Genomic DNA, 72089 nt, shown 5'->3' with positions numbered 1-72089 from the left:
CATCCATACTCAGCCTGCATAAAACACACCAACACCAACCCTTAATGCCTGCTGCACCCAAACCACATCTTATCTCTCGTGTAGAAAAAAAAAAAAAGGAAAACTGGTTAGTTTTTGCTTTAAGGAATAATCCGAAATCTTCTGTGGAGCTTCTTGCTGCTTTTAAACAACCCCCCCACCCCCTCCACCTCCCCGTCTTTCAGCTTTAATGTGACAGAGGTGGGCTTTAATGTTCAGTAGTAATTGTGTAGGAGAGGGAGAGACTGTTTGGGAGGAGGAAGAGGAGGAGGAAGGGTCATGGTCAGGTTTCTCATGGAGGTTATTCTGCATCTGTCTCTTAGCAACGACAGACAGCTCTTTGTACAGTCCTTGAGTTGATTGGTGCGTTTTTTTCTCTTTTACTCTCCTTGGTAGCTGAAATGTTTTGCGAGGGGGCTCCTCAGCAGACAGGCTTCCTCCCATATTCACTGCTTTTAAGATTTTGTTTCTATGAGCGTCAGATGGGCTCCCTGAGGCGTGGCACTCCGTCGTAGCTTTGCCTCCCTGAGTGTATATTTGCATCATTCAAGTGAGGGAAAAAAAATGACAGAAAAAAAAATGTGTTTGAAAGCCAAATTAAAAACCAAATGAAACTAAAATCCTGTCAGTGAGCATTTGAGATCACTGCTCCTTTTACAGTAAGATGATTGATCTGTGATTAATATTTTATCACACTGACCTTTTCTGTCATGAAATTTTGTTGAATGGCTTTAAGTGAAGTGACTGTGTGAGTTTGGGGCTCGATGCTACAGCTCATCATCCCTGAACAACTCAACACTCTCATATCCCCCTTCTCTTTAGCCAGTGTCAGGGAAAGGGGCAGACCGAGGTCAAAGGTCACTGGAAGGAGCCAGGGGAACCTCTTGATTCACACCGTCAGCTTGAAGACATCAGAGCAGGGAGTCAGAGTGGCTTTATGTCAGTCTGAAACATTGATTAGAAGGGCAATTTGGGGACAATAAAGAGAAATAAAGGAGTAAGGAAAGACCTTGTTCTCCTCTGATAGATAGAGTCGATATAAGATGGATAGACGGATCTCAGAATTATGGTATGAGTGTCACCTAATTCAAACATATCATAGATGAAGTCTGAACAACTCAGTGTATTTCTAATATGTAATTAAATGACAAAAAATGTATGTAGTGGTTGTCAAATACAGTTATTGATGATCTATAAAAGATTAAAGAGGATTTTTTCCCATTTGATCTGATGAGGTTTCCATGTTAATTGTGTCCCAGAGAAATAATGTGATGAAAATGTGGAATTGGTTCTCAGATGTTTTGGCCTGCAGGTCCGTTTAATGCCAGCTTCCAAACAGATGGAGCTTCATCTCATCATTTCAGCAATGAAAGCGCTTTTAATTTTCCCGACAGTATCTCACAATATCAACGCGTTCAAATTCATGAAGTCGCTCAGGGACACCAGAGCAACTGTATAGTGTACTTTTATCAAGTTATGCAATATTTAATGTAGTTGTTAGCCGGTGTTTAGACTCTTACTATCATTTTTTGTAGTAAAAAAAACAAAACAAAAAAAAAAACCCGAATATGACTGATGAGTTTTTTGAGAAAAGAGGATTCTGGTTGTTTGCGCTTCAGTCTAAGGTAAGTCTGATTAAAGGAGGCTGGGATTAAAGGCACTGAGTTAAGCCACTGTACAGTATGTATCATTATATGCAACTATTTCCTGGCACAAAGTTCAGTCCTTCACATTTCTCACAAGAAAAACGCAAAATAATGAATCAATAATAAATGAATGTTAAGAGATTCAATAGGAAAAACCAAGAAATACTGCAGTATATGACACATACGTCTGTATAATGAACGTCAAAGCATTTATTCAAGATAAAATAAGCTACCGCACTTTATTATGAACTTTTTCAGGGCCAGTCACTCAAACACACTCTGCGTCACTGCAGGTTTATTTAATGTAATTATTTATTGACTTTTTCTTTTCCCGCTATGAAACTAAAGCTCAGAATTGCCTTTTTTTTTTGTTTAGTTAGCAGAAATATATTAACTGAATATCTTTTTTTTTTTTTTTAATGCAACTTTAATGTTTTTCGTTGTGGTTAAAAATCTATTTTTTATTCAGATTTGTTTTTCCACAATAGATATTTGACACAAACACGTTATAAAATATAGATCTATTTAACCTATAAAAAATAAAGACATCAACAACAAGTACATGAAAAAAGGAATGTAAGGAAATAAAAAAAATCCGGTTTTCTGGATGATAAACTGATGATTGCAGTGTCGGCAAAGTCTTGTTGAAGCTGTTTATTTCATAGATCAGAGCTGGATTTCCAGCAATATTTTCCACTCAGTGTAAAATGACTTTGAATACATTCGTTTATAGAAGTTTCGTTTCAAGAAGGATAAATTTGAAGTGTAACACATTTTATCCACAACTCTTAACAGTTTGTCTGTGATAATATCACCACCTATTTATCACTTCTATTTCTTTTATCTTTCTCTTTCATTTTTTTTTTAACAGACGTGAATCCCGCAATAAGTCTTTCACCTCAATCAAACCTGTGACACATAATTAAAAACTTACTGAAACACAAATGTTAAAAAATAACCGACCAGGCGGATTTTCATCAACTATCGACTGATTTTTAAAGAAAACTAAAACTACAGCAGCAAACGATATTTAAGACGTTTCCAGACTGTAAAACTCTATTATCGTTATATAAGAGGCAATGTATGATAGCTTTGTGTAAAAAAAAAAAAAAAAAAAAAAAAAAAAGAAAAGAAAAAACTTAAATACGGCTTTATAGTTTTACTGAGGACGAGATTCAAACAGTTTTCAGGAGGAAATCTGAGCCGCTTTTTGTGGAGCTGTTTCACTTTTCTCGGACAATCTTTTCGGCTGATGTAAGCCTGGATGTTTGATTCAGGTCAAATGTTTTCCAAAGATTCAAAAAAATGATACAGACTACTCAGTGGTGTTGAAGTCAGATTGTGTGAAGGGTCGGCACCATTATTCTACAGTCATAATTATTGCTTTAAAGCTTTGAAGTGACTTCAGAAGCTGCAGTCAGTATTTATTTCACATCACGAATAAACTGAAGCAGGACGTCCAGTAACCAAACAGCATTTCATCTATTAACGTTCACTTGTAATTATTATATTGATTGGATGGTTTTATTTCCTTCTGCAGAAGATAAAACTTCAAAAAGATGAAATAAAAAAAAAAGAAATAAAAAAAAAGAAATAAAAAAAACAACAAAAAACACACGAGGCTTCCACTTAGTTATCTGGCTACAGATAGTCTGCAGTTAACACGGACAGCTGGAAAAATAATAAAAGAAAGAAAGAAAAGAAAGAAAAGAAAAGAAAATGGCAAAGCGAATGCATGCGGCCATTACATTACAGTATTTTTCCCTTCACAATATCTACACTTGACGTCACATCATTTGTTGTTCAGTACTGAAAGTTTATTTTTCTAAAAACCACTTTAGTAAAATAACGTCACGTTTTTTTTTTCTTTTTTCAAAAATGATTTTAAAAATATATTTAAAAGATACACCTATTATATTCAATAAATCAGCGTGAAATGTTGCATGCATTGTAAACAAGGTGAATTATATCATCAACAATACACACACACACAAACACACGCGCGCGCGCACATGCACACACACACACACACACACACACACACACACACACACACACAGCTTCTCGTGGGCTTGGACTCTGGTTAACCTCCACTGCACATGATGAATATTAATATTTTAAAGAAGGAAAACATCATAAGAGTGATCTGATTGGCTACACATTTTCAGTCCCGGAAGCTGATTGGCTAAATCCAAACCGTGCTGCGTAATGACTGATCCAGCCGCAGTTCCTCACAAACAGCGGAGACGCCTCGCTGTCTCATTTCTGTCCTGGATCAGTCTTAGAAAGAGACAGATGAAAATTCATTTGAGCAACAGAGCTGCTGGTATTCCTCCTGCTAAGATCTCAGCCTGAACTCAACTAACTCTGCTCCACCAGAGGAGCCGCGCTCCTTGGCATTTTCTTCTCTTGGACCTGTACGTGTGTGGGAAAATGCTCCATTGTTTTATGTTGGCCCTTTGGCCCAGAACACCCAGGGGCCGTCGAGCGCCCAGCTTCACCCTCCTCAGGGTAAACTGTAGTGACAGAGCACTCAGGGGCCCCTCATTAGCTCTCTCTCCACTAAGAAGCAAAGAAGCTGCTTTAATCCTCTCTGTCCTGCTCAGTCTGGCAACACAGACATGATTATAATTCCATTTTCATTCTGCTCTCTTAACTTGTGCACAGTTTAACTACCTTTATGAATTGATAGAACCCTTAATAACAAAAAAAACATGTTTGTTAAGCTGTGTTAAGTGATAAGATGTAAAAAATGATGTAGTTTATGTGAAAATATCTAATTATTGGGGAAGAAATAAGCAGAAATTAATAGTGTTATTTTGTCTAACTAGAGGTGATACTGAGGTTTCCCATACTGCCATTTATTGGTCTCTTTTTGTGTTTTGATTGAGTGATATTCACTCCTTTTATAGAAATAGTGGTTAACTAGCAAAGAATAATTAAAGGACTTGGTCTAATAATTGTTAACAGAGTTAGATCCACACACATCCACACACTCCAACACAGCATTCAAAACCTGCACCTACCGGACGATTACATTCAATATGTCACGCATGCAGGGTCAACATTTTGTGTACTGTTTGTTGTGTTTACTTCTTGTTTTCATTTTGTTTTCCTTGTTTTATGTTTCAGTTGGTTGACTGTGTGATCAAGATCAGTGCTGGAGGAATGTTAAGTTGTTTTACTCTCCAAACAGGACAAACTCAAGTAAATCCTGATATGTAGTATAGCCAAGCAATTAGTTTGATTAAAATATCTGATTAGTGGCAATATTACAGTCGGACACAGTCTCTAGGACACCACAAACTCATGTGCTCACTCACACACACACTCACACACACACACACACACACACGTATTTTCTGTTGGGAGGGGTCATAAACCACATAGAATGGAAATGGCAAAATAAACGAAATACACTTTATTTATAAATCTTGAGTTATAATTTAATACGGTACCAATATGTTAACCAATATGCTTTCACAGTACATCAGAGTGGTTGTCAAAAAGAAGTAAACACAAATACACACTCATACACACACACACACACACACACACACACACATGCACGCACAGATGCATGCACACATGCACGCACATACACACACTTTCAGTTCAGCAATACCCTGCAGTGGTCTATTGTGCCATAAAGCGGCCTGGGCTCATAAATGCATGAATTATCATGGAATATATTTGTTACTTGACCTGGGAAGTTGTGTACAGTTGGTTTATCTCATTAAGAAACTGTAACAATATATTTTTTAAATCTCTCTGAGACAGTCAGTGTAAAAGACCTGGAAACATAAATGAATTAGAAGTGCTTGGTAATGCATTAATCATTAATCCAGTAAAGTAATGTCATTACTTTTATCTGTTACCGGTCAAAAGAATACAAATCTGTTTTCAGTCCCTTCATATATAAAAATATTAGACTAAGGTCATCATCATATCTACTAGTTTAGATGAGAAACGGTAGAAACATGAACAAAAATCACTGTTTTGATGAGAAATTAACATGATTTTCTCCATGTTAAAATTTTATAACATGTAATCATCAAGTATCAGGAGAAAAACAGACGTTGATGCTGTGTTTGGTTTCTGATCATTCAGGAAGAAAAAAAAATGTTTTTACTTTTTTCGAAAGCAAAATTAGTAGAAATTGAAAAAGAAATAATTACTGCTGCCAGTAATTCACCAAAATATTCAAAGAAATATTTATGTAAAAAAAAGTAAAGATATTACTCATGAAATGGTTAATAAATAATGCATTATTTAGCATAACACTGACCATGAGAAGTGCAGTTTCCAAATATCTTTTGCTTTTTTTGTTCTTCGTGCGTCCACAATTCAAATAGAAACCAACGTAACTCAAACAGAGCGTTAATCTCTCCTCTCCGTCTGTACACTGTTGAGCGAGTAGCTTAAAGTCAAATGAACCTGCTGGAAATCAGTAGATGTTTGGGTTTCAAACACTTGTGTTAAATCTTTCTGAAATGTTCCTTTAGTCCAAAGTGCCATGTCTGGAAGGTATAAAACAAACAAAAAAAATAAAAGATCGACACAAGACAATCCCTGCAGTTTTCTCACTAGCCCGGGCAAAAATACGTAAAACATTAAAAAAGGAGCCGAAACATAATTTACAAGCACGATAAATATACACACAGGGTCCAATAAATATTGTTTGTAATCCCCCCAAAAAAACATAGACTGTGAGTGGTCACCACACTGCAAAAAATGTCCACCGAAACCAGTCATTTCATCTCAAATTCTCTCATAAAATAAACTTAAAACAAGTGAAAAAATTCTGCCAGTGGGCTCAGATCATATTACATCTTCAGTACGCTTCATTTGTTTCAGGGATGTTTTTCAGAAACGTAGCGACACAATGCAGAATAAGGCAGATCACTCCTCAGGTGTCAAGAAAATGGCGGTTAATACAAGAAAAATTATGATTTTTTTTTTTTTTTTTTACCTTGAAAATGGCTGTAATTATCTTATTCCACTGGCAGTTTTTTTCCTTGTTCAACATTTTAAGCTGCAGTAGATGAAATGACTTCATTTGAGGTGTGGGACCTTTTCCTGACCTTAGTAGCACCATTGTAGAGTTTCTCCTCTATTGAATAGGCATGTAAGGCCAGTTGAAGCTGCTCCCAGACAGCAGCATGTCCCTTATCAGAGTTTCTATGGGGGTTTTCCCCACCAGACGGATGAAGAAAAGCTGCTCTATGACAGAAGAAGAGACGGTGCGTAGGGAAGGCAAGCGGAGCAACAGCTTCCCAAACCTGTTCGGCTGGTTGGGATACTGGCTCCTCACGTACTCTTCTAAAGCACACTGGGATTTCTCCTGCAGACCTTCCACATGGGCCACGTCTGACAGACCACAAGCATCTAGAGACAAGATAAACAACAGGCAAGACAAGAAGCAGTCAAGGTCAATGATTCAACCTGCAGGCATACAGGAGAACAACAGCAAAATTAAACATAGTTTGATTTTTCAGTTCACTAACTAGGTTATCTAGAGGGTTTACAACACAGCAAATTTAGTGGTTGATGATGCATTACAGAAAAAATGTGTGAAGTGTGATCATCACAAGGCAAAAAACCCCCAAAAAACACTAGAAGCAAAAATCTATTATGATTTCAGACAAAAAATTAAGGTTTTTCTCTTAAAGGTTATTGTTTTTCCCTTCCTACGTCATTGATCGGTGTATTAGAGGAGGGCTGGACTGCAGACTACTGTGGACCTGTGGCTGGATTCAAATAGTTGATTATCTTATAACAGATGTGAATGAGTCTGGGTGAGATAGTAACAGAACAGTAAACCAGGTACAGATAAAACCCCCTGTGTACAATACTTAACTATAAATAAATCAGTTGTGATCAGGTAATATACATTACAAGAGTAAAGTTGTGGAAATGTAATGAATGAGTACATTTGGATCAGTGCTGTGCTAAAAGGAAGTGGACTGAGCGTAGTTGCCTTGTCACTTAGACAAATGGATAAATTGCAGTGCTGTACGTAAACTGGCCTTTTGAAATCTCAGCCCATCAAAGATGGCGTCGCATCTCCCATCAAATCCACAAAATGATGTTCACAGCATAGAAATAAGGAAGCAGTATAGATGTGTATCACAGCACGGTTAGGGTATCGACTGTTCTATTGTATAAGACCCTTATACACCGTATTACTACACACAGCAGTCCCCTCTGTGTACCGTGGTGCTGCAGGCCGGATGGCAGCAGGGATTAAAGAACGGTTACTGTGTCCCACTTTAAAGACACGTGTTCAGATGTACTCATGGGGACTAAAATAGACCTACATAGGAGACCATTTATGTTTTTTACTGCTTTTCAACTCATTTTGATCCTGCTCTCTGTCCAGCCATCAAACATCACTCTGATAATATAAGGCTCTGAAGTAAGCAGTGTACATTTTATAAATCAGTGCCGACCCACATTTTCACTCATTTCAATAACGACAGTCATAAAGGTCTTTTATAAAAGAATAATATGTAAGTCAAATCCAAAGGTGTAGTAATTTAAAACATAACTAAAAATTAAATACTTCCAGTGTTTTTCAGTCATATTTTTGCAAATTGTGAATTAATGCAAAACCTCCTTTTTTATTCTTTAAATTTATAAATAAATTTTACAAATCACTGACAATTTAGAGCTTTAATTACAATATAATAAATTATCAATTATGGGATTTGATGGGGCACTTTTCTGTCTCTGATGTGAAGCAGCAATAGAATAAAACATTATGTTGCATCTTTTACACACCGTATGAATGCAAACTGTTTTATATTTTAGGGGCTGCAGTGATTTGAAGCAGTTTACAAACCCATTCAAACTCATTCACAGCCTCTTAAATGTATAATAATAATAAACTTTATAATACTGATTAACTTTATTTTGTTCCTTTAATGGCTGACAAACTGTATGAGGTCATATAAGTTCACTGAAGGACTCAGTCAATTGTAAAGGAGTTACATAAGTTATAAAGACAAGGCTTTTTAAAAGCAAACAAAGCATTTTTTTTGTTTTATTTTCTTTATGCTTTTTCGCTTTATAGTGATCATTGACTGGAGGCTAAAGTTCAATTTAATCACATTACAAATTCTAAAAGGTTTTTTTTTTTTTTTTTTTTACTTTTTCCCACCATAAGTGAACCTTTAAATTTAACAGAAAATAACCTTCACCTGAGAGGTTAATTTAAAAAAAAAAATAAATAAGTGGTGGCATTTTCGCATATCACAAAAATACACATTTTCAGAAATGCTCTGAGACTCTGGACCATAGAAAACACATTTCTGTGACAGTATTTATGGATTTAACCAGCTTTTTATTCCCACGACACCAATATTCAGACCGCCATCATTATCATCAAATTATTTTCTGAAAACACTTTTTTTTACTTAATTGGTGGCTGTTTCCATACCAACTAGAAGTAATGCTTTTTTAGCTAGGTCATAGTTCACCCACAGTTCATCTCCAATAACATGCAAGGTGCAGTCTACTAAAGAGTGATGTGTTTTTGTTGTTTTTTTTTTTTTTTATTTTAATATTAATTTATTTTATTCATATTGCTAGTTAATTGACTTCATAATATTAATTAATACTATTTCACACCGCTGCGCACGCTGCCGCCTGTAATAAGGTGAATACTTTAACAAAAAATACATTTCGGACATCCATCGCGGTCCAGGCCTCCATGTTCGGATGTGGAAAACCCAGATGTACCTGTGGTGAACAGCACGATGGCCTTGATGCAGCTGTACTCCGCTGAATCCACATGCAGCACCTTCAGCTTCTCCACCTGCTCCTGGAAGACCCGGATGTGGTCCATGAAGGCCACCACTCGGTCCGCGGACATCGGGGAGGCGTGGAGACCGGCGGCGGCCAGCAGTGGGGCGACGTGGACGGGCATGGAGCACTGAGCGGCGTTCAGGACGAACAGTTCGCTCCAGGTGAGGCGGAGCAGGGCCACCTGGTCCGGTACCTGCAGGTCCGGGAAGAAAGGGATGTTGCGGGCCCACTCCACGGCGCTGAACAGCATCCGGGCTGCCAGCTCACAGATGTTCTCTATGCCCATAATGTTGTTGTTCTGGAGGCACTGAGAGCCGAACCTGGAGGTCGGGTAGGGCTCGGCCCGTAGCAGCAGAGAGATGTATCCCGACAGATAGGAATGGCATTGGAGAGGGTCCCCGTTCGTCAGAGCAAACTGACCGTGATAGGACTGTGTGGGAATCCTGCCTCTCTGTACAGCTGCAACGAAAAAAAAACAGCAGACATGTCAAAACCAGCTAGAAGGCAAATTAAAACAACTCAAATGACATTTGAAGAGGAAATAGTTACAATAACAGAGACGGCATTTAAAGCACACTCAAACACTCAGAGGAACACCACAACTACCCGAGTTCATTTCGAGGCTATGCTGATAGCTTTATGGTCGTCTGGCTCTCTGAAATGGACGAGAATAACTGTTTCAGACAGCTCCTGGTTAGAAATGTCACATTCAGCTCGGTGCTCGGAAATCAATTTCTAGGCCACAACCTGCAGATAATGGCGTGTGAGGGTTTACAGCATGTCTTCGGGTCTTGCTGTTTCATTTCAAATTGTCTTAAACTGTCCGGTTTGCGTCTTGAACTGTTTTCCTCTAACAGACCAGCGACTTTCTGGCAAGTAACTTCTGTAACCATTTTGATAAAAGCCTCCTGGGCCTGGTGGGTTCTTTCCCTAAATTTTTGGTGTTGAAATCTGTCTTAAACTTTATTAAAATTTGCAATAGCTGTTCTTGAAACTCTAAAATGTCACTCAGTTATTTCTTGTGTAGCTAATAGGTTGCAGTCGGCTACGCTGGGCCTGTATGACTAAAATGTATAATGAATACGGATACACACACACACACACATACACGCGCACGCGCGCACACATAATCTATCAAAAACGTCACACACTAAAAGGCTAAAATTTAAACGAATAAACATCGAAATTAATCTAAAATGTTGCAGAGTTTCCATCTAATTTGAACATGTGACATTTAAAGCAGCTTCGGGCTCTTTCGGCCACACAGCGGCCGAGTATGACGGACATAAAGCGGCCGAATAGCAACAACAATACCAACTACACATGCTACAAGATGCTAGCCGCAACACAGTAATCTCTGAAATATCACAGACTGGACACTACAGATAATATAGAGGTTAGTAGGCGAATAACAGATTACAGACATATAAATAGTCGGAGAAAATAGGAGCAGACAAATGCAACACAGACGGCTGTTAAATTATATACAGACACTAGCTAGCCTTCAAATGTAGCATGCGAAATGAGTTTATAGGACAGACATCAAAGAAAACAATGTCGGTGAATAGGGAGCATTGGGCCCGTCTCAAAATGAAGTCCAGTGTCCTGGACCGTGTAGTGCTGGATAATATGATGTGATAATACCGAAAGCGACAACAGGAGGATGCCAGCCCGTACCTTCCCTCCTCATGCCGACTTTGAGGCATTTCTTGAGGCGACAGTACTGGCACTGGTTGCGGTGGTGCTGGTCTACGGGACAGTTCCTGTTGGCCCTGCAGGAGTAGCTCAGGTTCCTCCTGACGCTGCGTTTAAAGAAGCTCTTACATCCTTCACATGTGAACTGTCCATAGTGCTTTCCGCTGGATTTATCCCCGCAAACGATGCACTCGATCTGCTGGCTCTGCTGTTTGTCCATGGACGAGGAGGAGGAGGAGGAGGAAGAGGAGGTGTTGTTGCTGTTGTTGTTGGTAGTGGTGGTGGTGGACGCGGTGGTTGAGCTGGACGGGTTGGGCGGCGGTGCGCCCTGGGGTGCTGCTGCCGCCGGGGGTATTTCCAGAGAGGTCGCCTGGTTCATGTGTCCAGTCAGCTCCCCGGACAGAGACAGAGGTGCGACCTGGGACACCGGGGAGGAGAGGGTCCCCTGGGTGTCCCCGACGCCCTCGGTGTTTCTCCACGCCACCATAGCCATTTCTACCGTCTCCAAAACTTTGCGCGCCCAACTTTCCTCTTTTTACGCGATAATTAACGCACACGATTTGTCTGCATGAATTACTAATTGCACGTTCAAGGAAAATGCGACATTGCCTGACAAAACAGAATACAAGTTACGGCTTCAAATGTGGATAGAGCTCATAAGATAACGGCAATATAATTATAACGCGCGACTTCACAAGTCAAAAATGGCCAGTCACCCAGAAACTGCTTCGGCGCGGTGGAAATCCAAAAAGAAAGCTTCATTCAGACCGAGATAATGCACTATAACATCCACAGAGGGAAACGTAAAGACAGACAACACTGAGCCAAAATCCACATAGAGGGAAGCAACGTTATCCAAAAAGTATAAATATAATCTGATCCTCTCTGTCCTGTGTGCCCAGCTTTAACGGGCTACCGTGCGAGCAGATCCTTCCTCAGATATGAACCAGGCTTTCCAGACGCTCCCTGCTCTCCCGATCAGTCAGAAGTTACATTAAAAAGAAAACGGAGAGGAGCGAGAGAGAGAGAGAGGGGATGATGGATGATGATTTTGATGATGCTTTGCTCCGGGACGGAGGAGGAGAGTGGTGCGTCCACACGTCACGGGATGTGACACAGTGACGTCTGTGTTTGGGGCGGGGTTAACGCCAAGAGAAGCTCGTCTGGGAGCAGCAGCGTGTATGGCGAGTGGAAAGTGCCAATTTAAGGATTACCAGGAGGTGGAGGAGAGGGAGCAGTCTGTATTGAAACTGACAGAAGTATATGGTATCCATCATTCTTTTTTCACATTGAATATAACTGAAACCTTGCTTTTGATTTACATTGAATACAATAATTTAATACAATTATAATACAATAATTGTTTATTATTCAATATAATAATACAAATGAAATTGGCATGGCCAAAAATATTGGTACCCTTAACATAACTTAATATTTTGTAGCACAGCCTTTGATGGCAATAACTGCAGTCAGTCACTTTCTGTAACTCTGAATAGGGTTTCTACACTTCTCCACTAGCAGCTTGGCCCACTCTTCTTGAGTAAACTGCTCCAGTTCTCTCAGGTTTGATGGCTGCCGTCTGCCAACTCCAAGTTTCAGCTCTTTCCACAGATGTTCAATGGGATTCAGATCAGGACTCATAACAGACCACTTCAAAACGGTCCAATTTTTCTTCTCATCCACTCTTGGGTGCTTTTTGATGTATGTATGGAGTCATAAACCTGCTGGAAACTAAGATACAGCTCTCTGACACTGGGCTGTATGTTTCGCTCCAAAATGTCTTGATAGTCTTCTGATTTCATTTTGCCCTGCACAGATTCAAGGCACCCAGTACCTGAGGCAGAAAAGCAACCCCAAAACATTTCTGAGCCTCCTCCATGTTTCACAGTAGGCATGTTGTTCTTTTCTTTGAAGGCTTCATTTTTTCTTCTGTAAACATCTGGGTTGGTGTGATTTACCAAAAAGCTCTAATTTTGTTTCATCTGTCCAAAGCACATTTTCCCAGAAGGACTGTGGCTTGTTAACATGCATCTTGACAAAGTCCAGTCTGGCTTTTATGTGTCTCCCTCTTAGAAGTGGGGTCTTCCTTGGTCTTCTACCATGGAGCCCATTTTCATTCAGACAGTGACAGATGGTGCGACTTGAAACTATTGTACCTTGAACTTGAAGATCAGCTTGGATCTGTATTGAAGTTTTCCTTGGTTCTTTCTCAACCAATCGAGTAATCCTTCTGTTCAAATCTCAAGCCAATTTTCCTCTTGCGACCACATCCAGAGATGTTGGCTACAGTTCTATGGGCCTTAAACTTCTTAATAATATTGGCAACAGTGGTCAAAGGAACATCAAGCTCGTTGGAGATGGTCTTGTAACCTTTATGTTGACAATGCTTAGCTATTACCTTTAATCTAATGTCTTCAGACCACTCTCTAGTTTTCCTTCTGTTTTCCATGTTCAATATGATGCACGCAGTGGCACAGTAAGTAATTTTCTCCTTTTAAACTGGCTGCATGAGTGATTATAAGATTGAAAACACCTGTGATACTAATTAAAACAAAATAGTCTGCTTACAGTATCACTTCAAATCAATTATTTCTTACAACTTATAAAGGGTAGAAATAATTTTGTAAAGTTTGTAAATGTATTTCTTGTATTACTTTTATATTATTTACCATGAACACAGAAGTGGTCTATTTTGAAAACACACTAGACAAATGTAACATGCGACAGTGCACAGATCCTCTTTTCTCATGTAAATGTCACAGGACAGTCTCCTTCGGTACGTAATCGTGGCGCTGCCGTGGCGCTATCATGGCACTATCCGCTCGCCATACAGCGTGGGAGTCCAGTTGGATTTCTGTTGATACACACTGCTGAGGATGGTATGATTTCTTACCTCCCTTGTGTTAATGTGATGTATAATGTAATGTCTCTCTCTTCCTCTCTGCGTGTGTGTGTCTGTGTGTGTGTTACACTGGCTGCTTGATTCAACGCTTTCTGTCATTCTGTCAGACAATGGTCTCTGATTGATTGTCATATACTTGAAATGATTATGCAAGGAAATCTTTAAGCTCACACTGTATTTGTCTCACATGAGGAGACCAGATTCAGCACATGCAGATCCTAACTGCAGTAATTTGATGCCACCTAGTGTCATCAGTAAATTACACAAAAGCCTAATAGTATGGGCTGCACTTCACTTACATAAATCTACTACATTTAGGATGCAACTGTCCTCAACATTTTGACACCCTGAGCAACCTTATATAAGGTGTTCATCACAAATGAATGGACAGTCTGTTTCATTCACTTCTCCCCTCACCTCTCTGTTGCATGATATCAACTGTGACTGCACTTGAGTATGTTGTTCAAACATTACAAATAATTTTTTTTTTTTTATCAGGTTTCCATAATACTTTTATCAGAAACTGGTAGATTTTAATTTTCGTCAGTAGCCTACATTAAAAAAAAAAAAGATTTTTTTTTTCATCTTTAGTCCACCCTTTTCAATTTAAAAAAGGCATGTAAAGAATTCCCATTTACAATGTGTACCTGCAAAAATAACTTTTTATATAACATTTAATGAATTAGCCAATAATTACTTTGACCTAAATTGTTAATACAATACTAATATTACCTCTACTTACTGTAATTATGCAATGTTACCAACGAGAGAAAACGCTGAGGATATATATGAAGTCAATTAGTTAACTCGAGTTCAGGAGCAGGGCAATGTCTCAGTCACACCTCTAATCTCCTGTCAAACCTGGTTAACCAATCCTGCCCCGTCTCAGATTGCTGTCACTTCCCCTCATCCATTCATCTTCCTACCTCATCCCTACCCCATCCCTCCCTCTACCCATCCTTACCCACATCCCTTCATCCTCTCTTTCCTCCTCTCATCCCTACTGATTCAATCCTGTGCATACCTCTCCCATGCCTTATTACTGCCTGGGGCCCGTAATCGGCTCAGGTGAAACCACGTCTGAGACAGATCCCCCACACTGAGTCTCCCTCTGCCCAGCCTTCATTATATCTGTTCCAGACCAGTCTAACTGACAATGCCCCCCCCCCCCCCCCTCCTCCTCCTCCTCCACAACACACCCCCCTTAATCACATATTGTTGTGGTGTGCTCCTGGCTGGCAAATGTTAGTATTTTTCATCTTTGCCCCAATGTAGTTCAAAACGTCGTTTCTGTAACCGAGGGTGTTAATAATGACCAAAGCATTTTATTCACATGTCAAACATGAATGTTTTTGTGTGTTTATTAAGTGTTTAAGGCCACATGATACTGGTTTTAAAATCTGTGTGAAATCTATATATTAGACTGATTATCCAGCACCACTACCAAGAATATACAAATATTAAAAAAACACATATACATCATAAGCCGATGGCAGACATAATATTCATCCATGGACTGGTTCAACACGTGCATATGCTGTGCTCTCTCTCTGAACTGATCGGTGCAACTGTTTCATCCAAAATGTTGTTTTCTAATTCACACACAGCATTACACTACTCGACACAAACATACAGCTGCAACCTTCTGCATGCGTCAGACCATGTTTACACAGAGAAACTGAGCACTGTTTTGCACTTATATACAGGAAGGTGATATGTTCAGTGCTGTCCCGTTGCCATCTTTGTCTCTATATACTGCAGTACTGCACAGTCACACAACAGTACACGTCTATGTGATGTCTATGTTGCCCCTTCATAGAAAGTCATCTCCATGTGAAAATGTCCACATGTCCATCTCACTGTTGAGTCATGCACCATGAGTCCCGAGGCTGAGTGTGACGTCATGTACTTCCAGACGGCCAACTCTGCAGTCATCCAGCGGCTGCTCACACACAAAGCAAGCTTTGCTCTGCTCACTAACAAAACACACGGCTGACGTCCAAGACCAATCAAGAGTGGAAGGTCAAGGCTAAAGTGTTTACCACACTGGATGGGGATGATGCATTTCTCCACCACAGTTTAATTCACTGAACTCTGCTCTATCTTGTGACAAGCCCAGTTAACATTAATCACAGATTTGGGAGTTTAAAGATGATAAATCCCCTGTTTTTCAATGATCTGGTGCCCTTTAAGACTCGACACCAGTGGGGAGCTGAAAGCGAGCTAATTGGAGACAAAGTGAGAGAGAGTTTGGCCAGAGGAGACCTGCTGTGTGTGCAAAACCACCAGGATGTGACTGTTTACAGCACAGTGGGAGGCAGCAGTGGCTTGCTGCTCATAGATCTGTAGCATTTTTTGGGTTTCAAGGTGGCTCCACAAACATATATTGTTTCATTACATCTATGCAGTGACACCATATGGTTATCTGTTAATCCACCAAGTGTTTAATATCATTAGATACACTACAAGTATGAGAGGACTGGTCAGGGTTCATGATGAGATGATGAGGGCCTGGAGAAGACACACACACAAACACACACACATACATTATTACAATATTAATATTGAGTGTTTGTAGAATTGTGTACATTGTAGTCTTCTAGGAATATACAGTAGTATTCTTGGCATTTAGAGTAAATGGATGCTGTGTAAGCTCATTATGTTAATGAGATTAATGGTTGTGATCTAAAAGTACACGGCAGTCTGCCTCACATCCCCCAATGGACGTCTCCTGCCTGTGTTTTGGCAGGGTTTCAGTGTGCGTGTAGATCCAGAAATGCCACGATCTGGCTCGTAGGAAAAGAAGCCGGACCGTGAGAAAGATTTTTTTGTAATGTTGATCCCAAAATAAGTAAAAGATTCCCAATACATTTGGCAGTAAATTAGGAGGAAAGGGGAAATGATCTAACAAAAATGAGATATATCTTTAAATCTTCTAAATCTTCCACATTCTAGGCTTGCTGTTGGAAGGTATGCCGTCCTCTTTATGGTCTAAGAGGATACAAATGTGACTACTTAAAAGCCCTGCACAGCCACACAGGTGTTTTCAATCACACAGGCTAATTAGACCTCCAGTCAGGTTGAAGTTGGGTGGAGTTATGTTGGAAATGACATGATGTCACCAAACCCTATGTATTAATAAGAATGATAACAGTGTAAAGTGTCACACTCTAACAGGTGCGACAAAACTAACAGGAGAGTGAGGAAGATGTCAGTCATCTGCTGTTTCACACGTCCACACAGTCCTGAGTGGCCTAATCAGGCAACATAAGTGAAGATGCCTGTGAAGATGGAGGAGGGGTGCGTAGACCGGCTGTAAACCTGCAGTAACTGATTTTCTTGGCCACTTGGGAGAACAATGCTGACATATTATCACCTTTTAAGTTGATCAAACTTGCTAGCAAACAGTTGGTAATTAACACATTCAGAGGATATGGAGCAACATAAGCATTCATTTGGAGTCATCTTTGTGTCCATCTGGCAAATGAAAGTCCAATATTCGCTCTTCTACTTTTAGCTCAGTTTTTGGTCTCCACCAACTCCTGGGGGAAATATCTGGTTTCTTAGCTGCTAAATGCTCCACTATGTTCATCAGCTAGTCGCTAACTTATTTTGTCTGCCATCTGGTGCTGCTGGGTAAGTAGCGTACAGTGGGTTTTTAGAGCAATTTTGCTGAAAAAAGCTGCCTTCTGCTACTGAAAATGACCCTGAGCGCCAAGAGTGAATCACAACAGTAATGCTGCAGGTCCGGAAAAGAACAAAACAGCAAGTGAAAAGACGTTAAAATGCTTCGTAGAGCTGAAAGGAACTGCAGAGTTGGGTGACGATTCTTTTCGGGTTTTTCACTACAAGTGACCCCACAAACAAGTAGTCATGTGATCCATTCTTGATATAAAAATATGAATTATTTCAGCTTAAAGATTACAACTAGTTTTGAAAATTAAAATTTAATGACAGATTTATATTTCACATATTTATAGATTGTATATTTCACAGAGTATTACACATATTTAGAGTTATAATTAAGTCGGAATCAAATAACAGCTATGAAGACCTTGTATACAGTAATACTTGAGAATGTTAACAAGCATAAAGACTTTTGAAATATTAAAAAGTTGGACCCCAAATGTAATTTAAAGGAACAATCACAGTAATTGCTGTGACAGTCATTAGTGACTATCATCTTCTCATGTTCCACAATCTGACAAGAGATTCTGGACAGTAAACAGAGCAGGTAGATTGTCTCCTTGCTGTTAACCTTGGCAGCTATTGAAACAAAGCTGGGATCTCTTAGGCTGCTAAGCAGGGTCAAATCCTGGGCAGAGAGTAACAATAGCTTGTCAGTTAGATTAGCGCACCTCAGCCACTGCTTCAGCTGTGACCACTGGACCGTCTCTCACCTTTTATTAACCCCAGACCGCTGATCTCTGACTCCTTCAGGGGCACTGCAACATTCTTCATGTGGTGAATTTCATGCTTGAGAGATACATTGTGCTACAGGTCAGTGTACAATGATAACGCACCGCCAACTGTCTTCCCAGTTGTGAACGGAGCCAACCTGGCAAAATGTTGAAATCCTCATTAGGACTTGTACAAAGTCCTACTTAACCTTTGACCTCACACAGACTAGAACTCATTATCTGGTAAGAGATTAACCCACATAGCTTAGTAAATGATCAAACTACATACAACTCAACTTTAAATTGAGACACAAGCTTTGCAGTGAAATAAACTAGAATTTATTGCCGCTTTTAAATGTTTTGCTCATGCTGTGACAGTTCTTACACTTTCAAATACAGAAATATCTGCACACTATCAATGAGTGTTATGCATAAATACAATAATTGCTATTATAAAGTGGTAAAAGTGTGGTGATTGCTCTGTTACTGACTCATATACACATATCAGCATTAAATGAGTGAAATTCACTTTTTTTAACCCATAGCTGCACCGGTGGAAATGGTATTGCTTTTGTGACATGAATATTTCAGTATTTCTTATTCCAGGTATTCCTCAAAGTCATGTTTTTGATTTCTCCCCATTCAATTTTTCATTTTTCCTCTTTTACATTTTTATTAAAATAAGTTTTTATATTATTACCCAAATATTCCATGAGTAGGCCTAAAATGAGCATGCATTTCCTGTGGAAATGTAAAACATCCTTTCATCCTTTTTGAGTATATTCAGTATTTACTGTGGACCACATTCACATCACCATTCACCTACATTATTTCACACAGCATGACAATTTACATTTGATATGTAAAGTATTATTTATCTGTGCACTTCAAAAATTGATATAACTAAATAACTATTTCACATAACATTTACACTTTGAGTACATTTATGTATCTACTATTATAATCAAATTGCTCTGCTTTATTGCTTGCTAACATTAGCTAACCAGCTAATATTACTGTAGATATGAACTGTTGCCATAACTAAGTAACTTTATAGCTTAGTTAGCTTATCAGTTAAGTAGGGTAGCTTTGAGATAGACTCTTAATATTTAAGAGTTTGGTGATTTGATGGTGAAAATAACAAATAACCATTGCAAACTTTAAATAATGCTCATGTGGAATTCAAATAATAATTTTAACACTTATATAAAGATACACACCATAGGACTATACTTAAGTAATGCCTAACTAATGCATGAGTCATGATGATTGATGCATGAATATATGCAGTCAAATGTCATCCAAATTTTTCAAAATGACACATAGTTTATTGCAAAGAAATAGCTGAAGGCGTGTTCCATTTATCATCACAGTTATTAGAGTTGGCAACATGATCAGGCTGTATCATTCTTTAATTTTATACCTACAGACAGTGTTTACACTCTTTCTAATTGGGTGGTCAGTCAATAAATGTATGAAGTAACTGAATTCACAATGATTAATTGATAAAGTTGTAGTGACTTGATCATATATTAAAGGTGAACAACAGGAATTCAAGATACATCCTACATTTATTCATGCATTAATTAAACATATTGAAGTATATGTTTGTGCTTTTATTTTACAGTGTTACTCACTTTAATTATGGATCATAGGTTCCAGTGACCTATCTTCAAGTGTTACATTTAGGCTACTCGAGTGTTTTTTGCTGCCCTGCTTGGTAGTGAAACTCTCTAAATGTGAGTGTGAAGCGGGTGTAGCAGCCAGGATTTGGTGTCTCAAGAAAGTTTTCCTTGTCCTTGGTCTGTTGATCTATGGCCACTGCAGGGAGGTGATGCTGGGATGTTGTGATGTACTGGGTGTTACATCGGTTCAGACGGCTGTGCGAAGGCCAGGAGGGACACAGACAGTCTGAGGCTTGTGTGAATGACACAGGAATTCAAAAAACATACTCTCTTGGTGCTTTTCAAGGTCAGGTGGACTAAATGACTGTGATTCAGAGGGACTGTCTCTTTGCATCTGTCTACAGTTAGGAAGCAGTTAAAGTTTTCCAACAGGAGGAGGGGCAGGTTTTGGGTGTAGTCCCTTAAACAAGCAAATATTGAAGACGGCAATAATGGTTTTAATTTGACATTGTGAGATTTCGCAACTGCTTTTCTCTGCTCCACCCTCTTAGCTCTGACTTGCCTCCACATTTTTGCAGCGAAAGCACAACAAAGACACAAACCCTCCCTCTCACTTTTCAACCAGAGGACCAAATGTCATTCAAAGCAAAGACACTTCTTTTGTCCTTCACAGCAGCACATTTCCTCAGACTGAGAACACTGTCCGGTATTTTTGATTGATCATGTATTTGTATCTATTCATAGAGGCCAGATTCATCATTCCAATTTGTCAAGTTGCTGGAGTGCTGAGTTAATTATGTGCGGGAAAGCCAGAAAAAGAGGACAGCCTCCTGTTTAGACTCATCTGAGGTTTCCCCACCTCACCTCTGCTCCAAACGAGCTGCCAAAGCTTCACCGGGCTACAGGAACTGCTTGGCACCATGGGTAATTAGTGTGATGAATGCTTTAGCGGAACAAATAGTGGCAGTCGGCTGTCTCGCTCATCGTGTGGCTGTGCTGTCATAGCTCAGGGGCTGCGGGCTCATCAGGGTAATGGATGATTCTGCAACAGGACCATCCCTCAACCAACAGCGCCGCTGCTGAGCAGGAAACAGAGTTTTACAGGTTTTTTATTCTGTGTGAAAACAGTGCTGCTGTAGTTTTCTTGAAGGTTTCAGCTGGTTATGGATGTCAAGTGCATGTTTGGAAGGTTAGTGCTGATCAATAATAGTTTATGTGCAAACACCTCACAGCACATGTATGAAAAAAAACACTGCAAAGATATAAACAAGTAAGTCTTTTTAAAGGCTTGACCACAGGAAATGCAAAGGAATGAAGCAACACGTTTTTATAGATATGTTTTTGTGATTTTTTTTATTTTTAAAAAGCCTCTCAGGACTGCATACATGGATATGCAAACATCTTGATACTAATCCTCTGTGGGATTCTTTTCTGTGCCTGGGGTGTAGAGCCGTCGCTGCTGAAATGATGGATCACATTATTAGATTAGAGGAGAGCAAGGACAGACTGCAACTGGATTTGCAATTCACAGCCTCTTTTGTATATGGACCTTTTCTGCATGAAAGGGATAATTGGGCCGTTGTCACTGAGTCAGAGATTGTTTTTTAACAATGTGGGGAACCTTGCAATAAATCAGGTCAGCTGTCTGAGCCACATCACTAGACAAGGCATTAGTCAAATATGCAGAATGATCCTTTTGCATACAATGTAAAGCAGAATACGTCATCATTTATTCGCACTGTGGCCAAGTCCAGATATCCTAATTTTCCCAACAAATAAAGGGCATATGGTGATTTTGTCTTTTGGATGAACCTGAGTGCAGAGGCAGCCATGAAGGTCTGGCTCTTTGTGCTGTCATTTCAGTACCAGCTAATGGCCTGTGCTTACTCTGTGCCTTGACTTTTCAACCCGCTCTGACAGGGAATAATATTCTGCACATAAGGATGGATTCTCAGCCATGTCATCCATGTAGCGGAAGCTGAACGGGTTGACTGCCACAGACAGGTAATCCATAGCTATCAGTAAAAAAAAAACACAAGTTCAGTGAATTGTTTCGATAGCAGCCAGACCCACAGCCAACAGAGCGGGAGAGACAGGCGAGGTCGCGGAAAGGTTATTTCAGGGTTCAGGAGGTGAGACTTTGAGGATGTGGACACGTCAGTCCAGCAGAGTCCTCGGGTCAATGTGAAGACAAGTGGAAGACACATTTCTCTGTCAGCACGTAGAGAACCCGCACGGGTTCAGGCTTTTGTCGTGAGGTCCCAAGTCATTGAGTCAATAGCCAAGGAACATGACACAACCTCTCACAGTCACTCGGCATCAAGCGGAACAGGGAATGGCATGCTTTCCATTTCACTGCACCGTGGCCCCGGCAAGACCCCGTCTGCACTCGAGAAACAGGAGAGCTCTCAGCCCGGGCTCTCGCATAAAGCAATGCCACAACCTGGCCCCGAACACGTACATTGCTCCCTCAAAGCAGAGGTACAAGGTGATTTACCGGTCAATCCATAACCCCGGCTATTATCTGCACTGGCTGTTGTAGCGCTGCGGGAACAAGAGGCCCATGGACAACCAGAGGGCTTGGATGACAGGAAATTAGATCATGGCAAAGCACAAGCGCATTTCGATTAAAGTAATGTCAGGATTTATCTTCTTCTATCAGTGTGTTTAGACAGGAAAAGAAAATGTGACCCTTCACCCTGTCTGACCGAGCACTGACCAAGTGAATAGAGCCTTTTATCACAAGCATGGTTCTACATGTTTATATAGCAAACTACATCATACTCCCTGTGCATTAAAAAATGTCTAAACAGATAAAAAATGGATATCTTGTATTCTTCATATCATTTAGTTCATTTTTTTCCAACCTTTTTGGCTTGTGACCCTTTATAGTCAACCAGTTACTACTAGTGACCCCCAGCGACGCATTGCATATGTATTTTAAGATGTAAGCACTTCAAGTTTCATTCTAATGCTTTTTACAGTCCTGAGGAAATAAATTGTCTGATATTTTACAAGATAAAAAGATTTGAGAGAAGTCTGAAAAAATGTACATAATGTGGTGTAGTAGAAATGGGAACACTTTATTTTATGGGTCCCATCGTTTCCTACTAATTTTCAGATAATCTTCTCAATAATGGGTTGGGTACTTACCAACTAAACCAGCTTAACACTTTTTACATTTTTCTTATAATTTGTACCAAATTGCACCATCCCCCTTTCTGGAAAATGTCCTAAAAAATAACTGTCACATACCTGCAAATTACTCAGAATATTTCCAGGAAATTAGTATAATATTAAGGGACCTGCAAAAAAAAAAAAAAAAAAGCGTTAGCCAGACATGTATTTTTTTCTTCTTTCCTATCTTGTTAATCACAAGCCATCGTATTTATCATGTGATCCCTTGTGGGGTCTCAACTCCCAGGTAGATCTAACTGTGTCTAGCATGTTTTTAGCTGTGCTAGTTGCATGAATCTATGTATGGCAACGTCAGTCTATTGGTCCACCGCTTTTCTTCAGATTGATATATCTCAACAACTATTGAATGAATTGCCAACAAATATTGTACAACACTCATGGTCCCCAGAGGTTTATTCTTAATGACTTTGGTGATCCCAACATTTCCTCTAGTGCCACCAGCAGGTAGCGATTCTAAATCATCTTGTGAAATAGGTCTTGTACAACACTCATGGTCCCCAGAGGATGTGTCCTAATGACTTTGATGATCCCCTGAATTTTTCTCTAGCACCACTATGTGGTTCACATTTGTACGAGTGAAATGTCTCGACAACTTGGCCATTGGATGGATTACAATAACAGTTCATCCCCTCAGGGAGAACTGCAATGACTTAGGTGATGTCAGTCTTTCATCTAATGCTATCATCAGGTCACATTTTTAATTTGTCCAGTACTTTGGTTTATGACCAAATACCTGCAAAACTAATCACATTCCCATCAGCCTTGACTTTACTTTGTGGTCAGTGCTAATTACCAAATATTAACTTGCATGGTGAACATGTTCAACATTGTATCTGCTAAACATCAGCATGTTAGCTGTGTAATTGTGGGCACGATGTTAGCATTTAGCTCAAGTATTGCCTTAGTGAAGCCTCAGACAGCTGCTAGCATGTCTGTATACCTTTGTCCTTGTTCCGCTCACACCATTTAGATATGTAAACATAATCTGGTGAAAAATATTTCTGGTTGGTTTAAGCGTGCAGATGTTTGGTGGATGAACAGTTGATGTGATTCAGTTGATGTCTCAATGGTGTGCAAACCACCTCATATTGACCATCAGGGGAAATCATCTTAGGTTTGTGGGCTCTTTGGTTGATAATAATCAGGCAAAAGGGGTCATATTAAAAACAAAAATAGTATATTTAATGTATTTACAATAAACATACAATCATGTAATCTTTTCCAAGAAATATACAGAACATAAAGCTTTTAAATATAAATTCATGTACTTTAAAGAAAAAAGAAAGAAAACAAATCCAAAGAAGCAATAGAGCATATCTAAAAATCTTTAGTGATGCTTTGAAAATATAGGTGATATTTTCTTATTTCAATGCCCTTTTCCTTCTGAAAGGTCCCCTGCAAAGAGCCATGAAACCAACACACTGAATACCATCAACAACATAAGCTAACACATCACTCTAAAACCTTCACTAACATGGTTAGCACATGGTTTCACTTTAGTCCAAGGCAACATGCTGCCTAAAGGTTCAAACCAAAGAATTATCTATCTGCATATGAAGAGTTTCCTTCCAAAATAACGTCTTTCATTTACAAAAAGTGACTTTCCAAAAGAAACGATTAATAGCAACAAAAAGGTAAAACAAATTATGGACTTATTTACAGGATAACTGTACTTATTTGTAAAATGTCTCTTGAATGATAAACATCAGGACTGTTTTTTTTTGCCCAGAATTGTAATATTTTGGCAGTAAACTCTTCATATGTCAATACTTCTGTCATTATTATAGATCCTCTATAAAAGTCAACCTGCTGTTACAACAAGGCAAGGTCATCAAAAGAGAATAATGAGAAAAATAGGATGTAAAAAAAAAACATTTATGCTCAAAAGTTATTTTCTCATCACAAGGCAAAACATCTCAAGCACATTTAGGTGCCAAAAGAAACAGTCCTGTCGCCGCAGGTGAATACAAGGTCAAGTACGCGCTGTCACACTTGGCAGCGCATTAGACAGACCTAGAATATGTTGGCTTCTTCTTCGCGAGTGTTGAATGTTACAGTGCACAGGTTGATATGGCACAACGTAGGCTCCCAACAGAAAGTCTCAGAGTAGAGCTTATCCAGGCACAGGTGCAGGACTGCTATCGGTGAAGTTTGGCTGATTTTTTTTTTTTTTTTTACAGTCAACCTTATCTACTGTACAATGTCAGGCTATAGCTTAACATTGGTGCCACTTATTTCAAGCAAAGTATTGTTTTTATTTGGACCAAAGCAACAAACAGTTATCAGCTTTGCCACCGATGGAAAGAGAGATTAATCTAAATTAGACAATACCTTCACTAGTAGAAAAGTCCTACATATTAACAGTTATTACATCCTAAATAATACTGTTTTCTAGACCAATATACAATATTTTATAGGCAATATGTTTTTGGGACACTTTGTATGATATGGTGACAGTAAGTGGAGGGATATCACAGAGAGGCTACATACAGCTGGAGGATCTGCTCTGAGCTCCAGCGTGTTGAGACAAAGTTCTCCGCAGGACGTTACACAACACTTCTATGGTGTCACTTTGGCACTTGTATGGCACTATTATGTACAGAGGAGACCGAGCCAGCACTATGACACACTGGACGTTACAAATATCAAAGACAACGCCACCTGTTGTGGGTTGTTCAGGAGGAGATGGTGGACAGCTGGTAAAGGTAGTTATCACCCTCCTCCTTTTAGAAACCGGGAAGTTTCCTTTTCACTCGTTTGTACATCTCAGATTTAGGTGTGGCTGTTCTGAATGTATCTTCTCATCAGGGGCAGTCACATTTTGAGCTTGAATCTCTCATCAGTGCCCAAAAAAAGGTTAAATCGCTAAAAATCAGTATTTATACTCTTAGTTCACTGCAAACCAAGCAAACACCAGTCTAGACTGGTCTTGTTTGGCATGGCTCTGTAGTGAATATAGGTCCAAACTTTCTCTAACTTTCTCTCCCCATTTGATATAATATTCTCTTTATTATTTATAATACTGAAGAAGCATCAGTGTAGAATTTAAATTATACTATTGGTTCATTGAGTTGCTTAACTAAATACATCATATAAGTAGTGTGGACCCAAAATAGCATCTACTATTTAAAATGACTCATAAAACATGAATTTGAAACATGAACAAAATCATGGAACTGGAAGGATAGTAGGTGGCTTTAGCTAACTAAAAGAAAATAGTTTGATATTTTGGAAAACATGTTTATTCACTTTCTTGCTGAGTTAGATGAGAAAATCAATACCACTCTCGCATCAGTCCTGTAAATATGTGCCTGGAGCCAGGAGATGGTTCGCTCAGCTTAGCATTAAGACTGGAAAAAGGGGGAGACAGTTAACCTGGCTCTGCCTGAAGGTAATGAAACCTGACTACCAACACTTGTAAAGCTCACAAATCAACACGTTATATTTAACTTGTTTAATCTGTACAAAAACCAAAGTGTAAAGCGACAAATTGTGTTTTTTCGATGGCATTATAAATCAGGCTATTTCTTGGCTGATCGCAGTAACTTTCTGGAGTCTCAGTTGGTTGACTGTTAACCTCACCATGACGACAAGACTCACTCCATCGCTGAGTGCCTCCTAGCTCCAGCTAAATATTTACGGACAGACATGTGAGTGGTATCAATCTTTTCGATTAAGTCTCAGCAAGGCAGTGAATACATGTATTTCCCAAAATGTCAAACTACTCCTTTAATCCCCACTCCCAAACCTCAAAGGGATAAAAAATTTGGAGATGAAATCTATTGAGATGGTGAGTAGCTGGACAAATGTCCATATTTTTGATGCAAAACATATTAAATACTTACAAAGTAAGCCAGGAAAAACAATATACTCTATATAAACTGGATATGTCAGAAATCAGAATCCTATCGAATTCCTTTGACAAAAAAAATAAAATAAATTAAATCCGTATTTAGACAATCACTGCAGTGTGAGTGATTATGAGTCGGCTGAGTATTTTAAAAAATTGTCAACATCACAATGCAGTATGCATTATAAAGCTTTTCCATGGTCAAAAATAGAATTTGGAGGCCATTTGAGTTAAATGTGTATTTAACCACTATCATGGCCACCAAACCACAGAGTCTGTGCAACCTAGTGACATACTGAATATTTCTTTTATAATTGCATGCATTACCAGCATGCTTTTAAATGAACTAATTCTGGCTGGACACTGTGCGTCATGCTATGCTGTGTCTGCTGACAGCTAGCCCACCACAATCATCACGTCTCACTGCATTGACTTGGCGTTCTACTTAAATACCTTCGCCGACTAAATGCCTTCACACCCTCAGGCTGTATGTGTGATGTGAGCTTTGCTGCCGTTACTGATGCTATTGGTGAAGGCCTCCTCCCCCACAGCCTCCAACCTGCTTTGGCATTACTACTGTTCATACAAGTACACTGTAGAGTCTTATTTGCAGTGCTCCCTGCTTGTTATTTATCATGTTGCTGTGTATTCCATGCATTACTGCTGCAGGGGGCATCCCCAAGAGTAGAATTACACCACCAAGTCAAAGTCTATTTCCATCTCCATTTGCCATTGACATGAGTGTTCCTGGCAGAATTATAATGGTGGTACAGTCAAATCAGGAGTTAGAGAGACACTCATGTAAGACACTGAACTTCCTCAGTTATAGTTGCTTTGGGTCAGATCATCAGCTAAAGAGAGGACTTTTTAAAATATTTTGCTGTTGATAGTTGCTAATAATTTATCTAATTTCTATAAATCTTAGAGAAAAATATTGAATATCAACAAAAAGGTCTGAAAAAAACTGTTCTGTGGCTCTGAAACAGAAAACTGGTCTCAGACTCTCATCCGGCATTCATAACAAAACTCCACACAATGACACATTAAAGGGAAAATTATTACATGTTGGCTCATCACTCCTCTACCTTGAACAGACATCTCTAGGACAAGAAGGGGCCAATTACACTGAAAGACTCTGTTTCTTATTAGTCTGAAATCTGAATGTGCAACATCTTTCACATCAACTCAAACTGAAGAGTTTAGTTCCAAAATGGGATATCCACCCTTCCAGAAAAAATTTAATCTTCTCTTACTAAATAACTAGTGGCACAAAATCAAAAATCAAAAAGTCACTGTTGAATTTTATACTGATGTAACATTTAGTCAGTTAACCAGTTAGTGTAATTGGCATCTAATTTGACAACTGATAAATGCTGGTTCCAGATTCTAAAATGTGAAGATTTTATGCGTTTCATTGTCTCATATAATAATAAACTGAGTATTTTTTGGGTTTTGGACATACAAAACAAGTTATATGAATATGTCACGTTTAGCTCTGGGAAATTGTGAAGGACAATTTTCACTATTCTCTGACATTTTACTGATAAAACAATTAACTGATGAATCAAGAAAATAATCTGCAGTTAATCAATAATAAAAATAATCATTAGTTTCAGACCTAAACTATTGTTTTTAATCTAATTTCTGGGTAAGCCTTACAAGATATTAAATGAACAAACCTATTTAGGATTTATTTAGGAAACTAGCCACTTATCAATTTTTCCACCACTAGTCTGAGTCACTACAATTAGAGTTAAAGAAAACTGTAGTTTTTGTGCACAGAGTTAAAAATCAAGTCTTGAACAAAAACTGAAATACAAACAAGGTGGAATGAGGGAACACATAAGTCTGTTGATAAGTCTACAATAGGCTCAACTATTAGTGATAATAATGACTCTCCTCTAATGAGGAAAGGCCCCAGTTGCACTACAGCTGTACGTTCTATACGTCTGTAAAAGTGCTCCAACCATAATCTATAATAATGCATAATCTAATAATTTACAACCATGTAAACTGTCATCATCTCTATCTGTCAACTGGACCTGAGAAAAGCTTCCTTCAAAAGGAAAATAAACTGATAAAGCTAATGCATAAACTAAATTTCAGATTTCTGCTTTTCACATTAGCTTTGGTCTTACAGTAAATATAAACCTAATACGACCCAAATTTTACCAAAGCTTTTGATGACCTAGAGCTGTTTCAGAGGCATACTGATGGATTACTGGACTGCAACATAACACATAACTGTGACGTGTCTTGTTAAAAGTTTAGCGGGGGACCTTTGTCCTTCCTCATGTTTGCTGTCAATCCGTAATCTGCTGTCAAATAAAGGAAGAAACACCCAAAACTACAGAAAAAAGTTGGGTTATAATTTTGTCTGACAAAATGGACCAGATCATCTATATTTTAGTAAAAAATAAAAATAAAACATTTAGTGCAATGTGGATATAGAGCATTTTGGAAAAGATCTCTTCAATTTTTTTTAATATCTATCATGTTTTGGGTGAGAGGAAGATAAGACCCTTACTGAGGACAATCTTCTGAATCGATAGGACACCAAAGAAACATCGCACATCAGGTCAGTTGCACATTAAGAGCCTCAGCTCCAGTCTGCAGTCCCAGTGCAGACCGCCACTATAAAACTGACTCCATGTTGTCACACATCTCGTGGTCCTCCAGGTTGTATATGAACTTTGTCCTGTTGACTGGGTTCTGGGTGATCTCCTTGCCCAAATTGTCCAGAGTCACATTAGAGGCAAAGAGTTCAGTGGGTGTGAGGTAACCCTCGCTGTTCTTAATGTATTTCCTGTAGTTCTTTCTCAAACACTGCCATGTGGTGGTGTAAAGGACGAAAGCTGATGACTTGAGGACGATGGCGATGCTGACATACAGATGCCTGTAGGCCACGTTGTCATACAGCATGCAGGCTCCCTTCTCGCCGCAGACGGAGCTCCAGAACAGGCAGGTGGAGTCGATGCCCATACCGAAGATCAGAGGGGGAGGGATGAAGCCTGGGGCAGGATGGCATTGTGGACAGACAGCAGGTCGAAAGGTCAAAAAGAGTAACAGTTTGAGTTCAGGTTGCCTTTATATCCACACAGACAGACTGATGAAATTCACTTCAACCAAGGGGAAAAATTGCTCTGACATTTACATCAAAGAGCAAAAGAACAGGGCAACAGCCGGCGGATAGCACAAACACAGCAGTGTGAGACATTTTACAGAGGGTATACCACCACAAATGAAGAACAAAGGATTGTTCTTCTCTAAATGTAAGATAGTAAGATAGACAGATAGTAAAGTATGCAGGAGGAAAATTTCTTACCGATCAGTCTCAGGAGCAGGAAAAGAACTCCAAGGGCGTAAGATTTAAGCTCTGGACTTACAGTTCTGAAAACAAAGAAACAACAATGTGTAATCTGATTACTGCATCTGAGCCACTGACCATCTGGTTGAATATGCAGAGCAAAACATTACATTAATATCCAAATCTAACACTTTTTAATTGTATTTAAATGTCTTTTTACCTGTGTTGCTTTTACATTCTGTCTTATTGCCTTTTCTGTTCTATGTAAAGCACTTTGAATTGCCTCGTTGTTGAAATGTGCTATACAAATAAACTTGTCTAAGCATGAGTTAGGGATTCAAGCAAGCTGGAGACCACAGAGCTGTATACCCTAAGACGACCCCAAGATGACCCCAAGATTAAAGGATAACTACAGTTTGTAACGACTTGGCTCATATTTTTGTAGTTTTGGCCATTATTTTGCCATACGGCAGCTCACACTTGAACCAGGAAGTCTTTGATCAGCTGGGACCCGTTTGTCTGTTTGTTCTTTTCTTGCATTTCTTTTAAGCAATGTTGCTGCTTTTCAGAATTGAATTTTGAGTCTCTAAAACGCTCGGTTATGCGATTCAGGCATCATGCAATTGGTTTATGACGGACATTCAGATCTCTTTCACACATCACATTACATATCATCTAATCTAATCTATATTTATCTTTATTACTTGGAATCTGGGGTGGAGTGAAAAAGTCAGCAGTGAGCTGTGAGCCACTCACAAATTCAGTGGCTGTAACGACCGTCTATTGAGCAGCTATTTATTCAAAAGTAGAGGGTGAATGAAATTTTGTTACATTTATTATTATTATTATTATTGTTATTATTATTATTATTATTCTTTTGAGATATTAGGGAGAGGGTATTGTGTTTTTTTTTCCTAAGTCAAGGGGAGGGTCAAAAGAAAATATTAATAATGCTGGGGAGGGTCTTGCTCTTATAAAACAAAATATAAAGATTCAGCCCCCCTCCTCACCCCAGTTACTTTCATACAGTCCCTTAGTGGTATGTTATTTTACCATCAGGAATGAACTACCAAAATATAACCCAAAGTGTAATAAACCATTATTACCTTTAATACACAGACAAATATGAGCAGCTTACTGTCTTAATGTTGGGTGATATCCATATGTTCTGTGCCTTAGTTGATACTTGTCATGATATATGACATAATGCTGTCCTGTGTGTCAGTTTTTCTCTGTAGCAGTGTCCCCAGGACACATCACTGCCCTACCAAACCACTGAAGCAACTGTGTCATTTTGCCCTTCATCAGCTATAAATGTCAACAGCTCCCTCTTGTGGGCAGTTCATGTATAACAGACAGGGTTCTTACCTGATCAGGATGATGACGGAGGGCGTCTGGGCCATCGCTCCGATCATGCTGCACACACAGATAACACATAGGAAGGTGAGGAAGGCCTGCTGACAACCTGGACTAGGACACTTCCCTGGTAAAGCCACCGCATCTTCACTGGTGCTGGATATACAGGTACAGCTGGTCAGGTTCTGACACAAAGACAGATGAGATATTGGTTATATTAGTGGTGGATAGAGTCACTGAAACACAAAGTAATTGTGTGAGGACTAAAATATGGGATATGAGAACAGAATGCAACAAACTTCTTCACTGCTTTACTTTAAAAATCTTGTAGACTTTTATATTACTGCTTCTGGTAAACACAGAGATAAGTGTGTAATCTCTATATCATCTTAGCGGCATCTTTTGTGAGTTTCAATGCACATCTGGAATATATGAATGTACAGTGCAGTCTTTTAGTATCAAGACAGTCACACATTTTCACTAAAATTGTGGGACTATTTGTAAAAATGGTTAAAATTTCTACAGGGTTCATCTGACATGGATGTAAAGAGTCTCAAAATAAAGCTGAGAGTCACCATTCACCTTATAATTATTGCTTCCTTTCAAAGCTAAAAGAGTTGTAGTACATGACCAAAACAACAAAAAAGTGTCACTGTCCTACCACAGAGAGAGTGCACTGCATGTACAGTACCAGTCAAAAGTTTGGACACACCTTACCATTCTCTTGAATGAGAATGTGTGTCATAAACTTTTGACTGGTACTGTCTGTATATGTATGTTTCTTATTCAACTCAGTTGGTCTCCACTCACTGGTTTGGTGCAGCCCGCAAAGCAGGCTGAGAGGTAGGTGACTCCATTGGAACCACAGACAGGGCTCACTGATGCTGTGTAGCAGTTACAGTTATTGATGCACGGAGACTCAGGTCGCTGCCAGGAATGCAATGTCCTGCAGAAGAGGTCAAAGGTCATTTTAGGAAGGGTACAGTTTATGTGCATTATGTTGCATTCACATCATATTGAAATAACCAGGTCAAAAAATTGGTTTATTGTTTTCTGTAGACAATTTGACTATGTAGACTATGTGCTAAAATTTCCAACTGTGATGCACTAATGACACTGTCATCAGTTGTAATGTCAAAGCAAGTGTTTTCTGACAGGGGTCAATTGCATAACAACAGAGGTGAAATACTTGTGGTTAGATCTGTTATGTGTCATATGAGACACTATATTACAGATATAAAGCATTGCTGATGACACATGAACCAGATTTTACTGTGGACCAGATATTACAGTACAGAGAAATGGTGGAAGACACAAGTGATTAAAAGCTATATCTAAACAAGAAACAAGTTGCAATATTGTTCAAGAAATCTCTCACAGATTCTGTTTTGACAACATGGGAGCAGCTCCTATTTTAAGAGCATTAGCATATTTTTTAGCATTTGGCATATTTGAAGTGCAAGTCATTCACAACTAGAATATGTTTCTTGTGAAACTGCATACAAGCCATTCAATGACTTATGAAAAATAACAGAAACACTAAAGTCGATGTAGCTCTTTGGTAGAAATTCTTGAAAAGTCTCATTCACATTAGTGGGTGTTCAATCTTACTCATTGCTGTAGGCGACTGTAACCCCAGCGACAGGCCCGGTGTCACAGCCCAAGAAGAGAAAAGAGACGTAGCACGCAGTGGACACCAAGTTGACCAGCATGGCCATGCGGACAGCGCCTAGAGCTGACAGATTTAACTTCTTAACCAGCAGCCCCCCAAGGAAGATTCCCAGACAGGCACAGGGGATGGCTGTCATACCTGGAGAGGGAAAGACAAGGACGTCCAGTTTCCTCAGGAATTTTTACTGGCAGAGGAGGCTTCTGTACTGCTTAAATATAGTCATTATAGTTCTTCACTGGTTAGTTTGGATAACCTGACTACTTTAAATTAGGAAGATAAAGAGGGCAAAATAAAAATAAGACATGAAAATTTACCAAAAATTTTAAATATATACAATAGACAGGTGACAAATTAAAGGAAAAACCTGAATAAATAAGTGGAGAAACAGGACGAATGCAGATGCTTTCACAAAAGTGCACTGCATGGTACAATTAAGCAATTAACATCCAATCATGCTCTGTCGCATGTAGAAATGCTGAGCAGGCCCAGTTGATTCTGATTTTGTATCAAGATGGCAAAAGGAAAGGATGTAAGTGACTTTGAAAGAGGGTTGATTGTTGGGGCACGAATGGCAGGAGCTTCAGTGACAAAGACTGCTCAACTGGTTCGTGTTTAATAGGAACAGTGACTAAAGTGACATCTGCATTTAGATCTATGAGAAAGACATCAGTAAACAGGCTCGGAAACTGTGGTTGACAGCGCACATTTGATGACCGTGATGCTTGTTCATTAGTGCGATATGTAAGGAAAAATAGAAAAGCAACACTTCCTCAGGTGAATAAGAATGTCAATGCAGGACGTGATCAGACTGTGTCAGCAAAGACAAATATATATACATATATATATATATATATATATATATATATATATATATATATATAGCAAGGTGGCAGTGCATAAACCCCTCATTACAAAGATGAATGCACATTTGAGAGTCCAGTGGTAAAAAAAAACACAGGCACTGGTTTACAGAGATGTGGAAAAAAGTGATATGGTCAGATGAGTCATCTTTCACCATATTCATGACAAGTGTGTGAGTGTGTGTGTGGCACTAAGAAAACGGTACAGGCCTGAATGCTGGACCCCTACAGTGATGGGATCCGTTGGCTCTGTTATGCTGTGGGGGGCATTTTGCTGGCATGGTTTGGGTCCACTTGTCCCCTTAGAGGGAAGGGTCACTGCAAATCAGTATAAAGTTGTTCTGAGTCATCACCTTTAACCTATGATGAAATATTTCTATCCTGATGAGAGTGGTCTCTTCCAGGATGACAATGACCCAATTCACTGGGCACAAGGGGTCACTGAATGGTTTGATGAGTATGAAAATGATGTGATGTGCTATGACCTTCACAGTCACCAGATCTCAACCCAACTGAGCACTTATGGGAGATTTTGGACCAACGTGTTAGACAGCGCTCTCCACCACCATCATCAAAACACCAAATGAGGGAATATCTTTTGGAAGAATGGTGTTCATCCCTCCAGAAGAGTTTCAGAGACTTGTAGAGTCAATGCCAAAGTGCATTGAAGCTGTTCAGGCGGCACATGATGGCCCAACACCTCATTAAGACACTTACTGTTGGTTTCACTTTTTATTTGTCACTCGTCTGTATGTAAAACAAAAACCTGATTCTCCACCTGGACAAGTTAATGACCTGCCTACCTAGCAGCTGATTGGCTGAGGAAGTGGTAAGGTTGAACTGCTGCTCCAAGTATTTGCCCAGGAAGGCGGCAAAGCCAGCAACCACAGCAATCTCCATACAGGCTGCCAGCGTGATGCAGCTGAACACCGGATTAGAGAGTAGGTGCCTGGTTACCCGGGGGATTACTGCATCAATGGAGAAAATATGGAGATAAATAGAGGTGTAGAAAATAAGGATACGTGGTAGGAAGGAAGAGAGGACAGCAAAAGTGATAATTTGTAAAATTTTTAGATATTTCATTAACCAAATCTTATTTATTCATCACTCAGTCGCTCATCACTTACCTCTCAGATGTTCACACACTGAGAGTCCACTGTTCATATCAAAGCCATGAATGGCCCCGTTGGGTTTGGAGCCCTGGTACTCCAAGGTCAGGGAAGAAGGCAGCATGGCCTGCTCACTCTCCCCTCCACCGTCCATATCCTGCTCGTCCAGCGCCTGGGGGAAGCCGAACATGAAGAGGGCCGACAGGAAGAGTAAGGCACCGCAGAGAAGGAAGCCGCCCCACCAGGCCCCGATCCAGCGAGGGTCATCTGGGGTGATGTCCAGCTTACCTGGAAAGGAGGTGGGGAAAATTTCACAGTTGTTAATGGAGATGAAGACTATCATAATTTTAAAATAAAAACATACGCAGCATCACAAGCTGTCATGTGCACACGGACAATAAAGGCAACATTTAATATATTTCTGGATGTTATCTCTTTTTTATAGTTTTTATTGTGGTATAATATTGTATCATTCTTATTTATCCCAATAGGGTCAATACACATATAACTATTGAAATAACAATATTCAAACATGGCTTTCAAGAAATACAAAGAAAAAGCAAATTCATACTCACTGGTGTCGATGAAGACAGCATCAACATAAACTTTGGTACAGACAGAACCTAAGATGAAGCCACAGGCTGGCCCGAACACTAATGTTGAAAATAAAATACCTGCAAGACAGAGAGACAAAAGAACAAAAATTCAACAATCAAACAAAAAGTTATGTTACATAAAGTTATGTATTTATTTACTTTATTTTATTTTCATTTTATTTTGAACAAAAAAAGAAGCAACAAAATAAAAATATATAAGCAAGAAAACAAAACAAACAAAATCATAAGTAAACATATATATCAAAATCCCAGTAAACAATTTAAATGAGGTGCTCCATGCATGAAAACTCAACTATCCACCATCAATGTCCACGATACTCATCTCTATCAAATCAAACAAAAACTAAACATTCAAACAACAAAAGAACAAATCAATCAGGTTTGAAACAAACAAAACGTCATAAATCCATCTCATATCTGTTCAATATATTATTATTATTATAGTCATATTATAGTCTGTAATTTAATTAGTGTTCCACATGTTTTCATTTCTTCACTGCAGTTGTTCGACACATTAACTCCTTTGATTGTGACACAAGTTCCTCTCAGGTCATGTTTACTTTCTCTCATTTGAAACAGCCCTTGGATACTGTTTGGTAATTGTTGATTTTTTACTCTGTACATGATTTTGGGCAGTTTTGAAGTAAACCAGATCTTTAAATTTTAGTGCTTTTAATTAAATAAAAGTGGGTTTGTTTGTTCTCTGTAAGTAGTTTTGTTTACGATTCTGGCTCTTTTTTGAAGGATGAAGATTGGATTAGTGTTTGTTTTATATGTATTTCCCCACACTTCAACACAGTAAGTTATATATGGGAGTATAAAGGAACAGTGTAAGGTGTATAGAGAAGCATGATTTAGATGATCTTTGGCTTTATATAGCATTGCAATTGACTGTGATATTTTAACTTTAATATAATTTATATGTGGCTTCCAACATATTTTATTATCTATTATCACTCCAAGAAATCTAATTTCAGTCACTCTTTCGATTTCTGCAGTTTCCTGAGTTTCTTATTTGAGTTATTTGAACGATTACCAAAGATGATAAATTTCGTGAGAAAAAAAACTGGAAACCTAGAAATTAGCAAACGAAGTGCATTTCACCTCAACTCTCAGCAGAGGGCAGCATTGTATCAACAATGTAAAGAGTTTATTCTCAGGTCCTTTTATCAAATATGTGGTAAGATGGAGCTTCTCACCAAAGAGTGCACTTCTCTGTTGTTAAATCCACTGTATGATTGGGGACCAAATGTATTCTATTCAAGGAAAGATTAAGTATTCAACCCATGCCAAGGGACTTTAAATCTCATCAGATGTCTCCCACTGACAGATTTATTCACTGTCACTGTAATATGCAGCTCATAGGTTGCACAGCATAATTGATCTAAGACTAGATTATCCAGCAGGATCATAAATAATCAAGCAGGAAATGGGCTCTTAGTGTAAGAGCAGTGGGGAACCACTGATACAGCGGCTCTGGTTGACTTTCTCTTGTATGGAAAGCTGCTGTGCTTTGGCCCAGAGGCTGAGAGGTTTCCAATAAGCAGCAGTAGACTGTACAGGACTGTGTGTGTGTGTGTGTGTGTGTGTGTGTGTGGATGTGAAACTCAGTTATCCATGCTGGTGGTAGGTGGAACAATAGGAGCAAGCTCCAGTGGCCTCACTGTTAATAACAGAGCCCAGAGCAGAGAGGGCTGCTCCCTCCTCACTCTCTGAGAGATGCAGTGATCGGTGCTGTGATGATCACCAGAGTTACATTCAACAGCAGAGTGGAGATATCATGTTTCACAGTGCTATCGATGCATTTCTATTGTTAAAGACTCCATAATACATTCATAAGTCAGAGAGAAACACTGTTTCAGTTCAGTCACCATTGGAAAACCAGTTCTGTTTCAGATTTTTTTTTTATATCAAACATATTTTTTGACACATTTTGGATCTGACAGGAGTATCGGCCTTTTGTCCAATCACCTAAACAAGTATAATTAATAACTCTAATCACTCAGAAGCTCTAACCCAACTAAATCACATTTTATTTTCTTGTTCTTGTGAAAAGGTATACACTTATCATCAGCAGTTAATGTAAGTCTGGGCTGTCCACATGCTTTTGTAGAACCTCAACAGAAAAACACCAAGTTTGGTTTCATTTGCATAACAGTAGACTATACTGCTGTTAAAATCATCAAGATCATAATATCATCGATACAGAAAGTAATTATTGCTAGTGTAAATCCAGATACAACTTGCTGTGAATGCAAAAATACAGATTTTATAATTTTCACTTTTTTACACTAAATTTTGAGTTTCCTTGAAAACAAACAAAAGTTCTGTTTACATTCTGTTTTAATCACCTAAATGCATTGTGTGTCTCCTTGAGGTCTAACAAACATGTGGAATGCATTTCCTTCTCATAAAACATTTGCAAAGCTGATTTATCAAACATTTTAAATCATGCATTGTATATTCATGATTTCTAACTTGCTGTTTCTTTCTTCACTGCCATTGTTGGCACACTACTACGTGTCTTTGCACATTTTTCAGGAATGTGTATTGCATCACACTCATGCATGCGCATAACGAAAAAAAAACGGTAAAAACTAGATACTAGAGGTCAACAACTCCACAGGGTACCTTTAACGTTTGTGTCCTTACATTAGAGTAGCCCAGTATGATTTGCTAAATCAGGATCCATATATAACGTGTGTGTGTGTGTGTGTGTGTGTGTGTGTGTGTGTGTGTGTGTGTGTGTGTGTGTGTGTGTGTGTATAAATATATCTGAATCCTTGGGAAGTGGAAGGTCGACAAATACAGTCAGACAATGTCAATGAGCAGACAATATAAAAAAAAAACTAAAGACATACTGTAGCACAGACAGACAGAGTAGGACAATAGTCCTCTAACAGTAGTACAGTACATACTCACACACATTATTCTTGCACTTAGACACATTAGACTGTGACAGCTCAGTCAGACTCATGTGCTCTCTGACCAATAGTCAACCTCGCTCTCTCTGACTTTATCTGTCAGTTAGATGCATTATGTTCATTTCAGCAGAGTCACTGATGCCGGCGGGGCTGAAGTCAGGTGACAGAGGAAGTCTGAGGTTACAGCCGGGACAACTCAAATGCCGGGACAACTCAAACACCAACCAATCTGAAACCTCCTACGTCCAACTCTGCCTTCTGCTGGGGTCAAATCACAGACAAACGTGGGACAACACAACTAATCCATAATGTATGTGATGCAGAGAGGCTGGCACACACACAAACACACACACACACACACACACAAAACATGGCTGTGAACCAGCAGAAAATGTTGGGTCCAAGCCAATCTAATCTACACTATACACCAAAACTCGATACTCTCTAAACTTGACTGTGTCCCCCCACATGGGACGACAGTGAGAGCCTGGAGTGGCTTTCAAAGTGAAACAGCTGATGACAATAGCAGCAGTACGCATGATGATGGAGAGTTAGCAGTGAGATTTGTGGTGCCGTGAGAAAAGACAGAAAGCTCATAATCCTATAGCAACAGCTGCTAGACACCCATCAGGAGAAGCATTCAGGACTGATGCCAGTCTGTTGTTTGGACTCAACAGTTGGTACATTTTGAAGCCATTTCCTTGGAGACACGACTGCATAAGACTGCAGGTTCTTGGCAGTGCTGGATGAATGCATGCAGTGAGGTAACCATATAGTAAAACTAGTTTATAGGTAAAATGATGTACACTGTTTGATTATTGTGTTTTCTTCACTCTTGTATTTGAAAGTAAATGTGCATAGTGTATTTCTGCTGAATAATGTTTCTAAATATTATTGCGTAATTATAATAATAACAGTTTTAAAGAGTTATTTGGCAGATGACTTGGAGTTGAAATTTTAGTGAGAGTGAGTGTGATTAAATTTATGGATTGTGCTCTCTACAAGATTTTTGCTTTCAAATTTACTAATTATATTAGATTAAATATAGTGGGCAGTTTATGTGTTAGGGGTGCTAAAACACAGTTAAATTGCTTAAAATTGTCTAAACAGGAATTCATTTTCTATAGTGATAAAAAAATTGTACTGTCATTTAAAAAAACATATTTTAAAACAGCTCATGTGATTTGTATAATTCCTCTTCAGAAACCTTATGTAATATATTTTGTGCAAATATAAAAGCTGTAATATTCATTTAACTAAGCTTGACTTGGCTGCTGTGGAGTTTTAAAATTACCATAGAAAAGTTTTGAGTCATCGTAATCCGACAAATCCATCCTGAGAAATGTCATGCGATTTTAATTTTAGTAAAAATGAAAAAAAACAAACATGAGGACACAAAAATTGCTGTTTCATAATTTGACAACTTTAGCTGACAACAGTGACATCATTTTTTATTGTTTCATTAGAATCCTGATGTGCATTTGATGTATGTTTTGAAGCACATGAATTACAGAAAGATTGTTTTAATTGATTTGTTCAGCACTGGACTTTTTATTACTCATTAGAGGCAGAATATAAATCTCTGCGGACCTATTGACTTTGCAATGATTGCAGTTCTGCCTCAGTGTGGATGAAAGCTATGGATGTTTTCAGTGTCTTCAGCTGAGCACAACACTCCTGCAAGCACACTTGATTAGCAAGGCAGGGAAATAATGTCTGAATATTTGAAGACATCCCTTTTTAAAACAATATAACTTACAGTATATGCAAAAATAAAACAACAATATTACATAAAATTCATCATTAAATAACAGCAGTCTATACAAAATAGACTTTCCTATATATCAAATTATCTTTTACATCTATTTGTTAAATATTGTGCTGTCAGTCATTTTTAAAAAGTTTATTTTGAAAACAAATTCTTAATTTGTGATTGCTGACAGGATGAACTGAATGTCACAGATGTTTGTGCTGCTGTACTCAGAGAAACGATCAGCAAGTACAAATTAAAGTTTCTTTTTTTAGGTTAAAAACATAAAATCCAGTGTAACACTAGAAGAAGAACCTCACCAGAAAAATGCAAAAGGCTTAAAAAGGCAGAGAAACTTTCAGCGGAATGCAATCTGACATCCAAGATAAAGATCTCAATCCCACAATATTTTAGAAATACATGTTGAAGTACAGTACATGCTGTGCACTATAAAATGTTTCCAAAATATTTCCAAAGAACCTTCCAAGAAACAGGCTTTTGTTGTTCTCTTTTGACGGTATTTAATCTCCGAGTGTCGGGCTGTGTCTAAGTGCTGGCAATGAACTTAGACATAAGACCAGCATGAGATAAAGCTCAAGGTTATACAGTCCCGCTGGACAACAAACTAATGGAAGATCCATTTATTTCTTCCAGTGCTCTTATTCCATTAATTAATTAATCCATTAATCTGACACAAGGCTGTCTGTGCCAAAGTGACTTTGTGTGACATGAAGCTGGGTGACTGAAACTAATTATAAGAGAAATGTATAATTCACAGGATCATCTTCAAAGTACAAAAGCTCTGGGAAGACTTAAGAGCTTGAGAGATAACTTAGATATCCATGTAAAACTCTGGCAGCTCGGTCTTTGTCTGTCTGACCCAGCCATTTGGAAATGGCAGGTAGAGACACTCCACTTAAGCCGAGAGCTAGGAGAGGATTTGACAGCTCCTCCTTAAAGTACTGTCAGACTGTAGACAGAGGTAGCTTTAATGCTGTATATACACAGGTCTGCAACTTGGCTGGATCCCAACAGTGTCTGAGGGTTTTGACATAATGAGACCCAATTCAGGACAATTTCTGAGTCTACACTGAGGACGGGTTTGTTCCTAAATTAAAAGCATTTGTATTAAAGATTACTACAAATGTTTGTCATATTGCAGAAATTCTGCTCTTTGGAGATTTGGCTGTTGTGAGTTGTATTGTCCCACTGTGACAGATCACATGACACTATAGACAAAATTATATAATATAAATATATTGTGTGTTCCACCTCATGTACAAAACAAACAAAAAAAAAGATAAAAATCTTAGAGTATACTGCACTCATATACAACACTACCACAAACTACAGCCTCAGATATATCATGGTTAAATAACACATCTTGGACACACTGCCAACAAAAATCTCAAGTTTCACAAATGTACTATTTATTGCAGGACAGTTGTATTGTTTTGCAGTACAATCAAGGCTTTAGCTGGGATATTTTCCCCCAATGCACACCCCTCATCGAGAAGATGGTCTCCACATTTTTTTTCATATTTTAGTTGATATTTATTTAATTTAGTCAACTGATCCATTATATTTCCTGTAAATTTTATTTCCCAGCGTGAAGGTCTAAATGCTGTAATGCTGTTTCAAAGCCTTCTTCTCACCGGCTGAAATATATTCTAGTCAATTCTTTATTTATGTATCTATCTATGATCCATCTATCTATTTCATTTCCCATCTTATCTTACCTAATTCATTTATTGGCCTTAAAGTAGTTCCATTAAAATATACTAGTCTACTAGTCAAGTCTAAAAATGCTGTAATCAGCCTATAAATGACCAACCATGTGTATGTTTTTAACTGAAGAATGAACTGTAATGTACTAATGTAAACTCATGACCTCAATGGTTGCTACAGACCTGATCACAATGCACAGGGAGTTCTATTTTTATGATTACTTAGTGTATATTTAAAACCAGGAATGTAGTGGAGGGTAGCCTAAACCCCCAAATAACAACATAAATCAATATAAAATGTAGTCAGTGTTTATGATAGTCATCATTTTTATGTTTAATACTGTTATATTTTGTCTAATGAAAAACCAAAATAAATGATTACATACTGAGAGGTGATGCTGGCCTAACATGATGCTAATACTGTCTGTTCTGTATCCAGCAGGAATGAATGCAGCAGAGACAAGGTCACACTGTATGAGACAGGCCTCTCCTACCTGCTCACACAGACAGCGCCTGAATAATTTCTCAGTCAGACTCACATTATGGCACAGTTCGATCACTGGCACTTTGTTTCCTGACAAAGGTGCTCATAAAAGGTGCACATATAAAACAACCTGGGCCGGTCTGAACGGACAGTGTGTGCTGAGTCAGCGTCCATTCCTTCCTCTGCTGTCCTACGGAGGAAGAGTAATAACTCCACTGGAGTAAAAACATTTTGCTGCAGTGGACTCAACTTTCAGCCTCACAGCGCTTCATTACACGCATTACAGCGATGAATAGAGGCTAAGATATGAGGAAAGAAGAGAGATGCTGACCCAACGGCTGCAGAGCTGGTCTCCTCAGGGTCCTTGGACTGCTCTTTTCCTTTACTCTCCTTTACTGCAGGTTACTGTGCTGTTATTTCTGCTGTATTGTTGATGTCATTTAGCACGGTGCTGCAGGTCTTAAACATTCCTATTGTTGTCCAGCTCTGTTTGAGGTACTTTAAATCTAATGTAAACCTTCACACTAACAACAAGACTAACAGCCTACAGCCATGTTAGCCACTCTGTGAGGCTGTATAGGCATAGCAGTGCTGTTGAGCTAAATGAGCATTTAACATACAACTAACACGCTCACGACAACATACTGATGTTTAGCAGGTATATGGCTGGAACATGATTAGTTTTGTAGGTATTTGGTCATAAAACAAAGTATTGGACAAATGAGGGGATCATCAGTTCATTATATTCATCATAATTCTTTGTGACATGAATGTCTGTATCAAATTTCATGGCAATTCATTCAAAAGTTGTTGACGCATTTCACTAAAAACCCCAAATTTCAAACTCACAGTGGCACTAGAAACCAAACTTAACCAAAGTCATTAGGAAACATTGTTTAGGATCCATGGACCAGTCTGTACCACATGTTGTGCCAGTCCATTGTAGATGTTGAGATATTGCACTGGATATGTGAAAACTTTGAATTGCTGGTGGCGCTAGAAGAAAAGTCAAGAGATCACCAAAGACTTAAGGCGTCATCCTCCAGGGACCTGGGAAATCTGCCTTTGTAATGTAGTAAACAAATGTGAATGTATGGAAGCTGAGTAAAGCTGGAGGTGTTTCCTGAGTCAATACACTGTAGTGTTGCTGTGGTGCTTACAAAGGACCAGCCTGTAGACTGTGTAGCAAAACAAGATTTACTTCTTCCATTAGCAAGATACAAACATTTACACAGCACCACATACTGAACCCCATTAAGGGGCAAAGAAGAAACTATTTGGGGCAACATTACTGTAAAAAAAAGACACAGTACATGAATGCTCTAACTGAAAAGCTGCTTTACTGTTATAGGCTCTGTGAGCAATACAATAGAAGGTTAGTTGCCTTCGCCTGGAGTATCAATCAAGCAGTAGACAGCAATCAATAATCCAATTACAATCCGGCTCAGACATTATAGTCAACAGGGCTCAAGAGCAGGTTTGTCTTTTTGTATGATGCAATTTTTCCCTTCAGTCAGGAAAGTATTACAGTATATAAAATAATCTAAGCCATGGGTCAAGACTTTCAATATCAAATAGACAGTGACACATTTTGTGATGGATACAGTATGCACACATACACACACACACACACACACACACACACACACACACACACACTGTACATGTACTGGTGCTGCAGTTTTTAGCACCATGGCTCTATGGATGTAAATGTGGGTCGGTCAGCCAGTCAGTCAACCACTGCTGGATGGATTCACATGAAATATTGTACACACATTAATGGTCAAGTCTACAGATGTTGGTGATCCCCTGACTATTTTGTCTGGCACTTAACATAATGTTGACATTTTTGATTTTTGGTGAGATATCTTAACAAGTAGGATGAATAAATTGCCATTAAATTTGATACAGACTTTCATATTCCCGAAGGAATTAATTTGACTTTTCCCCTGACTTTTCATCAAGTCAAAAAAACCCTGCAAAACTAATGACATTCCCATCAGCCTCAGCTGTGCATTGTATTTAGTGCTAATTAAAAAATGTATAAGATCGTGGACCAGGTAAACAGTATACCTGCTTAACATCAGCATGCTAGCATTGTCACTGTAAATATATGAGCATGCTGACATTAGCATTTAGCCCAAAGCACTGCTGGCTGTACACTCTCAGTCTCAAGACTCTCAGTCTTGTTTCAAAGACTATTTCCCAGTTTGTCAGTCTCAAGCTCTTGACTCTTATTGCTTGACTCATTATTGCTTGTGCTGCAGTGTATCACTGCTGCATTACTACAAATTTTAAATCTATTTTTGTTTTCCTCTCAGCTGCCAGAAGGCACAAGCACAAATGATCTGATGGCCAGCTGACTGGAAGAAAAAAGTCTCTGTTTCTTTTTACCAGCTTGCTGCCTGCTCTGCTGCAAACATTGATTAGGACACACACACACACACACACACACACACACACACACACACACACACACACTAAGTGAAAGCCTGCACAACATTTGAGAACAGGTTGCAGTACTGAAGCAAAACAGATACATGACAGATGCATGCTGGGGGAACTCTGCCATGACAACTGTTAAGTGTTTCCTGGTTCGCTCTTGAGTATTCCCAGTGTCCTCAATCTCTCATTCAGGCAGTATTGATCTGTTCGGGGTGAAGATGTGGCCACAACAGAGCAGCCTCTCCGTCTGTCATCTGGTTTGTTAGCGAGCCCGTAGAGAGCTGCTTCTTTAATATTTAATAATTTTGGTTAGATGTTTGCTAAACAACTCCTAACTGCTTCTCTGTCACGTTGCATAATTCAGGGGGTTTTTCTTACAATGCAACTGTCTTCACACGCCAAGCTCGTCAAACAACGCCACCGCCTAGAGACTGTGAGAAGGAAGCAGCAGAAACACTAAGAAGCACTACAAACACATAACACATACAGTACGCACGATACATACTGTATAAAGAGCAGGCTCCATGCAATTACCAAGCCACAACAGACGGCCCAGCAATTACATTGTAGGAGGTAACCATGACAATCAACAAGCCTGGAATTGTCAAAAAAACAGAGAACAGAGAGGGGGTGGTGGAGCGAAGAATAATAGACTATCTGTAAGTGTCAAAGGAAGAAGCTTAGGGGATGTTATGAAAGAAACAGCTCCTTATGGACTGGCAAAGGCTGTGCTGCACAGGACACACAACAATGGCCATGATACCAACTCACACAGGAGGTATCTGTCCAAAATGCTATGTATGCAAATTTCCAAACTAAATAGCCCTCAAGATTGAGAAAAATGGAACAAATTGTGCTACTTTTTAAAGGACTATAGTTAGAAAATGTCCTTGGTTGACTGTCAGATCCAGTCCATTACAGCGCTAACAGGGACAGACAAACACAATCACATTTATACGTAGAGGCGATTTTGGTTCCTAAAGTAATGTTTTGACTTTCTGGATCATGCATCTTAACGCTGTGAATACCTTTGGATTATTCTACAATAGATACAACATCAGACATCCAGTACAAGTTGGTTTCTAGCCAAGCAGAGGGTAAGGTGGGTTGTTGGGTGTTGTGCTAGCCTCATTTGCCCTCCTTCCTCTCCTCCATCCCTTCCTCCCTCCCTCCTTTCCTCTCATCCACACTGAGTGCTGCTGGCAGAGACTGTACAGATCCAAACATGTACAGAACAGCCACAGGCCTTCTCACACTGCAAGAGGTCTGCACTGAGACACTAACAGGGACAATGCAACTCGCCAAGGACTAAGAGAGAAGCCTGTGAGGGGGTACAACTGGCCACATGGTAGCCAGCAACTAGCACAGTATTATAATTTGTAAGTGTCTTTTTTCTTTCCATAGAGGCAAATCAATGACTCCACCAGCAGAAGAGATAGAACAACAGAATAATATTTGATAAAGACTGACAAAAACTGAAGTTGTGCTTTAAATTACTGATGTATCAGCACATGTACATGTACGTTATTATACAATAAGTACTTGTCATATCCAGTTGGAAAATTTGCAGCTGAGTGTGAACAACAATAAACAGAGATGCACCAATATAACATAACAACAACCAATAATTACTGATAACATTACAATAGCATTAGTCTTGTATTTGCAAAAATGTGAGGAGGACAGTAAAGGCTAACCCTTTAGACTGAACATTTATTTTTCCACTGTCAGCTGAAATCATCAAATTTTATCTTTTTAACAGGCTGCAATGCATTTACATTAATCCCAGAGGACACCGTGAGGCTGGAGAGTTCCAGATTAAACGTAGAATATACAGTATCCAGCATGTATTGCAATCTTGCGTACATACTTGTTGTCTCCATTTACAGTCACAGAAGAACCGCAGTCATTGTGGGAAAAGGCTCCACATTATTGGATCTAATTATCAGAACAACAATAACTAAAATTTCTCATTAGTCAGAGAATAATATATTGCCACCAATATATTCTGCACCTTTAAAAATAGGAAGGTTAATCAATTACTGTTTATAGATGAAAATATGAATTAGTATGAAAAAGTGAGATTTTCTGTGCTTCACACTAACATCATGAGCACAAAAGACTATACTTTCTTTCTTTAGTAATAACGAGTGTCTCTCTCTCTCTCTGCCTCTCCATCTCCCCAGATGGAGCTCTGCTGCTCGCAGGTTGCTGAGCGGTGAGAGGAACAGGAATGGCACACAGCCTCAGTGTCGGTCTCTGCACTGTTGCCTTGGCAACTTTGGCAGACGGGATGTAATGTGTGTTGTGTTGACCTCTTGGTTTCTGTTGTGAGCATAACCACACACTTCTGCTGCTGGTCACTGAGCATTTGGGAATAAGTTGGGAATAAAATGCTTTGCTCAAGGGCACCTAGCGCAACCAAAGCTTTTGAATCAACCAGGGAAATACTGAATCATGAATATGATTTGGAGACACAAGACTGCTTCTATATCCTCACTTCCTTATTTTGTCATAGCACCCAATATCTTTAAACTCAGCACTGAGCCGAGAGGAAATTTGCGGAAATGGGGCTACAACCAAATTTGGGTCAATCTATCTATATCCATATGGCATGGATTAGTCACTGAAATACTTAGAAACAGAGTAGTGCATGACACTATTCAGCAAAGAAGAACAAACAATAGCCCAAGTATTGAAGGATTCATGCCTTCCCGCTCACACACAACGTTTATTAAACATGTTAGTTGTGTATTTGCATCCACAAGCTAAATATCTGGGCAGGACAAAACCAAATTTAATACAGAGCTGTTACTAATGATGAAAAAAATCAAGACATAAAATTTGGTGTGCTTGTAGTCGGACAGTTGAATGTATTTGTAATACAAAAATTAAAACAGCAAAAGTGTTACTGCATCATTTGTAATGTGAGGTGTTCATAAGCACCACAATGACACCAAGATCTGGACAGAAAACAAAGAAAACCAGATATAGTATGAACAGACATAATGTATACACACCAAAACACCGTCAGTAGATTCCAGTATAGTAATACTAACTCTATTGACCAAAATGGTCGCTGCAGTTCACAGAAGCTTCCACTTGTTCTGACACTAGTATCTGGTTTCTCTCTTTGAGACACCAGTAGTAGTGTTTTACATCTCTGGTTTGTTTGAAATAAAAAGAATAGCTAGTTAGGTAGTTGGTGGGTGAGCAGCAGGACACAACGTGATTGAAAATGTTAAAGAAAATAGTGCCATCAACAGAAACTCTTGCTCCATTAACCTGTTAAGTGACATTGTCCCACCTCTTTAGCCTTGGTGGCATTAGTTTCAGCATCACTTAACTCATTCTGACTTTTTGGTTGTAAAATTTAAAGATTACCCTTTTAAATGAGACCAGGGTTATGACTGTAATCAAAGGGGTTGAAGAACAGTAACCTTCTTATTGTTCTTGTGCACAAAAATTGGCTGCCTGGTAAGAGGTTAACTGAAAACCCATGGACAAAGACATCATATTACTGGAGACACTGACTGACAATTGATCTCTGGGACATTCAATGTATTACCACCACAAAACATCAGCACTTAGCTTAGAGAATATAGATATATTAATTATGGACTAACAGATTACTGTAACATCAATGAGCTTTAGTTTAATATAAGTTTGTGATCTTATAATTCTAAAATGAGCCTCTGTGATCATTAAGGGGAGTTGATCATTTAGTGCACATGTGAATGATTAACATCACAATCATTCAATTATGGCAACATAATCATCCCATTTATTTTGATTGATACTGTGTGGAGATGTGATACTTATTCCATTAGATTTAGTATTACTTCCTGCTAACTGGAACCTTAAATGCAGAGCCTGAAGAAATCAAACAGTGCTGTTGTTGTTTAGTTCAGGGAGCAAACAGGGATCAGGGATCTTCTTTAGTGTTTGCTGTTTTGTCTCTGGGACTAGTTCTAAATCACACTCTTCCTCGAATATTAGCTGTAAATTTCAGTTTAACCAGAGCCAGTGTTTTTTTTGGGATGTTGTAGTCAATATTATCTACTGCATAAATTCTTTCACCCCCACCCGTACACTCCATCTGCTGGTGTGGAACGACGGACATCTGGTGTCATTGAGTCTGTTGGCTTTGCACCCAGCACCATATTCAACAGCCTTTCAGAAGATGCAAAATTTGATTTAAATGACAGTATATTAGAGGGCTAAAGAGATCATTCCTGACAAGATATGTACATCGGCAGTCATGTGTCCTGTCAAAGACCCCAAAAAGACCACAATATGATAGACCAACATAGAGGAAACCACTACCACTGTCGAGGTTAGCGGTCTCGTCACTTTAACTGTTACTACTGATACTACTTAACAATAATAGAGGCGGAAATTACAAATCCCTTCACTGATCAGAATAATTTAATTCCGTTCAAATCAAAGATTTATAGTCACTGATGCAGTTCATTTTTAAGATAAGCATTTGCATCACTGTTCAACACACATGAAGAAAGAAATAGTTTGACATTTCAGGAAATATGCTTTTTCACATTCTTGGTGATAGTTAGATGAGAAGATAGATACCACTCTCATGTCTGTACGCCAGATATGAAGTTAGAACTGACAGGCAATTAGCTTAGCTTAGCACAAAGACTGGAAGCAGTGGGTAATAGCTAGCTAATTGCTAATTTCCTGCTGGATCTGGCTTCATATTTAATTTACAGACATGAGAGTGGTATTGATCTTCTCATCTAACTGTCAGCAAGAAAGCAAATAGGAGTTTTTCTTATAATGTTAAACTATTAAACTATGTGCTTAACCATTAAGCACATCAGTAAGCGATTGTGCCACTCTTTATGATGTTGTAAGGTGCTGTTTCTGATGTTCAGTCTCTGTTTCCAAATAAGTTTAGTGTGTTGCTTGCTCAAAAATTTCCTTCAGCTAAGTATAAAACTAGATCTATATATTGCTGAAAAGGTGAATAACTCAGCAACCACCCATCTACAACACATGTATTGCCATACTGTAGACTATATCACGACTGAGCTGACATCAGCAGTGATGGGAGCTAAAATGCAAAAAGCTGTTGATTAAATCAGTTATGGTGGTGTTTCAGCTTAAGGATTCAGTGTTAAAATTTAGTTTCCTGTCAAACATACAGACAATCTGCTTTGCTGTATCAGCTGTGCAGTAGCTCAGTGCTACTCACCTATATACAGTGAGGAGTCCTTCCTATGGACATGGTCGTCAATGTAGGACACTCCCAGAGGCTGGACAGGTGTGGCTCCGATGCCCAGCAGAACCTGGGCTCCGATCAGCAGAAGGTACATCATGTTGGTGTTGGCTCGGTTGCCACATTTAAACCCAGAGTCTCGGTTTTCTGACCTGGTGATGTTGGAGCAGACATCCCTGCCATCCTCAGCATGCCACGAGTCCCCGGCCTCATACTCGTACTGATGAGTCAGGAACTCAGGCAGGGCTGACAGCAAAGCCCCCAACGCCATGACGATCCCACCGCAGCCAATCAGGCGGGGCCGGTGGGCCTTGGCGCCAAAGTAGCTGACGAACAGGATGAGGGCCAGGTTGCCGATTTCAAAGCTGCTGGCAATGACGCCCACATCGGCACTTTGGAGGTTGAAGCGTCTCTCCAGAGTGGTCAGAACACTTACCTGGTGGAGAGAGAGAGAGAGAGAGAGAAAGAGAGCAAGTGTTATAAAGTGCTTTTACAACTAGCAGCCATTTACAACTGCCAGTGACAGCATGCCAACCTACTAACCTTTTAAAACAGGTTTACACACTTGATTCTATGTAGCTTCAATACTATTAATTGCTGTAATTATTCTCACCTGTTTCAACCTGACAGAAATATACATTTTATTATTTTCCATTTCATTTAAATGTATAAAATAATAAGGTCAGGCATTGGGCTTCAGTTGTTATCCAGTAATGAAACACCGTGAACTGCCACTACCTCAGAGCTCAAACCAGCAACAACAACCTGTTGGTGACACACAGTAGCTGAGCTGATCTGCAGGGTGGGCTGCTTCCAACATCTTCATCCCCAAACTCCTCCTCCTCTCAAAACATCCCTGAGGCTAGCCTGATGCCAACCTGAGAGACTGAGATATGTGCACGTGTGTAGCTTGAGGCAAGAAACCTCATGCAGCTGTTCTAATTACGCAGTGGACACAAACACATCGTACCAGCTGTGTTTTTCAGCTCTCTGTAAGTGATGAACGGGCTTCTTGTACCAAATGTGTGGTGGATCTTCTACATGACTGATTAAGTGTTGGTCAGGACTTATTTTTAAGTTTCATTAACCACTCACCCTAAGCAAATGGTACACAGTACTGCTCCTCCAAAAGGTGTTGTGGTAGAAGAGGACTGCTTCTGGATAAACCAGTACTGCAAGTTCCATGTTTATCAAAAAGACATGGATTATGTTTATCCTCAAGGAGACAGCTGTGAACATAGCTGGACTGAAATGATGGACTGTGGTCTAGTATAGTGTTCTCTGCCATATAGAGTATACACTGTGCAGTATGTGAAAAGTGTCAGAAAGATATGTATCAAGTATCATCAATGTATCATCATATTCACCATTGCTGCAGCCTAATCATGCTGTGCTCTGCCTGTCCTTGCTGAAACACCACCAGAGGTGTCTGGACAGCAGTCCCAACAGATAGACAACTGGCAGCCAAATACTTTCTATAAAAGGATCAACAATCTGTAATCCACTTCTAAAATTGGAAGATGGCTTTCACAGGTTTATTGTTTCAAGTGTGGAACACTAACCTAGATCTGTCACTACACACATGGTGGAACTGACTGATAATACAGCCTGACAATTTGTGACATTTAGTTTATATTTACTGAACATTAAATTATATATGGGTTGACACTGGGCGGTTATGAGGAACAGATGCTTTTCCTTTTATATATCAGATTTAGACATTTTGGTCCACTCCAATGTTTACAGACAACAGAAATGTCAGGTCCTGCTGTTCTTATAGTGATGACCTTCAGCTATTATAGCTTTGTCCTGTTCCAATTGTTTAGTTTATAGTTAAATTTAACTTGTGCCATTGAAAATAAATGCATACCATGTTGATGAGAAACAAAGAAAGAGAAAATCAGAGAAACCGAGAAAGCAGCTGACCTCGAAAGAGACAGAGAAAAAAAGGATGATGACAGAAAATATTCAACACAAGAGAGGGTAGACAGTGCTTCCACAATGCTTTTGTCTGTGGAGGGTTTTGCTAAAGGTGCACTTTTGGTTTTGGGTGCTGTTTTCAAGGAGGAAGTTCCACTGCAGTCTTAAAGCAAAATATTATGGCACTTCTGTGGTTCATGCAAAAAATTTAAACCGACTCTGTGGTGTTTCTGCCAAGCAGTGATCTTTATCAAACAATAGCACAGCAAACAAAATGGAAGAACATGTTCAGTTTTTGCATGACAAGTGTCTTTTTCCTAAACAAAGAGCTGTGATGGTGTACAGTATGACTGTATCCTGAAGATCAGCATAGTTGTATTTCTATACAATTCAGGCTTTTGGCTGTTGTTCTCATCCTAATGAACAAGCAACAGCTGAACCTATACAAGGCAGGGATCAAAAGAGAGTCAAGCCTCTGACCTTTGACCTTGCCTCTCACAACATGCCTTCCTTATCTGTGTTGTTCTGATTAAACTAGAAAGAAAACATTTCTAATTAGCTTCACTTTACAAATAGTAGTATATCCAGTGGTGTTCTGTCTTTCATCATTAATAACACACAGCCCCATCCTGCTATGAATCTACATTTATTTATAGTATCAAGACTGTGCTGACACCTATCAGGAGAATTGGCTTTGATGGGGCATTTAATACTCCTGATTACAACAGCATCCTTCATATTAATACAGACTTGGTTATGCTAACTCTGACTAATGTAGGTATCACCACAGAAATACATTAGCAGCTGCTGTGGTTGAGGCACTGGCCGCACCATAAACAGCAGTCATTACTCCCATTACTCTTCAGAGAGGTTTACTGTTAAAGAGAGATGCATCAATCTTGCCTCTGCATGCATGAAATGAAAGTTGAATTTTCCATACATAAAATCAGTTTCATCTTTTGATCAACAGGATAGAGCTCATTCTCTTTTAGGGTGAAATAAATCTGACACAAGATATAAACTGCACTGGCAATGCAGGCTGTATACAAGTCTGTATAGGGAAAAAGGCATAAAGGGATCTTTTGTGAAAATCCAATTTATTTCTGTTGTGCTGGAGATCGCGTCATCTTTCTATTTCATGTTGTAGGCCTATATCCTCCAGTGTCAGAGGCCTCCTTCATTATTGAGGCATATAGGTGCAGAATGTAGCGAAGCCGGCAGGTTATATCGACCTCCTGGCCAGTGTTTCGTAACCTGCTCCTGCTCTCCAACAGACCATCCATATACGCATATAACATTCTCCAAACAACGTGGAGCCTACGGCTGCTGTGACGCGTTTTGTGTCATGCAGATGGTGCATAGGCCTGATGGATAATACGCAGCTACTCATCAATCAGTGAAAGCACCGCGTCCCATGGTCACTGGAGGATGTGATCTTTCTAATGTGATCAGAATGATACGATTATTAACCGCATCAGCTGCAGCGGCGCATCGTTACTCACTGCCTGCCTGTGCCGGTGTTGGTGTTGGTTTGAAGGACGCTGCGTTAACCCCATGTTACCTGAGATACACTGAGATACGATCATTCAGAGCAACATTGTGTTTTGTTGAAACTCACCAGATAAGCGCCCACGGTGCCCTGTGCCAACATGAGCGCACATTCCGACACCAGAAAAATCTTGATGTTGGAAAAACACGAAGTCTTCTTCTGGTTGTCATCCTGCTCCGGGTCGTCGGTGCTGCTCCGCTCGGTGCAGATCTGGCTTTTAACCTGCATCCTTCGGCTCAGGCTCCGGTCGGGTTGGACGGCATGAAACTGAACGGGTCCGGTCCGGCGGAGAACATCTGGTTATGATGACGAGCTGCACTGCAGGAGAAGTGCCAATCTGTGTCGATAGCCCGTCTAGGCAGGAATATACAGCTAGAAATACTGCTGTCCACTCAGCATTACGCACAGTCCGTCAGCGACCTCTCTCCACCGCCTGTCCAGCCAGCGCGTATCCGCTACATCACATTTAAATACGTAGGCTACGCATGTATATGTATGACGGCTTCTGATACCCGACGTAGAACTACAAGACGCCGCTTCCCCACATCCGGGATGTTACATCTCCACCCTGGACCGGTACCGACTGGTTTACGTTTCTCAGCCCGGTTCCGAGCCGCAGCTCTGCGTCCTACAGGCGGTGTAATGTTATGATGCTCCTCCCATCAATAGACCGAAGCACGACGAGAGAGGTGATATCTCTCTGCGTCCCTCCCCCCCACAACATCACCATTAGTTTACCTTTAGAGACTTTCAGCTCAATCATTGCCACAAAAAATGCAACATTTCATCAGTGGAGTCACTGAAGGATCCCCATAACCATTCACTGACACATACAATGACAAAGCACATAATTCCTGGCCATTAACAATGTGGTGTTCTAATATTTACATGTGTGTATTTTTAATTAGGCTACACAGCAGATTTCACATTTATAATCCATCACACATGGACCAAAGCAAGGATCTTAATGAATTTAGATCTAGCTTTCATATTGAGATCCTTGTGTCTCAGGCCACTAAATTCATACTATTTTGTGTTATGACACTTCTTGTTTCCTCAAAAATATCCAACCTCTTATTGTTCTGCGGTGTACTGTTGTTTTCATATAATTCACCAGGAGATCTCCCAATTAGAGAAGGCCACCACTGTCATCTCTGAGTCTTCATCACCTTCTGGTGAGGTGCAGTTAGACATCGGACCCCACAGCTTCTATAAGTGGACCTGTCAGTGCTGAGGTGCAGTACTAGAAAATTGTGGTTATATTAAGCCAGTGTGAATATATGGAACAAAATTCATGTGGAGCTGGGAGGTGTGGATGAAGATGCTCAGTCTCCCGGTCAGATAGTTAAATGTATTAAGTCAGAGGTGACTGGAATTGCTGTTTGGTCATATTGGGGTGCTTTGCCAACATTTCGGTTGCATAGAAGGTTTAAGAACTGTGAGGAAAAATGTTTTCAACATGACCGAGATCTTAAGATCAGACCAAGGGGAAAGAAAGAGGGAGATGAAGATGGGAGTGTGTGTGTGTGTGTGTGTGTGTGTGTGTGTAAGCACGCATGTATATATTTAAGTTGGATTTTGGTATTCATTTCTGTGTGGTTTATATGTTGCTATGAATAATGTGTTAATAAAAATAATACACAGAAAATGGGAGAAAACCTTCATTATTTAGTCTGCAGTTATCCCTCTATTACCTCCTGTACTACTGCTCTATCAATACATGTGTTAATATTATATTTCCCCTTTATTAACACTATTAATGCTTATAATGGCTTTATTTCTGCTTCAGTGTCAGTCCATGTTTTCACCAAATGCAGCCATATTTTTAACTAGTTGTCAGGATGTACAGACATTTTTTTCACAAATCCTTCTCCTAAACATCTGCAAAAATCTGAAACTGGACAGTTTTATTGTTAATTGTTAAATCTGTCCTTTTATCTTTTTTACATTATGCTAGTTTGTTTCATGTCTGTCTAGAATTCCAATCACTGACTTCTCATTACATATCAAATCTGATGAAAAAGATCGCAATGAAAAAAGTGCCAAATTAAAATAAGTACACTACCATGCATTTTTACCAGAACTGATGGTCCTGCTGCTTTAGCTTTATGCAGCACAATTTAACCTATAAGAAGGACATGAAGATTATTCTTCAGTAACATGCACAGACCCTCTAAGGGCAGGAAAAAAAGGAAAAAGTTACAGTTTTTGGTTCATTTTTTTCTCCAGGGTCACCACAGTGTGACACAACACTAACCACAGGATCACTTGGGCCAACCAGAGGAACATCTGGGCCTCTCAAGTCACATCTCTAGGGAAAACATACAGTAACACATGGAAGTGTCTTATAGGGTATAAACTTGGTTAAGTAAAAGGTTGCTAATAGGGCACTTTCCAAAAGGGAATGGGCAGCTGATGTTATGTTATATTATTGTAATAGCAGCTTTGGCTTGGGTAATCTAGCTTCATGCTTGACTGAAGTGTACTCAGCTGGCTTCAGGATGGTTAAAAATTCAACACTTGCCACAGAAGAACTCTATTACACACATCAGCAACCCACTGTATTGTACCGCTGTAGATGTTCTACATGAAAACATTCACTATGAAGTGCAATCGTATCAGTGTGGACAAATATCCAGGGACCACTACAACCATATTTATTTTATGATTTTTAATGTGTACTTCAAATGTTAAGCTGTTATATTTTGACACTTTAGGTGTTACAATTTTATTCCTTAGAGTGATTTAATGATGAGAAGATGGTGTGTGTCTCGTTAAAAGGAATGTTTATATAATATAGCTGTAATGAGAATTGGAACTCCGAACTGAACTGAAGACCGTTAACAGGTAACATCTGTTATGATGCTTTTGTCCCGTCAATGTATGTAAAACATCTTAACTCTTGCAGTGTTTAAAGTCCATCACAGGGCTGGTATTACTTGTACAGTGCAAGCTATGCAACTGCCAGCCAGGCGGATGTAATATAACTCTCCATTGTGCTATTTAAAGTTAATGCCTTCAGGAAATGTAGTATGGATGTCATTGTTGAATTAGACCAGCAGCACCTCCAGAGGGCTCCATCAGCTATTAATACTACATTGTTTTCAAATGAATTTACAAATGTTTTACCTTCAAAAATGTAGTAAAAGATGCAAATTATCACTTTGAGTTCTAACGCCTACTTTCAATTTTAAAAAGTGTTTTTTGGGTGAGGATCCGGGATCAGAATAATGAAGTTCATCTGTGCTGAAGTTTGTCATGCAGAAGAAATGAAAATGACAGCAGAGTGGTGGGACAGAGCGCCACAGAGACAGCAGTAAAACACGGTGAAAATCTTCCATCATAACCGTGAAATAAGAGAGCACTGAGTGCCAAGGTCACTTACCACACAGCTTTTGGCTCACAATATTCTTCGGACCATTCAGATGCTCCATCAGGACCAATTCAATAGCATCTGAAGAAGCACAATCTATCAGCCAAACTGTGGACTCAGCAGGAAGATCGTCCATTTCTCATGGAGTCACTCAGAGTACCCGGGGTGATTTAAGATCAACCACAGTGCCTGCTGATGCAGTGCAAGCCAACTGAAGACATTATTTTAGGATGCCTCTTAATCACAAGGTCCACAGAGAGAAGAATGCATGCATTTATGTATTTATCCAACACCAAACAAATACATGATTATGTCAGAGCTTATTTTGAATGACAAAACCTTTGATACACTTTGTAGATCTTGGTTTCATTTTTGTTTATGCAATAAAATATACAGTATATAATACTGTATTTACTGTATGTCTTGTCTGATTTCTCAATATGTGATATATACTGAATATTTCACACAAAAAACTTTTTGTAGATATGATGAAAATATCTGAACTTTTTTTTTGTCAGTGGCAAATTGTTCAAAGAAATAAGAAAAACACCAAATAAAAAGATACACTGAGAGAGGTACTTCAAACATATTTTACAGTTTGTATAAAAAATTATCCCAACCATAATAGTAGGTAAATCAGTGTTACAAAATGATTTACATAGGGAAAAAACAACAACTAAAAAACGAATCAGCACCACAATTTAAAAATCCAGTCAATAAAGATATACAGAATAAAATGTAAATAAGATAATTTTTAAAAGAAACCCCACAGTTAAATAAAAAAATAAAACACATAAAAGACACATAAGTCATGTGGGTAATATAGTGACTTGGGGTCATTCTTCTCTTGACCTCACTGGACATTTCCATAATTAAGAGCACCATTACAATGACTTTTACGACCTCATTTTCCATCAGGTAGACCTAAAAGAATTTTACTGTCTATTTATGATAGAATGTAAATAACCAGCTCTCTGAGAATTACAAACAGCTGATGAATGTCAAAGCAGTGACTGCAAAACAACTCCCAGGAGTTTTAAACTGAACCTAGTAATTTGTCCAAACCTCAGATCAATGCAGGAACAGGGAAATAAAACATATCACAAAACTGATTTAAGGCTGCAACTAATTAGTATTTTTATAATCGCTTCATCTGTTAATCATTCTCTCAATTAATCATTTGGTCTATAGATTGTCAGAAAGTAGTTAAAAATGCCCATCACAGTGCCATCAAATTGCTTGTTTTGTCTGACCAACATTACAAAACCAAAAGATACTGAGTTTACTATCAAATAAGGACAAGAAAAGCAGAAATTATCCTTCATAACCAAGAAGCAGAAATGAGACAATGTTTGCCATTTTTGCTTGAAAAATGAAATGATTAATCACTTATTTTAAAAGTTTCCAATTACTTTTATGTCAATTGAGTAATAGATTAATCATTTCAGCTCTAAACTGATTAGTGGTAGATATGAATTAAAGGCACAATCAAGGACCCGACCTGCAAACCGCCAACTTTTTTTTTACCAACTATGTTTACTAAACACCGGTAGGCTCAGTGAGCTGTGGATGGGGAAAAACACGCTGTATCCAGACAGCAAGCTATGTTCTGCTATCTCGCTGGAGCTTGTTTTCTGCTCCTTTGTTGAAGAAATAATGTTGTTTTAGCTGTGTGCTTGGGAGGGGCGACTTGTCATGCAGGGGTGTTTTGTTGTGAAATGTGTATTAGTTGATGGGGGCAGCTAGCTGTTTCATTAGCTGAAGAGCTAATATCTTCAGGGTGTGTCTAGTCAGATAGCACCGTTTTTGTTGTTTTGTTGTGTGTTTATTCCGGTCATTTGTTGACATTAGTGGGAGAGAAGTAAGGCACTTGGGAGCATGCAAAAACGTCACTTCCGTTGGATTTTTGTGGAAAATCCAGCCCTGATCCTTCACATAGAAATCAGTCCACAGGGTATTACAAACAACCAAGAAAGTCAGGGAAGGTGTCATTTTTTATTTTACATTACTACTCGTTCACTCATTGGCAATAAAAAACAATTAATACATGTAAATTGCTTCACAATTCTACATATAGAACCTTTAACAGGCCTTTTATTTATTATGTTTGATGGTATAACTGAATAAAGGTAATAAATAGGGTATTTAATTATACATACAAATGAATAGCTCAGATTAGTAAAAAAATATACATTATTTAGCTTAAATTGATGAAGATATAAAATGTTTAGCAAAACATGTCTCAGCCATGTTCATCCACAATGGCCAAAGATAACAAACCATGTTTAAAAAGTAGGTTTGTCTGTGGAGTCAGACTTCAGAGGTTTATTTAGGCCTAACAGTGTGGACCCCAACCCATAATCCTCCTGCAGACACACCTGTAGAGGAGAGTATAAAGACCCTGGACTGAACTGAGTCAGACATCAAGCTTCAAGGAGTCTCTCCAGAGCAGCTCGCCACAGAAGTTCCACTGACACCAGACCCACGCTGAAGATGACTCCCTCTGTCAGCCTGCTGCTGCTGCTGCTGCTCGGCCTCTCTCAGGCACATCCTCTCCAAGAGGAAGGAAGTGAAGAAGAGGATGACGACACTGTCGACATCAGCACCAGAATTCTGATGTCCAACAACGCCACCGATGAGATCCTGCTGGAAGGAGACCTGCTGGCTCCCAGAACCAGAAACGCCATGACGTGCTGGTCCCAGAGCTGCTTGTGGAGGAAAAGCTCCAACGGCAAGGTGATAATCCCCTTCACCGTAAGCAGTCAGTTCACCAGCTGGGAAAGGCAGAAGATCCAGAACGCCATGAAGGCCTTCCACAGCAGAACCTGCCTCCGCTTCGTCCCTCGTCAGAACCAGTATGACTACATCAGCATTGAGAACAAAGCAGGATGTTTCTCAGCTCTGGGACGAACAGGAGGCAGGCAGGAGCTCTCTCTCAACAGGCAGGGCTGCCTCTACCACGGCATCATCCAGCACGAGATCAACCACGCTCTGGGCTTCCAGCACGAACAGACCAGGAGCGACCGCGACAGCTATGTCAGGATCAACTGGGAGAACATCGACCCGCGGATGGCCTACAACTTCTACAAGCAGAACACCAACAACCTGAACACTCCTTACGACTACTCCTCCATCATGCACTATGGAAGAACAGCCTTCTCCATCCAGTACGGCAGGGACTCCATCACTCCCATCCCCAACGCAAACGTCCAGATCGGCCAGAGGAAGGGCATGTCCCAATGGGACATCAAGAGGATCAACAGGCTCTACAGCTGCTAACAACACTGCTGAACCTTTGACAGCCAAAGATATTATTTAGTAAACCAAATGAGCTCATCATAACCTTTCAGTTCTTGTTACCATATTCTTTCAATATGTTCAGACAATAGAACATAAGATATAGTCCAAAAGTTGTTTAAGATGTCTGTAATAAAGTCAGTACAAAATCACTGATTATTCTTCTGTTATTTGCTCAGGAGGTAAAATGGGTCGTCCACTAATCGGAAGATTGGTGGTTCGATTCCCGGCTCCTCCAGTCTACATGTCGATGTGTCCTCGGGCAAGATACTTAACCCCAAATTGCTCCTGATGGCTGTGCCATCAGTGTGTGAATGTCTGTGAATGATTAGATTTCCTCTGATGGGCAGGTTGGGACCTTGCATGGTAGCCCCTGTACCCATTCAGCGTAAGAATGTGTGTGAATGGGTGAATGTGATTCGTAGTGTAAAAGCACTTTGAGTGGTCGGAAGACTAGAAAGGCGCTATACAAGTACAGTCCATTAATCATTTTCATATATTTGTGTGTCCACATGCAAAAACATTAGCACAAACACTAAGAGCCAGGCAAGGACCTGAAGACCACAACAACCACACAAACCTTCCTGCTGGCACCTTATCTAATGATGGAAACTATTCTAAAGTAACAGAGACACTAACAGTCTCTCAAAGTGACATCTGAAGAGCCGGTCCTTTTTAGCTCCACAATGAAACAGGTGTTCACACCATATAGCCTGGTGGGGGTGTGATGTGAGTGGGTGGGTGAAGGTGGGGGGCTTCATCTGCTGTTGTAACAAAAGTGACGATAGAGCTATAAAGACCTTTTTATTAACATAATGTGGCTCATAGTTGTGCAGAAGTGGGGGAATTATTGCTTACTTTACGTTATATTTAGTTCATGCACCTTTGATGAACTGTGGTGTTGTATCAGATTTTTTTCGCCCTTTACCCCAGTGAGAGGCAGCCTTTGCATGTTCGTCCCATCTGTTTTCATCTTCCTGTGGTATCTCTCACCTCGGCTGCATGCCTGCCAACATTCTCTGCCATGAAGCAAAGACATTTTCTACAGGCTCTGCCATGCATATGGACGACCCTCCTCCAACACATAGCAGACAGGCAGAATGCTGCTTCTAACTCTGTACTCTACTGCAAATCAAAGCCCCTCATATTAAAGATCTGTAAACCAGCAGTAATTTAGCAACCAGACCGATGTGCAACAGCAAAATGCACAATGAGATTAAATAAATATCTGACCAATTGTCATAAAATGGGCCACACTATAGTGAGAATTATATGCTATTTCCTCTTTTCTGATATACTAAAAGCACCAAAATAGCAAAACTGCTGTCATCATATTACTTTACCAATGATCACATAATGTAGGAAAAGGATTTGCATGGCATTTTCATTTTTACAGTTCCATCTCTGGATATGCTAAATGCCTTAAATGTAAATATATCAATGTCAATATAGCCACGTTTGATTTTTATAATGTTCTGTAGTGCCCTCTAGAGGTCACTGAAAGTAATGGTAGTCAGGATTAGTGCCAATTCAACTCAGTTCAATTCAGTCCAGTAAAAATTGGGGTAATTTAAAGGAAAGAACTAAACATGCAAAAAGCACCTTACAACAAGCCACACAATACATATATCACACAAGTTGTACCATGTTACAGATGTCCATTTGTCAAATGTTTGTATTATCATAACCTGTGAAGTTGGAAACTTCAATTATGTTTTGTGTTGTTGTTATACTTTAACTTGTCATACAGTGCAGGATAACCTGACAAGAACACACATGGTGGGATGAGTCTGAGACTCCAGATAAGTTCATCAGAGTCAGTAATGATGCATCATGAATGTAAAACCTTTATATTGAGCACTATACTAACCTACTCAGCCATAAACATTAACTGAACCAAACTGACTTGACTTTAATTGAAAATATTAAACATTAAGTCTATTTTTACATAAATGTATTCAAGCCTCTTTTAAGAAGTGTTTTATTTTAGATTTTCACGTCTTTTTAAAGTCCTCTTCCACTCAAAAATGTGTTTTGCTTATTGTTACTTCACATGGATGTTTGAACTTCACTGTGCAGAATGATGCATGTGCAGACTTTGACACCAGAAGGCTGTTTTCACATTCATCTGTGGAAGAGGGAGAGTCTGCTTAAATCTGAGTTAAAGGTGTGTACCTACGAGCATGATCTATGACATCACAACTTTGGGAGACAATCTTGGTTCAGTATGCAGCTCACACAAGTGTGATGTGAAGCCTCCAGTGCACAGACACTGAGGGTGGACTCAACAGTGAAGTAGGAAACATCTTGTATACAGCAGTTAAACTGTTCAAATGAAAAATATTTGCATATTCTTAGATTCTGGATTTGTCAGTGAGGGAGAAGGAGTAGATAAGATTTATTTACTCACTAACTGAACTTTTTTGTGGAAAAACAACATCAGACACAAATTATTAACTGAAGCAGAGTATTTTTATGTCTTAAAACATGTCTGGGGGGATCTTTAAGAAGTGTTGTACGTCATGTGGACATCATACCACTAGATGGCATCAAAACATCTATAATTATGTTGCTCTAATATGTCCTAATACACTGCACTGTGTCACCTACCTTCAACTGATGTTTGTACTGTAGTTGTATTTTACTCTCACTGTCTGCGTTGTTCTGTTATTCTTTGTATCTGCTTTGGCACAATTACTGAGATCATGAATGTTTCATTTTGTCTTGTCATATCCTGGTCTGGAGATGACAGGAGATCACAGGTCACAATCCCCCTGCGAGACCAGGGAAGGAAATTAGAAACTCATCCCTCTTATCCCTCAACATATACTGTGCAAGATTAGATCACAACATTATACTATACAGTGTACTGTATGTAATGTAGACTATGGATGTGCTGAGCAGCTACTAGATGTCACTTTGCAAACACTGAATGTTAAACACATGAAGTTATTTAACAGAAAAGATGTTGCCTGTGAGCAACACCAACCAATCTTCACCAGAATGTCCACATCTCAACATCTGACAAGGGACAAAAACCAGAACCTGGAAAAGCAATTTCCCCCTTCACAGGTTTCCTTCTCTCTGGAGTTTTTTTCAAGGCTTCCTTTGATCCTATACAGTCCCTTCATCTATAAACAGAAATGAAACACTGACAAGAAAAATTCAAGGTGCTCACAGCAGCTTCCAGCTCATCCATTTACATATACATACAGTATGTCAGGAACAACACACACACACACACACACACACACACACACACACACATATAGAGGCCCTGAACAGTATAGTCCCGTCTTGCCACTTATCATCCCCAACAAACCATCCACTCTAACAGCACTCTATTGTTCACAAACAATATGGACTTAACATATGGAATAAGGAAGTAATCCAACCAGCGAATTGCCATATGTTGACTCACTTTACTGACATGGACATTTAAATTTCTCTAATGTTGAGACATTCTCAAGTCACTGTGTATTTATTCAGCATTCTTTCAGTGAATATTACACACTACTATAAAGCATGTTACTTGGTGTAAGCTTTGAAGCATCCCTCATTTTACTTTAAAAAAAACAACAACTTTTTCACATGTGTAGAAAAGAATCATCCAGCATGTACATATAACTTTGCAAGAAGATCGGGAGCTCTCCTCTTATTATATTGTGATTATAATTAGTTGCCAACTTAAAGGTCTTCTCTGGACATGTTTTAAGACGTTGTAAAAATACTAACTTTGAATAATAATTTGTGTCTACTATGGTTTTTCCACAAAGAAAGTCATCAAAATCCTTAAAACAACAGCTACACCTCCTCCCTCATTAAATATTCCAGGATTTACCAATAATGTTTATTTAAAAAGTTTAACTGCTGGACACAAGATGTCTCCTACTCCATTCTCAGTGTAGCGACTACTGGCAACAATGTAAAAGTCGCTGAGAGGCTGAGGTTGGGCCTTGTTTGCCGTTTGTCCGACACGCTAGCAAAAAGACTTGCCGAGATCAAAAAAATAAGTTTATTACTTTTATTAATGAAAAGGATCAACTTATTATAACGTGCACAAAATATAGGCTACTAAAAATAATCACAGCGATCAGGTGTAAAACAGCGGTCAACAAAAAATACAACGACCCACTCACCCTCTGTCTCTTTCTTACCAGCTGGCATGCAGGTGAACAGGTGTTTATTTTAACTATAGGATACCACCGCCCATATCCATGTGACCTGATTATCAATCACTGTGATCGTGCAATGATAAACAAACAAAAATAACCCAAAATATAAAACAAAAAATTACTACTTTGCAATTCATTCAAACTTGAAAATTAATCCATTCATGGCTCCTACACTCAGTGTTTGTGCACTGGAGACTTTAAGTTTGTGTCAGTTGCATACTGGACCATGATTGGCTCCAAACTAGTTGTGATGTCATAAATCATGCTCGTAGGCCCGCCCCTTAAACTTAGATTTTCTGTGAGCAAAAAGAAACCTTTTTTTCAAACTCTGCATAATGACGCGCAAACATCCAAGTGAATGAACAAGAAGAAAAACACATTTTTGAGTGGAAGGGGACTTTAAGCTTGATGCAAAGTAACACTGATGTTACTACAACACTGAAGTTGAGCGTTCCTTTCATAATGATTCTTTTTTAATTATTTTGTAAGTATATAATGATGAATAGAATTAAATTCAAAAGTTTATGCTTCTATGATGATTTTTTAATTAAAAAAATAGAGACTTGAGTTTTTTTTTTTAAAGTTGTATACTTGACAAGCTTCACAATCCTATTGTTATGATATTAATATCTTCACATAGTACTTACATAATATATTTATAGATGTAACAGTTACGCATTCTGATGAAGTACAAACAAAACCAAAAGCACTGGGGAAATGAATATTAATATTATTAATAATATTAATATACACACACACACACATATGTATATATATATATATATATATATATATATATATATATATATATATATATATATATATAGTCTCATGTGTTTTGTCAGGATAAAAGTACTCTCTATTGTTTGAGTCTCTGAGGACACTTGTTGGCTCCTTTGTTGGGATGATAAACATTTTCCATCCATTACTTCTGCAACTGGTGCAGTTTAAGGGCACAAAACCAACTTCACATGTTGATCTTTTCATAAACTCTGTCGTTCTGTTTTCTGTCCTCCGCGTGCGCGCGAATCTCACTGATGACGCTACTCGGAAATTTAATTTATTATTCATTTTAATTATTAATATAAGTACGCAAACATGCATGGAATGGGAAAACATATCATGCCAAGGATATGACACGGGAGAAAAAATAAATACATTAAAAAAATAAAATAAAATAATTCATTAGGCCTATGTGCATAGCAACCATAGACTGTATAGCAACCAGCAGATCCTCTCAAAACGCAACTCTCTTTAACTTACATGACACTACATACAAAACACATGACATATCTCCGCTTATAACTGGAGAGAAAATAGAAATGAAATGAAATGAAATAAAAAGAAATATAATAAAACACTATGTGCATAGCAACCAGAGGCTCCTCCTCCATGATTCCAGAACGGTGTTAACCTTTCCTGCTTCATCGTCCAGACAGTGGGACCACTACTCCAAGGCCGAAGTCAGCTAACTTCGGGGTTAACTCCCTCCACTTTATCAACAGATGCCAAGCAAGAAATGGGAACTCAGCTTCAATCTTGAGGAGTTGCAGCATTTATTCACCGACAGAACAGCTCAAACTGTACATGCACTGTACTACTAACAGTTACTGTCACAGCTAAACTACTAACTTCGTACTCTCTGCTCCAGTCGCCAGTGTCACTGTCAAACACGCTCTCACTCTCTCGATCGACCACACACTTGTACGCATGCAACCTACGACCATGTTGAAACTGAAGTTTAACAGAGTTACATCGAGCTGAACGGGTTGAGGCTACCTAGCTAGATGGGTGGTGACGGTGTAGAGGTGACGGTATCCTGCAAAAATAGCCGACTTTCTGTTGATGACATCACGTTCCCGTTCCCTATCACAGTCACACACGCTCTCTCTCTCGCTCTCCCTTGACCACACACACGCGTCAGGCACACTTCCTACGCACTGGGCTATTCCTTAAAGAAACTACGCCAATTGTATAACAACGGTGACATTATCAGCAGTAAGTTACAGTACATAAGTACAACCCGTGTTAATCGTCACTTTCACAGACGTCGGAGAGGTACATTTATTTTTTTATGCTCTGTAGCTAAGCTAAGCTAAGCTAGGCTAATTAGCATTAGCATAGTTTATTAGCCAACTATGCTAATTAGCCTAGCATTAGCATCTTTGCTAAAAAATTTTGTTGAGGAAATATATTGTGTCAAGAAAAGAAGAAACGCATTTTATTGTGTTATTCTGTCAAAAAATATTTTTTTAATAGCTGGTATTGAGTAGTAAGGCATTAACGTTACTGAGTAACTTATAGTATCACAAATGACTGATTATTTCTTCAGTAACGAGTAATGTAACTGATTACAATTTGAAATTCTTTCAGTATTAACCTACAATAACGCCTCCTCCTACCAGAAGTAATTGTGAAGGTTGATTTGAATGTTTTCCTTGTGTTCAGTGGAGGGCTAGCTAACGGTAGCTGTTAGCTTGGCGCAGGTGCTCCAGTTGAAGTTAAGTTAGATGTTTAGCGTCCAGCAAACAAGGAGGAATACCTCTTCCTATACTATTCAGTTGTTTTATTTGCAATTTCTGTTTTCGTATCTGGCCCGTGAAGCTTATAAAGTATTTATTCAGGGGTCACCTGGGTTTTTTTTCCAGAGGTGGGAGGGTGTGAATCCCGCAGCTTCACTGTGAGGATGCTGCTGCGTGCAGCTAACGTTAGCTGGTGATGGTAAGTAAATAACTACAAACCTCAGGCTGACTGTAGCTCAACAAAATCTCATTTTTTATTTAATTTCTACACGTTTTAATACAGAAAATGGCTTTGGCGTTGTTAGATATGTTTGACAGAGCTGCAATGAATAAATAACAATAATGAGTTTAAACAAATTATTTTTACTGTTTACAAATGAGTGAATTTATGTAATTACTTTGTCAATAAGTGATAAGTTATGGATACTTGATTTCTTTTCTGAGTAATTTGCCAAAAATGTGCATCTTTTGTTGTACATAGGGAATGCAAGTTCACTTTGTCGAGTATTATGTGTAAAATAGACTGTGCACCTAGTTCTTCCTTTGTGATGAGTAAACTCCTCACACTTATCACTTTCTTTGCATAGTTGTGATGTGAATAAAAGAGCAACTATATCCAAAAACGTTTTTTTAATACTAAACTTCTATTCATTGCTGAACAGTTGAACTCATATGTGTTGGTGTTACCATAATAGATGTGGCTCACTGTTTGACCCAGTGTAAGACGGCCAGCAGGAATTAGTTTTCATATACAGATATTGAGCAGGACTGTCACTATATACTCACTCTTCGTTTGCATGTTTTAATATGCTGAAAAGGAGCGTCCTGGCAGGAATAGAGGGTTAAATGATGATGATAGGCCAGCTGTTATGTGTAAGGTGGTGGGTGTTGTGTGTGAGGGGTCAGAGCCCCACAGCTGGCCAATCTGTTGGTGTCTTTAAAGAGTCTCTGAATGAAAGTGATCACAAAATAAAACAACCTGCTACTTTCTGTCTTTCAGGTGACAATCCTGAAATGGAGATGAGACAATGGAGGCAACAAGCTAAGAGGAGGAAGCTGCTGCAGAAAGAACAAAAGATTGATGAGAGAATCAGAAAGAAGATGGAGAAGAGGAGAAAAAAGAAAAATGAAGAGGAAGGAGACAAAAGGGAACCTGGTCTGTTTTTCAAAGCCGTTAGTGCGTTCGCTAGCGGGTATGATGACTTTAAAATTACTTAACTTTGAAATTATACTTGCAGTTTACATCTCTATGTGGTTTGTATAGAGATGTAAATGCAAGTATAATTTGTGCTTTCATGTAAAATTAAAAAGAAAAAAAAATGAGAAGAATGACAGGCATGCAAAATAACAGTTAAAACTAAACTAAACATTTTAAGTAAATAAAAAACTTATTTGTAAAATGTTTTGGAAATTATGCATTTTAAATTCAGATTAGAGTAGTTAGAGGAGAAAAGTAGAATAAGTAGTAATACTTCAAATGGTTACTGTAATACAGAATAAAGTAATTTGTCCTCCAATGAGGGGGGTGGAGGTGAGTTTAAATTTATTAACATAATTAAATCTAATCTGATGTAGAAACTAATTTAATATATCATCAAATCTAATATTCACCTGTAAAGAACTGCAGGCTGTTAGCGTTGGCAACAAAAAATCATTCACCGTAGTTTTTAAACACTTTGATTCGATTGGTCTGATAACAAATGGACTGTAGGAGTGAGGTGGACGATCTTTCCCTCAGAGCAACTTGTCACTGAATGTCAGAAGACAAAAGAGGAAATCTTTGACATAATCAATCAGTCATCAATGGGACTTGAGACATCCTCAGCAGCTGTTTATTACTGGATGTGAACATCACAAACTGACTCTCTTGGGCTCTAAATGCCAGCTGGATTCTCAGGAGAGAACAACAAAGACCAACTTGATGACATGAAAGGTTTTCTAGTCACTAAAGTCCTGATCAGCTTCTGCTGCTGCACTGTTGAGACGTCCTGACAGGATGCGTCACAGTGTGGCATCAAAAAAAGAGAGAGAGAAATGACACACATTCAATTCAATTCAATGCAATTCAATTTTATTTATATAGTGCCAAATCACAACAAAAGTCATCTCAGGGCATCTCTTTTCACATAGAATCCCCATACAATCCCCCATGAGCAAGCACTTTGCGACAGCGAAAAGGAAAAACTCCCCCTTAATAGGAAGAAACCTCAAGCAGAACTGGACTCTAGGTGGGCGGTCATCTGCCATGACCGGTTGGGTTGGGTTGAGAGAGAGAGAAGAGGGTGGGGGAGTGGGGACACAGAAAAGCAGAACAACAGCAGCAACAACAACATTAGATGCATGACTAGCAGCAAGAAACAGCAGGAGAAGGACAGAAGAAGGACATCAACACGCCAACACGGTTTATGGGGTTTCCTGCGGATGAGAAAGCACAAAGAACTCCGGGGAAGAAGTCAAGTTAGTAACATGCATTAATAGTAAATGAATACATACAGATGGAGAGGAGGAGGAGGAGAGAGGAGCTCAGTGCATCAAGGGAAGTCCCCTGGCAGTCTAGGCCTATAGCAGCATAACTAAGGGCTGGTCCAAGGTGAGTCTGGCCGGCCCTAACTATAAGTTTTATCACAAAGGAAAGTTTTAAGCCTACTCTTAAAGGTAGAGAGGGTGTCTGTTCCCTGGACCGAATCTGGAAGATGGTTCCACAAGAGAGGAGCCTGATAGCTGAAGGCTCTGCCTCCCATTCTACTTTTAAAGACTGTAGGAACCACCAGTAAGTCTGATTTCTAGGAGCGCAGTGTTCTAGTGGGGTAATAGGGTACTATGAGCTCTTTAAGATATGAATTAAGCATACAAAATAACTAGTTAAAACACACTTCAACTAAAAACCTTTAAATCTAATAAATGATTTAGAAAATAATTTGACATTCAGATTTGAGTAGTTACAGGAGAAAAGTAGAATATGATAAAAAAAAAAATACAGAATAAAGTAATTTGTCCTCCCATGAGGGGATGGTGGTGAGTAAAATATTATTTTTAAAGGAATGAAAAGAATCAAAAGAATAGTAGTGTGTGTTTTCCAACGCAATCAAATCAAATGTAACATGACGATTCAAATCTGATTTAAGCTGATTTGATTTATTCCAAAATATTCTAATAGTCTTATTTCACACTCATGTTTTACACAGATAGAAAATATGTACCTAACACTTTCTTTGTGCTGTGAACTGGACAATTCAATCTTTAAAGTTGAACTAAGATTTTAAAAAATTGCTAAAAATGAACAAATGTCATTGTTGTTTGTTTTGACTTGTGTACTTGTTTGGCTCACTGAGACTCTCCAATGGAACAAAGTGTTTTTCTTGTTATGAAATGTCAGCTGGGTTTGTTGTCTATGTGCTGTTTTTAACAGGATCTTTGAATACAAAGTCACATCATACAGTTACACAGCATCATTTAAAGCAGCACAAGTTTTACCAGAGTTAAGATGATCCATGATCCAAAGCTCTGAAATTGGGAACATTTTTGTTGTTCTAGATGATTGATATGATATTTTCTGTTTTCATTCTGTTGTTAGTAAACAAAAACATGTTTTCAGGACAATAAATTGGTTTGCTAAAGCAACTAAAAATTAACCAATAAAAACAAGCAAATTATGTCCAAAATGTTTTGAGTCGCTGGTGAAGAGCATGAAGGAGAAACATCAACACTTGTGAACCATATTCTAGTCACTTGTAGCTACATTACATACACTAATCTGGATGTGTTTCAGTGTGGAATATGTTGATGTAAATAACTTTCCTCATGGTTGACCTGCTGTAGACGGCCGTCATCATTCACTATACTTACATTCTTACATTCAAACAAAACATGGCAGCCGACTCCCAGCCGCTTCACTACTAAGCTTACAAAGAACTCTGATGCATGTTGAGCTTTTATATCTTCCACTAACTTTTAGGGATTCTGGTGTTAAACTCCTGTTTACATTCAACATAAAGAAAACACCCTGATATATTTTGGATTGATTATTGATTATTCTGTTTCCAAGAAAAGGTCCCTGATCATATCTGCAACAACAGCAATAATCTGTAAATACTCTGTTGTGGGAAACTAGTAAGAAGTGGTTTCTGTAACTAAAAGAGTGACTTTCAGTAGTCACTCTGCTGCTGTTTCGTTTGTTTCATCAGTTCAGTGTTTAAGATCAGAGAAGACAGCATCAGAGGGTCCAGCTGCAGCAAAGTTTTAGTACTTTTACTACTCACACAAGTCCTAAAGCGTTTTACATAGCATATGAAATGTAAACCATTACACAGATGACAACCTGTGTACATCACTTACAGTTTGTCATTCACTCAGTACTGCTGTACATGTCAAATCTACATGGTACAGTGTTGTTGGCTGGTCTGGATCCATCAGAATATGTCCCCCTGACCTCACACTGATCTGCATCTTCTGTCTCATAAGTCTGTGAGCTGCCCTGCAAAGCATCATGGGACCTCAGCTCACACTCCCTCTGATCCAGCAGCATCAGGGGAAGGACAAGTGGAGCTGAAGGAGGCAACAGGCTCCACCGTCTCCAGAGCAAAGGAAGAGACGTGTTGGTGCTCATGAGACAGAATG

The 72089-nt window shown here is 39.1% G+C and overlaps 3 protein-coding genes across 4 annotated transcripts; 1 reads left to right on the top strand and 2 right to left on the bottom strand.

The window, feature by feature from the left end:
* Positions 1-5058: 5058 nt before the first annotated feature.
* LOC137187046 (COUP transcription factor 2-like) lies at positions 5059-12233 on the bottom strand. Of its 2 annotated transcripts, none has more exons than XM_067595945.1 (3): positions 11118-12233; positions 9408-9932; positions 5059-7052 (listed from the first exon to the last, which is right to left on the bottom strand). In XM_067595945.1, the coding sequence occupies exons 1-3, from the start codon at positions 11659-11661 to the stop codon at positions 6778-6780; spliced, it is 1344 nt and encodes a 447-aa protein (XP_067452046.1). In that variant the 5' UTR covers positions 11662-12233; the 3' UTR covers positions 5059-6777. The 2 variants fall into 2 exon arrangements, with proteins under 2 accessions (XP_067452046.1, XP_067452047.1); XM_067595946.1 differs by having other exon boundaries at positions 11151-12233.
* A 12223-nt stretch (positions 12234-24456) lies between these two features.
* On the bottom strand, positions 24457-54975 carry LOC137187030 (solute carrier organic anion transporter family member 3A1-like). The gene is made up of 10 exons (XM_067595944.1): positions 54175-54975; positions 50613-51072; positions 36026-36124; positions 35469-35738; positions 35145-35309; positions 33421-33619; positions 32620-32755; positions 31822-31994; positions 30472-30536; positions 24457-30157 (listed from the first exon to the last, which is right to left on the bottom strand). Exons 1-10 carry the CDS (start codon positions 54331-54333, stop codon positions 29781-29783), a joined length of 2103 nt encoding a protein of 700 aa, XP_067452045.1. The 5' UTR covers positions 54334-54975; the 3' UTR covers positions 24457-29780.
* A 4600-nt stretch (positions 54976-59575) lies between these two features.
* LOC137189553 (high choriolytic enzyme 1-like) lies at positions 59576-60757 on the top strand. Its single transcript, XM_067599495.1, has one exon. It carries the CDS (start codon positions 59972-59974, stop codon positions 60755-60757), a length of 786 nt encoding a protein of 261 aa, XP_067455596.1. The 5' UTR covers positions 59576-59971.
* Positions 60758-72089: the final 11332 nt, after the last annotated feature.

The sequence above is a fragment of the Thunnus thynnus genome, chromosome 1, assembly GCF_963924715.1.
Source record: "Thunnus thynnus chromosome 1, fThuThy2.1, whole genome shotgun sequence".
NCBI classification, from domain to species: domain Eukaryota; kingdom Metazoa; phylum Chordata; class Actinopteri; order Scombriformes; family Scombridae; genus Thunnus; species Thunnus thynnus.
The sequence above is the reverse complement of the archived record's forward strand: the minus strand, read 5'-3'. Positions and strand labels throughout refer to the sequence as shown.

What these genes read in the sequence shown, in the direction of transcription:
- LOC137187030 (XM_067595944.1), bottom strand. Translation starts at nt 54,333, where the DNA reads ATGCAGGTTAAAAGCCAGATCTGCACCGAGCGGAGCAGCACCGACGAC. An exon ending in TTGCGGGCTGCACCAAACCA is followed by an intron (nt 31,995 to 32,619) that starts GTGAGTGGAGAC and finishes TCTTTGTGTCAG; the next exon opens with AACCTGACCAGCTGTACCTG. An exon ending in TCCGTCATCATCCTGATCAG is followed by an intron (nt 30,537 to 31,821) that starts GTAAGAACCCTG and finishes CTTTGTTTTCAG; the next exon opens with AACTGTAAGTCCAGAGCTTA.
- LOC137187046 (XM_067595945.1), bottom strand. Translation starts at nt 11,661, where the DNA reads ATGGCTATGGTGGCGTGGAGAAACACCGAGGGCGTCGGGGACACCCAG. An exon ending in TCCTCCTGTTGTCGCTTTCG is followed by an intron (nt 9,933 to 11,117) that starts GTATTATCACAT and finishes TTTTCGTTGCAG; the next exon opens with CTGTACAGAGAGGCAGGATT. An exon ending in CATCGTGCTGTTCACCACAG is followed by an intron (nt 7,053 to 9,407) that starts GTACATCTGGGT and finishes TCTTGTCTCTAG; the next exon opens with ATGCTTGTGGTCTGTCAGAC.
- LOC137189553 (XM_067599495.1), top strand. Translation starts at nt 59,972, where the DNA reads ATGACTCCCTCTGTCAGCCTGCTGCTGCTGCTGCTGCTCGGCCTCTCT.